Source organism: Phocoena sinus, chromosome 14 (assembly GCF_008692025.1).
Source record: "Phocoena sinus isolate mPhoSin1 chromosome 14, mPhoSin1.pri, whole genome shotgun sequence".
Taxonomy (NCBI): domain Eukaryota; kingdom Metazoa; phylum Chordata; class Mammalia; order Artiodactyla; family Phocoenidae; genus Phocoena; species Phocoena sinus.
Window position 1 is genome coordinate 51,133,977 of NC_045776.1, and position 72,089 is coordinate 51,206,065.

General features: G+C 43.8%; 1 non-coding gene across 1 annotated transcript; it reads left to right on the plus strand.

Moving 5' to 3' along the window:
- Positions 1-38,762: 38,762 nt before the first annotated feature.
- Positions 38,763-38,869, plus strand: LOC116739372. Its single transcript, XR_004345551.1, has one exon. It is a non-coding gene; the product is annotated as a U6 spliceosomal RNA (small nuclear RNA).
- The last annotated feature ends 33,220 nt before the right edge of the window (positions 38,870-72,089 follow it).

Here is a 72,089-nt window from a genome sequence, read left to right on the forward strand (position 1 = left end):
AATTGCATGATACCTACACATAATTTTAAAAAGAAAGAGAGAAAAAGAAAGTCACCCCTGGGGACTCTGGGCCTGTGCTGAAGAGCTGTGATATGTGCGGCTCCCTGGAATGAGCCAATCTCACCATCGCTGTTCCATCACTTGTGTCTTCCCACCTCTTCCCAGCCTGGCCCCCCGCGGTGCCTTCTTCTCCTCTCAGTTTCCTATTGTCTGCACCAGCCACTGGGCGTTTAATCAGGTGTGGTCTTGTGGCACTCCCATTATCCTATATGGAACTTCTACCTGCTGCATTATTCTTTAAACAGGTGTGTGTGTGTGTGTGTGTGTGTGTGTGTGTGTGTGTGTGTGTCCTGGTGTGGGAGCTCCTGTCGGGAGCAGTGTGCTCTGCAGAGTTGAGGAGACACAAGCTTGGAGTCAGAGAGGCTTGGCCCCTCGTTCTGGTCTGGCTCTGCATAAGGGACAAGTCTTTCTGAGACTCCCCTTTAAGGTATGGTGGATAACACTGGAGTGGAAGGAACTGGTCTCTTCTCTAATTTGTCTGCAGTGAGGGAGTTCCAGGAATGTCCAGGAATTATTGGAAAAAAAAATAGAAGCAACTATACTCCAATAAAAATTAATCCAAAAAAAAAATAGAGCAGGCTTTAAAAATACATTTTTAGAGATTCCAGGGAAGTGAGTAAGCTAGAAAATGTAATCAGGGTAAGGACCTGGGTGGTTAGAGGATAGATGATAGACTGATGATAGATAATAGATAGATGATAGATAGATAGATAGATAGACAGATAGATTTAGATAGATAGATGCTGTCTATAACCAGAGAATTAAGAAAGATTCATGTTTAGGTTGGAAAATCAGGAGACTTTCCTGAGGTGACCCAGAAAAATTTCCAGTGAAGAAAGAAAATTGAGAAGCCACCTGATTTTTAAGAGCTGTTCATGAAGATGTAAGAGGTCATTCCACCAGGTCACAACTCCTCGGGCTGAAAACCAAAAGATACTGCTTGGAACCCCTAAAGTAGCATCATTCCATGAGTGAGGTGAAAGGTAACAGTGGCTAAGAAAAGATCTTCTGAATCACTATAAATAAGGAAATGGATGTCTGTAACTTACCTTCCTGTGCCCAATATCTGCTCACCCCTCTATAAAAAGCTTTATGGTCAAAAATGCCCAACGGACCTGATGGATCCTCCTTCCCCTCTGCCTTCTCCACTCCCTCCCCTCAATTCAGGTGGCCCCTCTTTCCTCTAAACACCCAGAGTTCCTTATTTGAACATCTCATAGCATTGAACTAATTAGTTGTGCACATACCTGTGTTTGTCAGAAAAATGGCCCCCAAGGATGCCCACATCCTCATGCCCGGAGAGACTGAAGGCTGAATAAGGAGCTGGGGATGGGGAGATTCTCTGAATTATATGCATGGGCCCCATGTAATCGCACAAATCCCTTAAAAATTTTTTTTTTTAAAAAGAACCTTTCGTGCTGTAGTCAGTAAGAAGGGGATGTGATGACAGAGAAATGCATCCTAGCTGGTTTTAAAGACCAAGGAAGGGAGCCACAAGCCAAGGAATGCAGGCAGCTTCTGGAAGCCAGGAAAGACAAGGAAATGGAATCGCCTCTAAACCCTCCAGAAAGGAACGCAGCCTCAATCGCATCGTGATTTTCGCCCAGTCTGACTTCTGATCTCGGAAATACAAGACAGCAAGGAAACAATACACTCTCCCCGCAATGGACTGCAGGCCTTCTGAGAACAGGTGTCTTTTTCTGTTTCCTCAGTCGTTACACCTGTGCTATCAATAAATACATGTTGGAAGAATGAACACGTGGACAAATGAAGGATATATGTACACAGAGCTCACCACCAAGGACGGCACTGGACCAAAGGAAAGGCAACAACATCAAGGTCACAGAGAAAATAGGCTCTCGAGCCCTTGGGTGGGGAGGTTGAACGCTGCCACCAGGACCTCCTTTTGCTGAGTGGTCTGTCCCTTTGGTCATGTAGGAGAATGATACACACATAGGGGAAGAAATTCCAGAGAAAGATGAGACCGTATCTAATTAAGCACTAAATGGAAGAAAAGGGCTGTGCAAAGGTAGGATGAAGAGAAACTGAGTCTGGAAAGGGTTACTGATGAACGTGGACTTGCTCTGGACTTTGCAGGGCGGCCAGGAATGGTTACGTGGAGGAGGTGGTAGGGCTGACTCCAGGAGACTGGTTTTGCCAGGAGTTGAATCATAACGAAGAATAGTTACATAGTAGAAAGAGCCTCCATCTACTGAGTTCTTCCCAAATGCATCAGCTCACGTAATCCTCCCAAAGACCCTCCAAAGTGGTATAAAAGACATCCTGAAACCTTTTGACGTTTGTGTTCTTGGTTGCCCAGCATCTGATCCCCCTTCTCAGGTGTGGGGAGGTTCTCCCTCTACGAGCTTCGGGTTCCCTTTCTCGCACTGCTGACAAGATCCTTTGCTGCAAAGCCCAGACCCTTGCTTTCTCCTCCCCCACTCCGCCCCCCACCCCCCGGCAACCAGGACATGGACATGTGACCTGGTATAACCATCAGATTTTAATCAGGAATAAGTGGCAGAAAGAAAGCGGACAGGGAGAATTTGTTCCAGCAGCAGCCCTAGTAGCAACATCTGGATTCCAGAGGCAGTAGGGCAGATGGATCTTCCCTTGTTTCCAGCATGTTTTCTGAGCCTGGTTTGATCCAACCTTCTCAGTGATTCTTTGAGCTACTCAAATCCCATTAGAAAAGTCTTTCTGTACCTCAGTTGGTCAGAATAAATCCCTGTTATTTACAACCAAGAACCCTGGCTGATACAGTAGATTAAAGTTCTTATATTGCAGGTTAGGAATCTGAGGCTCAGAGAGGTGAAGTGACTTGCCCAAGGTCACACAGCTCATACCTGTTTGATTATAAAGCTTGTGTTCTTAACAGTACTACTCATTAAATGTTCAAAATGAGAATTGGATTATAAAAGTCTTCTTTTGTGGATACTTCATAGATGGTATTTTTTTCTACGGGATAATTAGGATGAAACAATTATATAGCTGGAGATAGTATGTATCAGTACAAACTTTGTAAAAGGCAAACTGGGACTATGTACCAAGCCCCTTAAAGTGTTCAAGCCCCTCGAGTTAATGATTCCATTTCTGGGCCTCTGTCCCAAGGCAGTGTTTCTTAACCTTTTCTTTTTATTATGGCCCATTATTAGATAATATTTTTAGACACTTTTCTCTTTGTCTCCCCCAACCATTTTATACCACAGATATACTATATGTTTTTTTTTAATTTATTTATTTTTGGCTGCATTGGGTCTTCGTTGCTGAGAGGGCTTTCTGTAGTTGCAGCACACAGGGGCTACTCTTAGTTGCTGCGTGGGCTTCTCATTGCGGTGACTTCTCTTGATGCGGAGCACAGGCTCTAGGCGCACGGGCTTCAGTAGTTGTGGCGCTTGGGCTCAGTAGTTGTGGCGCACGGGCTTAGTTGCTCCACAGCATGTGGGATCTTCCCGGACCAGGGCTCGAACCCGTGTCCCCTGCATTGGCTGGTGGATTCTTAACCACTGTGCCACCAGGGAAGTCCAAGATACACTATATGTTTATGTATTGCGTTTATATCTGTGCTTTATCTATTAAAGAAGTAAGATTTATTTTACCCCCAAGAATCAGCTTTGGTTCCCTTAAGGGCGATTATCACTAGAATTCATGTTCTAGGTAAAGAAATTCATGTACAAAGATGTTCAACACACATTAATTAAATAGTTAACAACTGAAGATGCACAGCAAAGTGGAATAATATATCTACCAATTTGAATATTGGCCATTTTAAATGATCTTCAATGAATAAAAACCTGCCATTTAGAAAGTTTAAAAATACTTCATAAACAACTCAAGTGAAATAGGAGATATAAATTGAGGACATAGAAAATTTAGGAAGTATTATTAGTAAAGATACACTACTGCCCAAACAGACTTTTCTCAAAGGAAAAATCATTGATTGCCTGAAACATTTACATTACTAAATTGCAAAAACATAAATAAATAAAATCAATTTGAGTTTAATTCAAATTGATCTCCCTGTGCTATATAGCTGCTTCTCACTAGCTATCTATTTTACATTTGGTAGTGTATATATGTCCATGCCACTCTCTCACTTCGTCCCAGCTTCCCCTTCCCCTTCCCCATATCCTCAAGTCCATTCTCTACCTCTCCATCTTTATTCCTGTCCTGCCCCTAGGTTCTTCAGAACCTTTTTTTTTTTTTTTAAGATTCCATATATGTGTGTTAGCATACAGTATTTGTTTTCTCTTTCTGACTTACTTCACTCGGTATGACAGTCTCTAGGTCCATCCACCTCACTACAAATAACTTAATTTCATTTCTTTTTATGGCTGAGTAAAATTCCATTGTATATATGTGCCACATCTTCTTTATCCATTCATCTGTCGATGGGCACTTAGGTTGTTTCCATCTCCAGGCTATTGTAAATAGCGCTGCAATGAACATTGTGGTACATGACTTTTTGAATGATGGTTTTCTCAGGGTATATGCCCAGTAGTGGGATTACTGGGTCATATGGTAGTTCTATTTTTAGTTTTTTAAGGAACCTCCGTACTGTTCTCCATAGTGGCTGTATCAATCTACACTCCCACCAACAGTGCAAGAGGGTTCCCTTTTCTCCACACCCTCTCCAGCATTTACTGTTTGTACATTTTTTGATGATGGCCATTCTGACCGGTGTGAGGTGATACCTCATTGTGGTTTTGATTTGCATTTCTCTAATGATTAATGAAGTTGAGCATTCTTTCATGTGTTTGTTGGCAGTCTGTATATCTTCTTTGGAGAAATGTCTATTTAGGTCTTCTGCCCATTTTTGGATTGGGTTGTTTGTTTTTTGACATTGAGCTTCATGAGCTGCTTGTAAATTTTGTAGATTAATCCTTTGTCAGTTACTTCATTGGCAAATATTTTCTGTCATTCTGAGGGCTGTCTTTTTGTCTTGTTTATAGTTTCCTTTGCTGTGCAAAGCTTTGAAGTTTCATTAGGTCCCATTTGTTTATTTTTGTTTTTATTTCCATTTCTCTAGGAGTTGGGTCAAAAAGGATCTTGCTGTGATTTATGTCATAGAGTGTCCTGCCTATGTTTTCCTCTAAGAGTTTTATAGTGTCTGTCCTTACATTTAGGTCTTTAATCATTTTGAGTTTATTTTTGTGTATGGTGTTAGCAAGTGTTCTAATTTCATTCTTTTACATATAGCTGTCCAGCTTTCCCAGAACCACTTATTGAAGAGGCTGTCTTTTCTCCATTGTATATTCTTCCCTTTTATTTATCAAAAATAAGGTGACCATATGTGTGTGGGTTTACCTCTGGGCTTTCTATCCTGTTGCATTGATCTATATTTCTGTTTTTGTGCCAGTACCATACTGTCTTGATTACTGATTACTTGATTCTGGTATAGTCTGAAGTCTGGGAGCCTGATTCCTCCAGCTCTGTTTTTCTTTCTCAAGATTGCTTTGGCTATTCGGGGTCTTTTGTGTTTCCATACAAATTGTGCAATTTTTTATTCTAGTTCTGTGCAAAATGCCTTTGGTAGTTTGATAGGGATTGCATTGAATCTGTTGATTGCTTTGAATAGTATAGTCATTTTAACAATGTTGATTCTTCCAATCCAAGAACATGGTATATCTCTCCATCTGTTTGTATCATCTTTAATTTCTTTCATCAGTGCCTTATAGTTTTCAGCATACAGGTCTTTTGTCTCCCTAGGTAGGTTTATTCCTAGGTATTTTATTCTTTTTGTTGCAATGGTAACTGGGAATGTTTCCTTAACTTCTCTTTCAGATTTTTCATCATTAGTGTATAGGAATGCAACAGATTTCTGTGCATTAATTTTGTAACCTGCTACTATACCAAATTCATTGATTAGCTCTAGTAGTTTTCTGGTAGCATCTTTAGGATTCTCTATGTATAGTATCATGTCATCTGCAAACAGTGACAGCTTTACTTCTTCTTTTCTGATTTGGATTCCTTTTATTTCCTTTTCTTCTCTGATTGCTGTGGCTAAAACTTCCAAAACTATATTGAATAACAGTGGTGAGAGTGGGCAACCTTGTCTTGTTCCTGATCTTAGAGGAAATGGTTTCAGTTTTTCACCATTGAGGATGATGTTGGCTGTGGGTTTGTCATATATGGCCTTCATTATGTTGAGGTAAGTTCCCTCTGTGCCTACTTTCTGGAGGGTTTTTATCATAAATGGGTGTTGAATTTTGTCAAAAGCTTTTTCTGTATCTGTTGAGATGATCATATGGCTTTTATCCTTCAGTTTGTTAATATGGTGTATCACATTGATTGATTTGCATATATTGAAGAATCCTTGCATTCCTGGGATAAACCCCACTTGATCATGGTGTATGATCCTTTTAATGTGTTGTTGGATGCTGTTTGCTAGTATTTTGTTGAGGATTTTTGCATCTATGTTCATCAGTGATATTGGCCTGTAGTTTTCCTTTTTGTGACATCTTTGGTTTTGGTATCAGGGTGATGGTGGCCTCTTGAATGAGTTTGGGAGTGTTCCTTCCTCTGCTATATTTTGGAAGAGTTTGAGAAGGATAGATGTTAGCGCTTCTCTAAATGTTTGATAGAACTTGCCTGTGAAGCCATCTTGTCCTGGGCTTTTGTTTGTTGGAAGATTTTTAATCACAGTCTCAATTTCAGTGCTTGTGATTGGTCTGTTTATATTTTCTATTTCTTCCTGGTTCAGTCTCAGAAGGTTGTGCTTTTCTAAGAATGTGTCCATTTCTTCCAGATTGTCCATTTTATTGGCATATAGTTGCTTGTAGTAATCTCTCATGATCCATTGTATTTCTGCAGTGTCAATTGTTACTTCTCCATTTTCATTTCTAATTCTATTGATTTGAGTCTTCTCCCTTTTTTTCTTGATGAGTCTGGCTAATGGTTTATTAATTTTGCTTATCTTCTCAAAGAACCAGCTTTTAGTTTTGTTGATCTTTGCTATTGTTTCCTTCCTTTCTTTTTCATTTATTTCTGATCTGATCTTTATGATTTCTTTCCTTCTGCTGACTTTGGGGGTTTTTTGTTCCTCTTTCTGTAATTGCTTTAGGTGTAAGATTAGTTGGTTTACTTGAGATTTTTCTCGTTTCTTGAGGTAGAAGTTTATTGCTATAAACTTCCCTCTTAGAACTGCTTTTGCTGCATCCCATAGGTTTTGGGCTGTCCTGTTTCCATTGTCATTTGTTTCTAGGTATTTTTTGATTTCATCTTTGATTTCTTCAGTGATCTCTTGGTTATTTAGTAGCGTATTGTTTAGGCTCCAAGTATTTATATTTTTTACAGATTTTTTCCTGTAATTGATATCTAGTCTCATAGCATTGCGGTCGGAAAAGATACTTGATATGATTTCAATTTTCTTAAATTTACCAAGGCTTGATTTGTGACCCAAAATATGATCTATCCTGGAGAATGTTCCAGGAGCACTTGATAAGAAAGTGCATTCTGTTGTTTTGGACGGAATGTTCTATAAATATCAATTAAGTCCATCTCATTTAGTGTCATTTAAAGCTTGTGTTTCCTTATTTATTTTCATTTTGGATGATCTGTCCATTGGTGAAAGTGGGTTGTTAATGTCTCCTACTATGATGTGTTACTGTCGATTTCCCCTTTCATGGCTGTTAGCGTCTGCCTTATGTATTGAGGTACTCCTACGTTGGGTGCATAAATATTTACAATTGTTATATCTTCTTCTTGGATTGATCTGTTGATCATTATGTAGTGTCCTTCTTTGTCTCTTGTAATAGTCTTTATTTTAAAGTTTATTTTGTGTGATGTGAGAATTGCTAGTCCAGCTTTCTTTTGATTTCCATTTGCATGGAATATCTTTTTCCATCCCCGCACTTTCAGTCTGTATGTGTCCCTAGGCCTGAAGTGGATCTCTTGTAGACAGCATATGTATGGGTCTTGTTTGTATCCATTCAGCCAGTCTATGTCTTTTGGTTGGAGCATTTAATCTATTTACATTTAAGGTAGTCATCGATATGTATGTTCCTATTACCATTTTCACAATTGTTCTGGGTTTGTTATTGTAGGTCTTTCCCATCTCTTGTGTTTCCTGCCTAGAGAAGTTCCTGTAGCATTTGTTGTAAAGTTGGTTTGGTGGTGCTGAATTCTCTTAGCTTTTGCTTGTCTGTAAAGGTTTTAATTTCTCTGTCGAATCTGAATGAGATCCTTGCTGGGGAGAGTAACCTTGGTTGTAGGTTTTCCCCTTTCATCACTTTAAATATGTCCTGCCACTTCCTTCTGGCTTGCAGAGTTTCTGCTGAAAGATCAGCTGTTAACATTTTGGGGATTCCCTTGTATGTTATTTGCTGTTCTTCCCTTGCTGCTTTTAATGCTTTTTCTTTGTATTTAATTTTTGATAGTTTGATTAATATGTGTCTTGGTGTGTTTCTCCTTGTATTTATCCTGTATGGGACTCTGTACGCTTCCTGGACTTGATTGACTATTTCCTTTCCCATATTAGAGAAGTTTTCAACTATAATCTCTTCACATATTTTCTCAGTCCCTTTCTTTTTCTCTTCTTCTTCTGGGACCCCTATAATTCAAATGTTGTTGCATTTAATGTTGTCCCAGAGGTCTCTGAGACTGTCCTCAATTCTTTTCATTGTTTTCTTTTATTCTGCTCTGCAATAGTTATTTCCACTATTTTATCTTCCAGGTCACTTATCCATTCTTCTGCCTCAGTTATTCTGTTATTGATTCCTACTAGAGAATTTTTAATTTAATTTTAATTTATTTTTTAAATTTATTTTCATTTATTTATTTATTTTATTTAATTAATTAATTTAACTTTTAATTTAATTCATTTTTTGTTGCTCTTTAGTCCTTCTAGTTCCTTGTTAAACATTTCTTGTATTTTCTCCATTCTATTTCCAAGATTTTGGATCATCTTTACTATCATTACTCTGAATTCTTTTTCAGGTAGACTGCCTATTTCCTCTTCATTTGTTTGGTCTGGTGGGTTTTTACCTTGCTCCTTCATCTGCTGTGTGTTTCTCTCTCTTCTCATTTTTCTTACTGTGTTTGGGGTCTCCTGTTTGCAGGCTGCAGGTTCATAGTTCCCATTGTTTTTGGCGTCTTCCCCCAGTGGCTAAGGTTGGTTCAGTGGGTTGTGTAGGTTTCCTGGTGGAGGGGACTGGTGCCTGTATTCTGGTGGATGAAGCTGAATCTTGTCTTTCTGGTGGGCAGGACTGCGTCCAGTGGTGTGTTTTGGGGTGTCTGTGACCTTATTATGATTTTAGGCACCCTCTCTGCTAATGGGTGGGGTTGTGTTCCTGTCTTGCTAGTTGTTTGGCATGGGGTGTCCAGCACTGTAGCTTGCTGGTCGCTGAGTGGAGCTGGGTCTTAGCGTTGAGATGGAGATCTCTGGGAGAGCTTTCGCCGTTTGATATTACGTGGAGCTGGGAGGTCTCTGGTGGACCAATGTCCTGAACTTGGCTCTCACACCTCAGAGGCACAGGCCCGACACCCGGTCGGAGCACCAAGACCCTGTCAGCCACATGGCTCAGAAGAAAAGGGAGAAAAAAAGAAAGAAAGAAAGAAAATAAAGTTATTAAAATAAAAAATAAATTATTAAAAATAAACAAATTAAAAAGTAATAATAAAAAGAAAGAAAGAAAGTAGACAGGAACCAAACCAAAAAACAAATCCCCCAATGATAACAAGCACTAAAAACTATAGAAAAAAAAAAAAAACGGACAGACAGAGCCCTAGGACAAATGGTAAAAGCAAAGCTATACAGACAAAATCACGCAAAGAAGCATACCCATACACACTCACCAAAAGAGAAAAGGGAAATATATATATATATTGAATGTCATTCAAATGGTCCTTCTTTAGCTTGTGTTCTATGTTGGGTACAAATTTAATGATTCCTTTCTGAGAAGCTCAAGTACTGTCTTCTTCAATGAAGAATGTTGCAATAGTCTGAGCAGGACGGTGATTCTCCCATGGCAAAGTTTAGCTTTTTCACTCTGTAGGAATAACCTCAGCCATTTTCCCAAATATGAAAACTCAACTTCATGCTCTGCAAGAAAACTGTAACTCTGGTGCTGTTTGACCACAGTGCAGTGAGCTTCTGAGCTCTATTAACTCCCCAGCCTCCAGGACCCTTCAGTGGCAGCCTGTGTGGCTCCATCAGTGGCACTTCATTGAAATCTTGAGACCCTAAGGATCCTGCCGCTGTCTATATTTCAAAAGGGAGCCCAAATCCAGGCCACTGTGTTGTCAGTTGCACGGGTTCTAAACCAGAGGCTTCAGTAGCCCAGGGATGTGCTTTTATTTCTGAATCCTTCCTGTGAGCCCCTTGAGCTCACCACTTTATTGCTGGTGGTGGGTGAGGCCCTACTCATTCCTAGCTCTGCAGCTTTTGTGTCATGAGCTTTAAACTTTCTTTGAGCAGCTCTTTTTCCTGGTTGGGTCCAGAAACCGGCTCTTCGGCACATTTTAAATGAACACCAACCACAAATCTTCCACTCTGCTAAATCCACAGCTGCCACATTAAACAAGATGATGTGGTGGGTGCCCCGAGCAATAAGCAAGCAAACATATTGTAGCATGTAAAATTAAAAAAGAGTTTGTAAACCAGGGGCACAACGTCAATCTCATGGCACTGAACTGCATCCCAAGCGTAAGCCTGCGTTACCTAATGAGCTGGGCTTGCATCTGAGCATGAAACCTCCTTGCAGGGGCACCCGCCATATCTTCCCCTCTCTCGCTGTCTGTTCTTTCCCAAAGCCTGTGGGGCAAGGGTCACTTTCCCTCCTTGTTTGCTTCCTGGAAACCCCTGCCACTCACCCCCAGCCCTGGCAGGACCCTTCCTCCATCGTCTCCTAAGCCCTCGGAGTAAGGCTGGTCCCCTCTGCACACCAGACGCTCTTGCATTGGCCCCAGCCTGCAGCTCACATCAAGCCCTCTCCAGCTCTAAGGAGGCTCCTTGAGCCACTCAACAGTAAGAACCTTTCTCCTGCAACCCACACCAAAATGCCCCAAATTGAGCTGCACGTCTTTTGTCATCATGCATTCATTCACACACTCATTTCGTCCACTGTTCATTCATCCATCCCCTAATACAGGTACCCCTGCTTTTCGGAAGTTCGCTTTACACCACTTCACTTTTCTAAAATTTCAAGGACTCTTTATTAATATCTATTGCTGCCTAACAAATTACCCGCAAACTCGGTGGCTTTAAACAACACACATTTATTATCTCACCATGTCTGCGGGGCAGCAGTCTGGGCTCGGCTTAGGGGGTTCCTCTCCTGTGACTGCCTCTCACAAGGCAGCAACCAAGCTCCAAGCAAGGATCTATTTCCAAGCTCACATGGCTGTTGGCAGATTTCTGTTCTTTGGGGGTTTTCGTACTGTGAGCCTCAGTTTCTGGATGGTTGTCACCTTCGGTTCCTCTTCACATGGTCCTTTCCAACATGGCCAGTGGCCCCACTGAAACGTACAAATAGAGAGTCTGCCAGCAAGACAGAAGTGACATATCTCATCACCTTTATCATAATTAGAAGCAAGCTGCTAGGCCAGCCCACGCTCAAGGGGATGGGATTCTACCAGGTGGTGGGGATCATCGGGACCTCTGAGAGTCTGCCTCCTACAGTCCACTTGGGGAATTGCAGGCAGTCTTGTACCGAGGGCAGTGCAGAAGCAGGACAGTGTGGGCAGGTAGGTAGAGACCTCGAGGGCTTCATAAACCGAGCAAACGAACTAGGGCACCGTCCTGTGAGAGATGGATTCCGCTTCTTTTCTTTTACTGCACCTTTTGGTTTCGTTGCATTTCTGAAAATCACTTCAGCCTCCTTTGCTCCTGGAGACCCTCCTTAGACTTACATGGCCCACACTGTCAGTTCCCAATCTCCTTCCTGCGTTTCCATCCCCCAACAGGTGTCGGCCCACCTGTCATTTAGAAACACCTCAGTACAACTGGCACAGGCGCAACTGAACTCTACTCAACCCCCCTGACCGCAAACGGATGACACCCCCAAACCCGTCAGCTAGGTTTCGGCAGAAGGTTGCTTTTGGCTGTCAGAAAAACCAGGACAGATGAGGGGAGGAGAGGGAGGGGGTCAGGCAGGACTGTACCTGCCTTGAGACCTAGCCTCTCCCACTGGTTTCTGAGTTGTTCCCTAATCGTGGTGCCGCCACCAGGCCTCAGTCGTTACAAATCCATCAACAGCCCCGCTGTTCAGCGAGCAGCCCCAGAAAAGCCAAAACTTCCCAAACCGCAACCAACTTTCCTTGAGGAAATGGCCTGAAGTCATGATCCCTCATTGCTGGAAATGTCACTTGACTGTGATTGTCACCATGATGACTGTTCTTTCTTTTCATCTAGGTTGAAAAACGTCCACCATCCTAGCTGCTAGCGATTTTTACTGGCTTCCTGACCTTGATCGCTTTTCCTGCACGTGTAAGAGAGTGTTCTTGCTGAAGCTCATTTCTCTGGGCTTAATAAACCATTTTATGGGCTACTTCTTTTGGCAGAAAGCCCCATCCTCCATCCTTTGATCTGCGGACTCTGCACGTACAGAGCTAGTGCTGAGTAAGCACTACCTATGCAAATATCAACAGCCATGTCCGAGACATAAGCCCAGCTTCCATTCGGAAGCCCTGGGGACTCCGCCTGTAATCCTTAGATCCCTTTGGCCTCCATCCTTGCCCCACCCATTATTAATCTCCTAGGAAAAGGAAGAAAGTTCCATAATTGGTGGAATTTGAGGATTTCCACCCAAGTACTTCTTGCCATCACACTCACTGGTTACTGCACATCCATTTGGAGGATGGCCGCCTTTTAGAATGGATCATTACCACTTTCCAAGTGCAACAGCTTTGATCTCTCTGCCAGAGGACATCTGCTCGCCTGTTATGACATTTCTACCTTCTAGGTTCAGGCCAGAATTGATCCCCTATTCCCCGAGCCCGTCTCCCTGCTGGAGTATCACTCGTTCTCCTCCACCTTGGTTTCCTAGGCTTTGAGTTCTCATCCTCTCATTCCAACACTTTCGCCTCATCCTTCCACGTCATATTTTACCTCGGACCAAGAGAAACGCTGCGGCTGACAGGCCATCGTGGTGTCTTTGAAGTGTGCTGGCTCTGGCTGGAGACGCAGCTCACTGGAATTTCTGAGAAGCCTTCTTTCCACTTGGTCTCCTTCTCTGTTTATTCACGGAGGAGAATGTCCATGATCAGGAGGGAAATCGCCAGACAGTCAGCTCTTTCTGCGAGTCAGCAGAGGATGCATTTTCCCACTTCCTCCCCTCCCTCAAAAGGCGACAGTGTTGCCTAAACCCCCCCCTCTCGCTACCTTCATCTCCAACCTCATCGCCTCTTCCTGCCAAGCCCAGCATTTCCCCTTCCTGGGAGAGGGGTTGCAGTTGAAGTCAGGGGTTATCCACCTGCCCAGAAGAGCCTGGCCAGAATCGCCCCCCTAACAATGAAACATTTCCTTTGGTTTCACCTGATCCCCTGCTCCCTTTGCAAAATACAGAGCCAGGCAGGGCCTCAGTGGGTTGCCAGGAGATTTGTTTAACTGCTTCGAAATCATTATTTGCATGCGGGAAAGCCTGGAACAAAAAGCCCTTGTGTGTGTAAAAATGCCGCAGCATTAAGCCTTGGTTTGGGTCCCTTCTAAAAAAGAAGTGCAATTGTACACATAGCAAGGGCGCCTGAGGGCTGAATGAGCCATCAGATGACCTGATAGGCTCGAGAAGAAACCTAACCCAGCGCGCAGCCTCTGTTGTCCTCGTACACTGGTCAGCTACGCCTCAAGATTGACCCTTGTTTCTCTGCAAGTCGTGCCTTTGTCTCCAATCAGGGGGTCTGCAGCGAGGCCTGCTGGAGGGGCTGGCAAAGATGAGCAAGGGAATGGGACAATCTGAGGATGCAGTCAGCGGGCGCACAGTGCCTCGCACTTACAAGGACCCAGGAAACATTACTCAGTGAGCCATTTGGGCTACCGAGTCCACACCCACCGGTTACCAAGCCAGGATGAAGAAACTGGAGTTCAGGTAGCCCCCAAGACTCTTGCAAACCTTAATTCAAAGAGGAAGAAACTGACAGAAAACCGTGCCCGCCTTCAAATCCTCACCTCCTGAGAAAGCAGCATGGTGTCCGGAACAGCAGTGAGTCACAGAACCTTAGTGGGTGTCATCCTACCCTCTCCTGGAAGTGGAGTCCTGGGAGGCAAGGAGAGTGCCCAAGGTCACACAGCAGTCTTTCCCAAATTGATTAAAAGTCTAAATTTCAGTCTGTGACGTTCAGTCACTCTGACGCAAGCTCTAACAACAGCGTCCCTTGAAGGTTTGCTAATAAAAATGAAGTCGTAATTGTAAAGTCATCCTTATCAAACAGCACTCACGAATACTCTGCCTGAAGAATAACAGAGCAGAGTGGTTCCACCAGGGCAGCCCTGGGTTCCCCACAGAGACCCCAAACCCAGCGCATGGACAACTGAATTTGGTAGCACTGCACACCCTCCACCTCCACCAGAGTCCACTCAGTGATCGATGGCCCCTGGTCTGCCTCCTGCTTCTTGCCTGGATTTCTGCGCGCCTGTGACAGCCTTCCCAGCGCTCTCCCTGCCTCATCCTCCACTCCTTCCAATCCAATCTTCACAGGGAAGCAAACAGTGAACTGTCCAAAATGCAAACTAGATCCTGTTGTTCCTCTGTTTCAAATCCCTTGATGCTTCCCCAGGTCTAAGCAGGAGAATGTGCAGACTATATCGTGTTGCACAGCCAGCCTTGCGTGATCTGGCCTCTGCCTTCATTTCCAGCCTCATTTCTCCTGTACCTCTGCCCTGCCAGGCAGAAGTGCCTACAGGCTCTTTAGCATCTCTGTGCTTTTGCCTGTATTATTGCCTCTTCCCACGAGGCCACACCTAACTTTTATCTCCTGAACATGAAGCCTACTCATCCTTCAAGTCTCAGCTCAAATGCCATCTCCTCCAGGAAGTCCTCCAGTACCACCATAACTCTTGTAGCAATTTGTGCAAACCCTGATCATGTTGCAGAATTAATGCTCATATTTCAGTGTCTCCATTAAATGGTAAACTCCTGAAGAGCAAGGACAGAACTCTGTCCAACTGTGTATCCTAGCACGTTGCCCGGAATGTAGGGGCTGGTTTATTACCAGAAGAGATACTGGTTTATTAGAAGAACTGAATTGATTTATCGAGCACCTACGATATGCCCAGCACTAGGGCGACAGAAATGAACAAAACAGAAAAAAAAAAAAAATCACTGTTTTCTGAAGTTTATATTATAGTGGGATAATAACCAAATGCTTAACCATATAACCAAATGCATAACTATATAACGTCAGCCAGTGACAAGTACTAAGGGGAAATGTAAAGCAGAATGAGGAGATGGGGGTGAAGGGTTCACTATTTTAGATGGCAGGGGTCAGACAGTAACTCTGAAAGGTGACATTTGGGCCTGGACGCAGATGAACGGGGATTCCCGTCATGGGGAGAATGGGGAAGGGTGAGTACCAAGACCCTGGGGTGGGAGTATGTTCGACGTGTTTGAGGAACAGGAAGGAGGCCCCTGTGTCTGGTGTGCAGTGAAGGAGGGAGGGGAGGAAAAGTCAAGGCTGAAGAAATGGCCAGGCCACGTATGCACATCTGACAGGAGGATTTATTTTAAAGAGAAATAATAAAGACACAATTCAAGAGGGTGGTTATTTACAAGGCGGGGGGGAAGACATGGAGGAGAATATAGGTTGCTGTGAATTACTGTCAATATTCTCGTCCTGGGGTTTACTGGTGGCTTCATGGGTGTTCGTTATAGAGGGAATAAGTAAGCAGCAAAGCCGTGCATGAACCGAAGACGACAGTCACGAGCCAGGAATTCTCACGAATCTGATTCTGCGCACTGGAGAGAGAAAGTAATTCCCTGGGGCTAAAACTTTATTCTGAAATAAATGTATATATACCTTGCACTTAAGAAAACCCTCTAAGTTAATACCTGCTTCACTGAGAAGTTCTCTCCAAAGGTTTTGGTGGTTTTTCTCCCCCAGGTAACGTGGGAGGTGTGGCTGCCGTCTCAGTTCCTTCCACCCGATGCTCTGAGCAACCTGCGGTTCAGTGTCTGGCCCACAGGATCGAGTGCAGGAGAGACCAGGCTCCACGGTGCTGGGCAGGCGCACAGGACAGTGAGCCCTAATGCTGACGCTGCTCTCACTGGAGGGTGTCAGAGCAGTGCAGGGAGGCAGACAGACCCAAGTTCAAGTCCCAGGTCTGCTGCCACTAGTGCGCTGACCTTAGGCAAATCCTGTGGCTTCCTGAGCCTCAGGTTCTCAAGTGTCAACTTGGAGTGTATGAGTCCCGCAGGGACTACTCGGCTGTAGCAAAGAACCACAAACTGGGGGCCTTAAAACCACAGAAATCTCACAGTTCTGTACCCTGGAAGGAGTCAACAGGCCACGTGCCCTCTGAAGGCTCTGGGGAAGGAGCGTCCCTGCCTCTTCCAGCTTCTGGTGGCGGCCACATTCCTTGGTGTTCTTTGGTTTGTCACTGTCTCTGTCCCTGTCTCACCTGGCATTCTTCCCATGTGTCTCTGTGTCTTTTAATGGGCTTCTTATAAGGATACCTGTCAGTGGATTTAGGGCCCACCCTGATCCAGTGTGACCTCATCTTAATTAGTTACATCTGCAAAGACCCTTTATTCCAAGATCACATTTTGAGGTTCTGGGTAGACATGAATTTCAGAGGGATATTATTCAACAAGGTACGTGGAGAAGATGATATATAACAAAAAGGGCCATAAAAAGAATTAAATTAAATACTGTATGTAAGGCACCTAGCACGATGTTAAGCATTCGTCTTCACCATCATCATCTCAGAGGAAGAATCCTGTTTCTGAAAACATTCCTTCCTGTTAGCTAAGGGGACCACAGGCGAAATGGCCAAATAGGCCTAGGTTCAAATCTTGGCTGGGCGACCTCTGGCAAATTACTTAACCTTTCTGAGCTTCAGTTTCTTTATCCACACGGATGGACATATATATCCAACACTTAAATGTCTTTTACTGTGCAGGAGGCACCGTCCTAAAAGATTTATGAATATTGTCTCAGTGAATCCTCAGAACAACCCTGTGAGCTAGGTATTATGATTATCTCTATTTTACAACCAAGGAAGTTGAATTAGCAAGTATTTTATTTAAGACAGTTGTCTAAGGTCACATAGGAAGTAAGTGATGGAACCAGAGTTTAAACCCAGGCAGTCTGGCTCCAGAATTCCCCCAAGATTAAAAGAGAATAAATAAACTGATGTATTTTTGTGTCTGAATATTTGTTCTGATTTAATAAAATGCTTTCTGAAAATAAAAAAGAGAATAAATAATAAAATAAATAAATAAAATATGTAACCAGCGCTCACTCGCTACACAGCAGTCAACAAATGGTGGGACGGTAACTAGGGCTCCCTCGTCCAAACCTTTCCCCTTTGCAGACCTCAGGGATGCCTTTCCTCCTTCCTCTTTCTCGGTTCAGATGTTCTGGTTGTTGACATTAATCCATATTTAAAAGTCCAGGCTGCTCAAGTTCCATTCAGTGTCCTGTGGCATCTTGCCCTTTTTTTCATCTTGTTCTCATTCTCTCCAGTGTCCTGTGACCAGGATGCCTGGGTTCGGGGGTGGGGAGTCAGAGAAGGGGAGGGAGCTGCAGCTCACTCTCTGGCAACTGGGGAACGTGGAGGGGGTGGGTGCTTCTCTCCTGGGGTGGGGACAGAGTTAGGCAACAGACTGTAAGACACATCTCAGGGACATCTGCTCAGCGGGGCCACCCACTAAACCCAGGAACGTGTATGCTGTCCTTGGCACAAAGATCCTTGAGAGATACATCGTGGAACAAAACCTCTGTTCGATTTAGGAAAGCCACCACCAGAGAAGAAAGGAAAATTCTCCTGTTGAGGAAGCCACTCCATGATGGTGGCAGAGGCAGGAGGAATGAGTGGTCCCCTGAGCATCCATCCTGGGGCACCTCTCCTCTCACCCTGCCCCACTCTACCATGAGCAGGAGGTGCTCGCATAGCTCAGTCCAATTTTCTGGGGCTCCGTGGCCCCCACCTGCTGGTGGTCGGGGTCTGCCCTCTGCCAGCTGGTGCGGGAGAAGGCGCAGGAATTCTGCCCGGCCCGGTCCTCCTCCTACCTTTTGGGCCATTGCCAGAATCCCAGCAGGAACCCGCGCTGTCGCTGTCGCAGAAATTCAGTCATCAGAGAGTGTGCACATTTACCCCAGGACGGGGGAACCGGGTAGACCCAGGGATCACTTAAGCAACTCTGGGCAAATTCGTTCACCCTCCCCGACAGACCAACGTCCTGGAGACAGGCTTTCTCCAAGAGGTAAAGTACGGGGCAGCACTTGGCAAATGGTGACGCAAGCGGTTTGCCGCTACCGCCCCACCCTTCCCCTTTCAGGGTCCCGCCCTCTTCCCTCCTGGGGACCTCGTGCCCTCGTGCCATGTGGGAGCACCCACCCATTTAGCAGTCCTGCCTTCCCTCCTTTCTTCCTCATGAGATGTACCTTTCCTCGCCCCAGACTTTTGAGGGCTCGAGCTCATCTTGGTAACAATGGAAGTTATTAAAGGAACAAATCCCTGCTAATTTGTCAGCAAGCTCTCGGGCTGCACCTCCTGGGGGCACCACGCCTGCCTGGGTCAAATGTGGGAAAGCTGTGGCTGGTACAGAGTCTTTAGGTAATTCCTAAATTTGCCTGCTCTGCTGGGGGCTGCTAAGATGTGTGCAGAGCTCACACTTGCTGGGCGGGGGGAGCTGAATCGGAGTACGAAATTACCAGACCGTCACTCAAACCCACAGACACAAATGATGAGAGCTACATGACGTAAATAAGAAAGCCAATATAACAAATTGATAAATATGTACTTTCTCTCCTTTCTTCTCCCAACTTCTTTAAAAGACATAAAATTATATAAAGCAATCATTATAATAATGGGGAAAAAAAGAGTTTACGCTTGATGCTGTGAGGCGAGGGCAGTTGCTATGAGCTGGTTGCTAAGTCCCTGAAAACACACTAACAGGAAGTAAGCAAGTCTCTGCGCTGGGAGCAGGGGCTGCCACACACGAGCCTGGGCTCCAGGCAGCCTCACGCTTCACGGACTCCTCCTCAGTCCAGCCTGGCTGCCGCCGTCATCCCTCCAGAGTCCCCAGGACCGGGCTGTCACAGGGCTCAACTCAGCCCAGACATTTTGACTGGGATTTGGACTCCTGGGGATTGAAATGAATTGTGCCCTCTGGGAGCATAAATTATAACCAACTTCTTTTTCTATCTGAACTCACTTGGCTTGCCTTTTAACTCTGTCTGTAATGCATGGAAAACCTCAGCTTTTTCCTTGACTTATACCTTCCTCACGCTTACCATTATGTTACAAATGTAGCAATATATATGCATATATATTATATTGTCTATATATTGTCTGTTCCAAGTACCTCATGTAAGTGGAATCATACAATATTTGTGTGTGTATAAATTCCACTTATATGATGTACCTGGAATATTCAGATTCCTAGGACAGAAGTCACCAGGGCCTGGGAGGGAGGAAAAGGGAGTTAGTGTTTAAGGCGGGGGGCGGTCAGAGTTTTGGTCTGGGAAGATGAAAAAGTTCTGGACATGGATGCTGGTGATGGCCACACAGCATTGTGAATGCACTTAATGCCACAGAACTGTGCACTTAAAAGTGGTTAACGTGGGGTGACTTTTATGTTGTGTATATTTCACCACCAATATATAAAATGTATAGTGTATGTACATATTAGCTCAACTCTTATTTAGATATACTTATGTAACTATTTTCAGACAGTTTAGATTTTCCTTTTTGCTCTCTCTCCTCCATTGTATGCCTTGGTTTGAGCCTTTTATGGCCTAACTATTTTCTGGGTTTAGGTCTTAGACGACCGAGAGGAGCATCCCTGGGATAAAAACCCTACGGCCCTCTCTTCCCTCTGCTTTTCCCACAGTCACCCTCTTCTCAGTTGCTTTTAAGCAGAAAGCTTTACTAGTTAAAGTCTGTGATTTTCAGTGGTACATTTAATAATTCATAAATCATGAGAGGTTCAAACAGGTTCAAAGTTTAAAAGTTTAAAAGTTTTGCTGAAGCTTTAAAGTTTAAACTGTCAGAAGCTTTGACAAAAAACTTTTCCTGTCTGGAATATTTAAGATTGTTGTTCCATATTAGATTCAGGACTCCGCGATGTACTCCTCTTCCAAAACGCTTCTCCTAAGGAAATCCTGGCACCGTCTGCGTGGTGATGTTCCTCTGTGGCGTGGACACGGCGGGTCCAGGAGGCCAGCAGGTACGGGAGCAGCCTGGGGACGGGGCGGGAGCTGTGACAACCCACACTTTGGGGGGAAAGGCACTTAGTCGGCCAGAATCGCCTTTGTGTGGGGATTTCTCTTTAAAAGAAGGGAAACTGTAAAATGAGATCCTGGCCAGCGTGTGTAACAAGGTCTTGGCGGCAGAAGACAGTGAGCTGTGCATATCTGCTATTTCAAAATCTGGAAGCAGAGAGGCCAAATCTTCTGCTGGCCTGCCGCTGACCTCTGATTTTTTAGGCATAATTACTGTATTCGCATGTGCGATTGCGTGTGGTGTCAGCCGCCCGCGCCAAAACCGCTTTGTGGAGTTTGTGGGACAAGAGCAAACACCGTCATTTCCCTCGCAGACTGGGTGACCAAGCCCGGAACGTGTACCCTGATGCTGCATATACTGTGTTGTTCTGATAACGTCACTCTGTTTCTCAGAAACCTACCGTGGGTCCCAGTGGCCTTTCAGGTCAGATCCAAGGCCTTAGTCACGGGCTTTCGGAGCCATTGCACCTCACGCCAGACACTCACCTCAGACCAGCAAACCCTCGCTTCCCACCCACCCGGCTCCCTGCAGCCTCTGACATTTTCCACTTGCTGTTCCTCGAAGCTGAGAAGATTTTCTTTCTTCTTTTCACCAAACACATCTTTGCCTTTCCTCCAAATTCTCCTCTACCATTGGCTTCCACAAGCCATCAGCATCAACGCCAAGAACAATGTCAGCATCATCGACATCTTTTCCCAGGTTCCAGGATGTGGTGACGGCAGATTGTAAAATGTTCCCATGACGCAAATGAAGTTATGCGGACTCCCGACACAGGTAACCACCCTTGGACAATAATGGCTGCACTTGCACATAAATTACCAGCCTTGATCCTAACAACCTCCCATCCACACCTTTTTCCTCCTGCGGTGACACTTCAAGGTGCTCTGCTGGCTTCTCCAAGGATTCCTGATGAGAAAACCCAACACCGATTTTCAGGTCTCTCCTCGATGGCCGCTTGGTGGCACCTGACACTCCCAACCCTGTTTTCTTAAACCTTTCCACCCTCTTGACTTTAATTTTCTTGCCTGCCTCTGTGACTCGCCCAGCTCGCCTCCTCCAGCCCCTCTCCTCCTCCTGCAGCGAGGGTGCTCACAGGTCCAGCTCCTTCACCTGTGGCTGAGCTACAACCCATATCCTAGTGACCCCAAGTCTGGGTCTCTCCTCCTCAACTCTCCTGGGTCCCAGGGCCACTGTCCGTGTCCCCACTGGCTCCCAAACCAGAATCCAGCAAACTCAGCAACCATGAATGGATTGCCTTCCACCTGCAATGAAAATTGGTAAGACACACGCCCTGCCCACCCTCTACATCCATCTCAAACTTGATATTTCGTTTTCTTTGTGCAACTACTCCTTCTGTGGGTCCAGTTTAGTGTCTAGTTGTCCAGAGTAGAAACCTCAGAGCCACTCTTAGTGTCTTCCCCCCTCAAGTTCCCCGTCTGACCTGAGAGCAACCCCTGCTGCTTTAGCACCACCCACCTCTCTCCCCCTGCCTCGACTCCAACCTGCTACGATTTCCTTAATTCCAGCTCTCCTCATCTCTGGTCGTGAACTATTGCAGTTACCTCTTTTCTGGTTGCCCTTCCTCCAATCTTTCCCTGTTCCAATCTTTACACGGTCTAACACGGAAACAGTCAGGTCACTGACTGTCGACAGTACCATTTCCCAAAGCTATAGTCCACACTCTTGGACGTGAATACAATGCCTTTCCCAGCCTGGCCCCCATCAACCTTAACAGCTACATAGTCCCCCGCATCCTCTCCCTCCTCCTTCTCTCTTCACTCTCAGCTCCAGACAGACCAAGCTTCCTTCTGTTTCCTGAGACTGCAGTCTCATTCAGTCTCCATACCTCTGCAAATACAGTTTCTCCAATGTGGATGGCCTTTATCCTACTTTCTGCTTGGTGAGCCCTCATTCATTCACGGGGTCCAGCTCACCTCCACCGTGAAGCTTCTGAGGACTCCTCTGCCTGTGGAGAGACGCACCCTTCCCTCCCGCTCCTGGACCGCTGTGCTCCACGCGCACGCCCCTCCGTGGGACAAGCGTTCCTCGCCTGTGGGTCTCAGGACGACTCATCTTTGAGCCCTCAGCGCCTGATACGGGGCCTGGCACTGCAGGTGCCCATCTCTCTTCTGAACAAATTAAATCTCATGGCACCAAATGACACCCCCTGGATAATCAAGTGCAGGTAGGGTGGGGAAGCACAGCCCCTAATTCAGGTTCTTTGTTCGTCTCCAGTTGCAACCTCGTTGAAATTTTCACCATTCCTGGATAAGTGTGAACGCTTGGAGAGAAAAGAGGAAAAATTCTCCTTTCAATGAAGCTTCTCTCCCCAGCGGACTCAATGTGCCTTTCTCTGTGGGTTGTAAAGCTCATCGATCCAGCGGCATGTGTCTTAGGTGTCCCATGTAGAGTTCAGGTTGCTACTAGAGTGGCTGTGGCTCATTTTGTGCTAAAATCCTGCAGATGTGGGTCTGGCTCGTAGCCGACTCTCTTTTCTGGCATATGAATTAAGGATAATTTAGAGAAATATAGGCACCGTGATATTTGTGGGTAGGTTTTCCTTTGCTTCAATCTCTGGCGAGATGACCCTTGCCTATGTCAGGTTTTGAAGTCAGACACTCCGGGTTTAAATCTGGCTCCATCAGTGTGTGACCTGTAGCATGTCTCTTTCTGCCTCAGTTTCCTCGTCTGTAAAGTGGAAAAAGTGACACCTCATGGGCCTGTTGTAAAGATTAAATGAGATCATATCTTTAAGCATTTAGCACAGAGGAAGCCCTCAAGCATTGCTACCACTCACCGCGCTAAGTGCTTTATACATTATGTAACTATATACACATGTACAGACACACACATATTGCCTAGCACAACATATAATCCTTACAACAAGTCTATATTGCAGGTACTATAATTACCTCCACTTTATAGGTGAAGAAAATGGAACGGATGAAGTATCTTGCCCAAAGTCACACAGCTAGTAAGTAGCAGACCTGGAATTTAAACGTAGGCAATCTGGAGTCCGAGTCTATGCTCTTACCACCCATCCTAATGCCTCAGTGCACTCGATAAATGGTAGCTATCATCACCATCATCATCATCATCTCCATCCCCATCGCTATCCAGGATGTCACCATGTCTGTCTATCTCTTATTACAAAATCGCTCCAGCAGGGCTGTTTACTCAGTCAGCCCTGGGGTGGTAACTTCATTGCACAAATAATATTGTATTCATCTGGCAACCTCTGGGGCTGCCCAAAAGGTCGATCTCATGCGATGCTAATACTCGGATAGTAGGAAAGACTTTCAAGGGAGGTCTTGGGATTCCGAAGAGTCAAGCCAGGATACAAGCTGGCCCAAAGCAGAGCGTGTGGCCCTGGCATCACTTCATTCCACTTGCTTGTTGTTTTCCTTCTTTTAGCTGCAGAAAGAGGCCAATTGATTCCTTCTTCCCAACCAACTCCAGCTAGACTGAGAGATTTTGTAATCGTGTCTGTCTCAGATCACAGCCCACAGAAATCAGACACAGAAATGCTCACTCGGGCTGTCCACACGTTCCACCCGTGAGCCAGAAAATGAGAACTCTTAATCCAGTGTCACTGTTTTGTAGTAAAAAAATAACATTACTTGTAAAAAATAAGAGGAATTCAATGTATCTTAGTGCCATGGGCTTGTTTACCAACATTTCATTTAGCCTGTGTTTCCTTTTCTTCCCTGTCGTCACCTACATTTACTGACTGTTCTTCTTTACCTACTTTCCCCCAACTCTCATCTCTGAATTTATTCTTTGGCTCGACCCCAATTAAGGGTCTTTACCCTCTGTCGTCCATACAAAATATGCTTTCCTGAAACACTCTTGCTTTTGGAATCAGGCAGGTCTGCCTTTCAATTCTGATTGTTCAGCGTTAGGTGAGCTGCCTTCCCTATGCCTCCGTTTCTGCATACATCAAATGGCTGTAGTAACAGTAACTAACACTGGCTGAGAATTGACACAGGTTGATTGCTATGCGAGATGCCTTTTCGCAAGCTTGCAGGCAAAATTACTGAAGGAAGAAGTGACTAGAAGGTCCTATTCGGCCCCTGGCCTCTTGGCAGGAGGCATAGTCCCACCCTGATGGAGAGAATGAAGACTGAGTCACCTGTCAGACCAGTGCACACAGCGCAGCACCACAGGCACCATTTAATCCTCAAGAAAATCCTATGGGGAAGGTATTGTTTCTACCCCCCTTTAGAGAGAAAGAACTGAAGTTGAGAGTAACTTGCCCAAGGACACCTGATGAAGAAGTGGCAGAGGAGGGACTCTTAGTTACCATGCGATACAACAATAATAAACAGTAGCAGCGACAATTAGCGGTCACTGAGCTTTTATCATGTGCCAGGTACCGGTCCAGGAGCGGGGCAGGGATGGTTTCATTTAATCCTCACATCAACTCTATGAAGTAGATACTATTCCGAAGCCCGTTTTACAAATGCGTAGATTGAGAGGAAAGCGTGTTAAGTGACTCACCAAAGGTTGCGTGCGTGGTAAACCGACAGCCAGAACTTAGGACCTGATGGACTGAATTTAGAGCCGGAACCCATCCCATGCTCTCTCTTTAAAATGAAATAATAAAATATGCAGATAAAGGGCTTAGCCCAGTGCCTGGCGCACAGCAATCTTGAATATCTTATCATTGTCGTTGTTACCACTATTTTAATGACAGTCAATATTTTAATATTGTTCTGCTCTGCAAGGCATCTCTTGGCTCATCTGTAGAATATGAACTCCAAGCACAGATCTGAGTGGACAGAAGCCCATATTCCTTGAGTCATTTGATCTTTGCTTATCTTAACTGCCTTCTGCAAATGTCGATAACAAGGTCCCCATCCCAACCTCGATTTGTCATCGCCGCAAGTTTTCTCTTCCAGCAGTCCTTCAACTAAAATGATCCTGGAAATTGCCTTTTCTTTTTATAGCAGCTCTGTATTAGTTTTCTATTGCTGTATAAAAGATTATCTCAAATTTAGTGGATTGAAACAATACACTTTTATTACCTCACAGTTTCTGTAGGCCAGGAGTCCAGGCACGGCTGAGCTTGGTCTTCTGCTTAGGGTCTTACAAGGCTGCCATCAAGGTATTGGCAGGGCTGCATTCCTTCTGAAGCTCAGAGTCCTCTTTGGAGCTCAAGTGGTTGTTGGCAGAATTCAGTTCCTTGTGGTTGTAGGACTGTGGGCCCCTGGCTTCTTGATCGTTATTGGCTGGAACCCACCCCCCCCCAAGTCCTAGAGGCCCCCCACAGTTCTCAGTCACATGGCTCTCTTCATGGGAAGCCCACATCAGAGCAGCTTGCTTCTTCAAGGCCAGCAGAAGAATCTCTCCCCCAGTCTGCGAAGATGGAGTCTTACAGAACAAAACAATTGAGGGAATGAGATCCCATCCATCACCTTTGTCATATTCTATTGGTTAGAGGAAATTACACAAGTTGGGTCATTGAAGCTCATACTGGGGTGTGTCCATAAGTTTCCTGGCTTCAAATTTAATTCTTCCCCCACCTCAACTTCCTTTTCTTCCCCAAACAGTACCAGGTCCCATTTCATCTTCATTTTCACATCCACACAAAGCACTTTCTTACCGTGTCTATAAAGTTATAAAATTCATTCTTTTTTCCACATTTATAGAATAGTAGGAGTCCGAGCCTAGACCTCTCGTTTTCTTTCCATTTCACCCAGGACTATAGTTTATTCTTTTTTTTTTTTTTTTTTGTGGTATGCAGGCCTCTCACTGTTGTGGCCTCTCCCATTGCGGAGCACAGGCTCCGGACGCACAGGCTCAGCGGCCATGGCTCACGAGCCCAGCCGCTCCGTGGCATGTGGGATCTTCCCGGACCGGGACACGAACCCGTGTCCCCTGCATCGGCAGGCAGACTCTCAACCACTGCGCCACCAGGGAAGCCCTATAGTTTATTCATTTTTAACAGCTTATTCGTATGTAATTTACATACCATAACATTCAAAGTGTACCACTGGGTATATATTTAGAGAATTAGGCAACCATCCCCATGATATAATTTTAGATCTTTTTTCATCACCCCAGAAAGAAACTGCATACCTTTAGCAGTCACCCCGCCCCATTTCCCCTGTTCCCCTCAGCCCTTGACAAGAACAAATCTGTTTTCCGTCTCCATAGATTCATCTGTCCTGGACATTTCATATGAATGGAACCATACAATATGAGGTCCGTTGTGACTGGCTTTTTTCACTGAGCGTAACGTTTCTGAGGTTCATGTGTGTTACAGTATAAACAATATTATTATGGCTATATAGGAAGTTCAGAGTGTTGTAGACAAAACAGCCAGGAAATGAAGGAGTTTAACTTACAAAAATAGGGTTAGGGCTTCCCTGGTTGGGAGTCCGCCTGCCGATGCAGGGGACGTGGGTTCGTGCCCCAGTCCGGGAAGATCCCGCGTGCCGCGGAGCGGCTAGGCTCGTGAGCCATGGCCGCTGAGCCTGCGCGTCCGGAGCCTGTGCTCCGCAATGGGAGAGGCCACAACAGTGAGAGGCCCGCGTACCCAAAAAAAAAAAAAAAAAAAAAAAAAAAAAATAGGGTTAGAAATAAGCATCTTCACTCGTTTTTCCACCTCTCAATTTTTTTATAAGAACTTATTATACATAAGTCCCTGGAGGGAAGAAAAGATAAATATGATTCAGCCAATGGCCCTTAAGAAGCTCAGGCTAATAAAGAAACCAGGCAATTCACAGGTATAGAGAACAAACTAGTGGTTACTAGTGGGGAGAGGAAGTAGGGCGAGGGGAGTAAGAGGTACAAACTATTATGTATAAAATAAGCTGCAAGGATATATTGTACAACATGGGGAACATAGCCAATATTTCATAATAACTATAAATAGAGTATAACCTTTAAAAATTGTGAATCACTAATTGCACACCTGTAACTTATATAATATTGTATAGCAACTATACTTCAATTAAAAACAAACAAACAAAAAAGAAACCAGGCAAAAACACAACTGATGCACTATAGTTTTGCCAGGTTATTCAGCACCCATAAACATCAGAGAAGAGGAAATGCAGAGTGAATTTTCAACTCACTGGGATAAAACAGAAGCCAAAACTAATCTAAGATGGGAATTGTTTTTTAGAAAAAAAGATAATGTTAACCAATAGTCTTCGCTTTTAGTTATACGGAGCTTGATGATTTTTTTTAATGGGGAGGTTTGGCTTTTGTTTGTTTGTTTGTTTTTGAGAGCTGTCACGTGTGGACCCGGCAGAGCCTAGGGGCTCGCAGGTTCCGGCAGAGAGCTGGGGGGCGGGGCAGGCTTTTCCCCAGGGGCTAGGGTTCCCTGTCCTGACAGCAGCCCCAGGAATCCCGCAATCCATTCTGTAGCGATCAGCCCGTGGATGCGTGCTCCAAGCCTGGAGGATTTTCGCTGCGACTTTGCAATTTTTCTTTTACCCAGAGGTCAGCATTTGACTATGGAAAACAGTTCTGACTCAGACAAGCGAGGAATGATGAGCCTACGGGGTTCTGTCAGCAGGAGCTAACCTACATGTGGGAACTCTGGATGCTTCACAAAAGGGCGAGTTCAAGAATCCTTGAAACTAAGAGGTGTCTGTCACATCAGCTGAAGAAAACAGTAAAATAATGTAACATTTACCACAAAAGGAATACTCATAGTGTTTTCAAACATTCCTCTGGGATAAGCAAGATTCTTGCTTAAGATTTTCAGACGGGGCCTCACGATTTCAAGCTCTGGTCATGGAGCAAGGCCAGGGGCTCGGCTGTGGGACCAGCCCCTCCCATGGCCAGCAGCCCAGCCCAGGCCTCCATCACTGGCCCCGGCTACCTTGGAGCTGGGGGGTTCTGGGATCAGGCCTACAATGGCCTCAGGAAGATTCCTCACCCCTCAGCCCCTCTCCCACATGGCTCGCTGCTCTGAAATTCCACCCTTAGACATTTAGATCTTTGCTCCAATGCAAATACTCCTGGGAGAAGAAGCACATTGTTTATCAGCCATTTACACCTCAGTGCAAATGTGTTTATCAGAGCTTTTGCCAGCAAGTGTTTTTAGAGGAGAGAAAGTGAAAGAAACTCAGAGGAGAAAACATGCTTGAGGATGAAGAGAAAGTAACCGAAAGTCACAATAGGACAGGAAAGGAACACAAGGGGCACCGAAAATGAATAAACTCCGCCTCTTCCCAGGAGTGGTGCCTACGTGAGAGGAGGAAGAGCTGACTCAGACTTGTTGGGATCTGATGGGAGTCGGGGAGACTCAACGCTGTGCCCCTGGCTATGGGGTGGCGGGGGGGGGGGGGGGGCGGGTGGTGGCTCAGGACCTGACCCCTGGTTTGGACGCCCAGCCTGTCTTCTCTCCAAACGGCGACATGCTCAAGGAACAACGGCACATTGAGCTCACCAGTGCTGCCCAAACAAAGCAGGAGGAAGCCAACACCTGTCCTTCCAATCACCGAGAGAACTTCATTCCTCTTTAGAGCACCGCCAAGAGCCTGGAGTCTCCTTAGTCACACACAGACCTTCTGCACTGAAAGAAAGTGGACGGTGTTTGTCTACAGAATGTGACCTCAAGCCTGTGAGGGGAAGCCTCACCCCGTACTCACGCCGGGCTGCGTCTCAGACCTGTCAACAAGGTGGACCCCAAACCCGCGAGAGGCTTGCTTGTTTATGTGACATGATGATTTCACAACACTCACAAGGGATTAAAACTCAGAGCAGTCCAGTTCTACCGCAGGTCAGGGACCCCGATGAGAAGCTGTTTCAGAATTAATTAAATTGCACTCAGAAAAATCTGCTTGGCTTCCTATAGCTAGTATTATTCCAGAGAACCATAATTCATCGTCAAGCCTCTTTTTTAAAAAATTTTTATTGGAGTATCGTTGTTTTCGTTTCAGGTGTACAGCAAAGTGAAACAGTTATACCATAACCAAACCTCTTTGATGGGCCTGAATTCCCCAAACTTAGAGTCAGTTTAGGTTCCTGGTAACAAACCCACAGAGTTGGACTGTCTCTGTGTGCAGACCAGACCTGGGATATCGATGAATAATGGTGAGGCAAGGGACACATTTAACATCAGCTCTAGATACGTATATATCCACATCTTCATTTTTAAGATGTATGCATTTAGAAAGTTCTTTTTCAAAAAAGATATGAATTGCTATCCTCAAAGTACTGGAGAGATTTACACAGAATGCTCCCCAAGTGATTTCATCTGCTAAAAACACAGTTTAAAAGCCTGGAAGAGGAAGACTCAACTCTCTTTAATTTGCCAAACCCCCACTTCTCATTCAGGGAATTTCATTCTTCTGGACTTTAAGAAAGAAAACGCCTGCCTCAGGAAGAACAGTGTTAACAGATCCTCCTTGCAAGTGAATGTCTAATGAACTGTAAAACCCATCATAAAACACTTCATATGGCTTTAGTTACTCCACAAGCCAAACTATGCCTGAGGTATACAAAAGTATACCTTGCTCATCTTTTCAGATGCCTTAGAAACCTCTACTGAGAGTACTCCTTTTTCCCCAACCCAGCGTTTTTGTTATTCTTTCTGACCTTTCTTTTTGGTTAAAAAGATTGGAGAATCTAACTGTCTCTCTCTTCCTAGAGAATGCTGGCCCTGAAATGTTTTTTAAAGTGTGTTTGTGGCATCTGAACATTCCCTACCCCCCGCACTCAAGTTCTAAAGTTTGAAAGAATACATCATTCCTAGTTTGATGTATATCCAAAACCGAGAACACAATGTAAGGGAGTGTTTGCCATATTTCACTCCACAGTGGAGTCACAGTTTTTCCTTAGACATGGTTTTAGCATAAAGTAAATAGTATTTCCAGGATTGCTGCCAAACGCAACAATACAAATAATGATGACCAAAAACAGCAAGATGTGAGTGGACCAGAAGTGGTGACGTTTCATAAGGAAGTCCCAGATATGTTCTAAAGATACGTTGGTTTTACGTGAAGATTAATTAATTAAACCAGGTTAGCAAAGTCCCAACATATAGAACTGTACTAGGAGAGAATTCAGTAGAAACTCAACAAAGATACCAATACCGATTCAACACTTCTTAGCAGACATGATGAGTTGTATCTCAACCATCAGCGATTCTGAAAATGAATTTCAGAGTAGTCTGTTTGGTTTGTTTGTTTAGGGGTTGGTTTTTGTTGTTGTTTGTTTGTTTTTAGTATTGGTTTAATAATCAATGGTGACTGTTTTCCAGACTCTCTAAGTTGCTCCATTTCCAGATTACAAGGATTTCTAGCGAATCATCATCACAGCGGCATCAAATTATTCATAAAACAGCCATATGAGTTTGCCTCCTTAATATTCTTCAACTGAGTGCGGTGTGGAGCAAAGAACTAACATTTATTCCGTACAGGAATTTTGCTAGGCTGTTCCAACATTTTCTCATGTAATCCTCACAGCAACACTATGAGATAGGTACTAGTGTCTCTATTTTACAGATAAAGAGATTTAAGTTCTGCAAAGTAGATTATTCGAGTTCAAATACATTGTAGGTTTCAGAAGTGGAAAGCAAGCAAGTAGGGGCTTTGGAAGAGTGTTGCTCTATATCCTCCTCTACACCATTCAAGCAACGCAAGTCAAGGCGTTAGTTTAGTTTGACCGCTTTGGACGAGCGGGCTTCAGACAGCCGCGCTTCTTTGGGACCGAGGCATGCGCGTTACAGCTTCACTGGTGTGGTTGGTGCTTTACCAAAATGATGGGAGAAAAGATATTACACAGTACTATAATACGGTATAAAGTCACCAAATCAAAATGATTCTTTCTCACTTGTTTTTTTTTTAATTGAGGTAAAAATTAATTTTTTTTAATCTTTATGTTATGTAACATAACGTAAAATTGACCATTTTAACCATTTTAAAGTGTACAATTCAGCAGCTTCTAGTACCTTCACAGCACTGTGCAAACAGCACTTCTCTTTAGCCCTTCAGACTAAGTCAAGGGGTAAGTCTGTTTGGTGCTGCTATATCTTTAATAACTCTAATATTTTATGATCTCTCTTTAAAAAAAGAAAAGGGAAAGCAAGCTTAGAGTCTTTGGTATATAAGCATACAATTAGAATTTGATAACCTAAATTTGGTGTTTTATTTATTTTTTATTTATCCTGAATTCTTATTTACGCAGTAACAAAATTTCCTTATTAAGTAAATATTTTCAGTGAAATGGTGAGCTGATTTAAAGAAAAATTTTAGGTAAATAGTTAGCATTAGTGGTACATACATGTAGCAAAAATCACGAAAGAGGTACCTCTGCTCGTCTGGCGGTTGGATGGAAAGTGATAAGGAGGACAGGTGATGGGGATTTAGAAGGAGGTGGCTGGGGACTTCCCTCCTGGTGGCCCAGTGGTTAGGACTCCGAGCTTCTACTGCAGGGGGCACGGGTTCAATCCCTGGTTGGGGAGCTAGGATCCCGCATGCCATGTGGCATGGCCAAAAAAAAAAAGGGAGGCGGCTGGGGCAGGATGAAATAACCTGTCAGGACGTCGTAGGGATAAGGGGCTTGGATTCAGGAAGGTAGAGTCTCATTATAGATTCTAGAATGTGGGCTGGGCCTGAGTCTTCTTTCCTGCAAGTCCTCTGGTCCAGCCTGACTTCTACCCTGGTTCTGAAGGCGTGGAGATCCTGGCATTGTCTCCACTGTCTGAATTACAGAAAAATACCCCACCTCAGAGCAGAAGCAGATCCCCTCTCAGGCTGGGTAGGCAAACGAAAGGCAGCCACCCACGAGGGCTGCCTGTGAAAGGGAAGGGAGCTCGGAGATGAGCTGAAAGAGTGGGCCACACAGCCCAACAATGGCAGCTGTAACACAAGCAGACTTTTCAGTCTCTCAGATAACTGTTAAGGAAGGAGGGAAGGAAGAGAGGCAAGGCCAGGGACTACAGAGCAGTTGTCCGTTTGCCTTCAGGCTGTTTTCAATGAAGGCTGGGGTTAGAGCAGGATGGGCTTGACCCGGGAAAGGTGTCGTCTTCCCTTCCACAGATCTGCTCGCTGGGCCCGCTGGTGCAAGAAACTGAGTGTGTGCCACAAGAGTGAAGCTCTGCTGCTGGGAGATGCTTCTCCGCCTACAAATCTGTTTCTAATGATTCACCATTTGTAAATGGAACTCCCATCCCAGGCTCTTTGTTAGTAAGAGGTTATCAAGAAGAAAAAGGGGGCACCCATCTGGAGGTTAAAATCCCTGATGCCGAGCAGATCGTCAGGAAGATTTCCAGCCCCCTAGATGTGAACACAATGTACACACACACACACACACCAGAGCTGCCTTAGCCAGAATATTCATGTATTCTAGGTGCCCCACATATACTGGACTATCTACTACATGAAAGACAAGGTCCCTCCTTTTAAATCACAAACACACGTGAAAGAAACAATACATTAAGCCACAGTCCTATACAAACTGGCTAACACCATGTAAGGCGATGCCACCCCCTAACATCTAGGAGAGATCAGATAAATGGGAAAAAGAGTTAGATCCTTAGAAACTGCATTAGCTTCCACTCACTGCCATGTTTCTGTTTTCCTTCCTGCAGAATTTGTCCCAAGGGCTGGTCATTGTCCCCTGTACACATCTTCGTGCTCACCCCCACTTGGCAAGGTCACCAGTGACCTCACATTGTCCAGCCCAATGGCCACTTTCCCATCTTTCCTCCTCCTTGGTTCTTGGCAGTCAGACCCAGTTGAGGGCTCTAACTTGAAAAGCTCTCTTATCTTGGCTTCTGTAACATTAAGCTCTTCTGATTTTCATCCAACCTCACTGGCCACTCCTTCCCAATCTCCTTCCCCTCTGTGCTACTTTCTAGAAGTGGAAGAACACCAGGGTCACGGTTCTTTTCTCCATCGACAGCCTTTCCCAGGGTGACCACATCTAGTCCAGGGGTGCTGAAGACCACCTGTAGGCTGACAATTCCTAATTTATATCTCAGTCCTGACCCCTCTCCAGAGTTCTGAACTCAAATACCCAACTATCTCCTTGATCGCTCTTATTGTGTGTCGAATAAAGTACTCGGAATAAAGTACTATACAAACCTTTAACTGTGGTCTAAAGGCCATGCCTGACCTGGCACTGCCACCCTCTCTTGGGTCCCAGTTCTAGCCATAACATAAGCCAAACAGCTAACCTGAGCCTCTGAATTTTGAGGCTTAGTTCTTGCTGAGACAAATGGATATCGAGAGCCACAATTTAAGGTAACTCATCTTTCCTAGTGGTCTCTCCCTTTTAACTCATCTTAGACTTAACCTAACTATTTTTGCTTGGCTATACACAATATTTTATCTGGAATCTTAAGATACATGATATCTTAGCCAATATCATGGGAAACAGCCTACATGAATCAATTATCAATAGCACAGCCAAGAGGGGAACAAATTCAAATAGGGAACTGTCCCTTGTTCTTAAGGAGTGGATTTGAAGATTCTCAAATTTGGGGGGAATTAAATCAAACAAGGGTAGGCCACATATCCCAGTAAGGACATTTTTACTTTCTCCTCTCTCTTCCTGGTTTAATCTCGTTGACCCATGAGCTTAGTGTGATCTGCATCTCATAATTGTTTGACTTAAGTAATTAATGGAAATTACCAGGCCATAAAGACAAGGAACAAAGGTACATTCAAGAACATCATGGGATTTTATGAATAAGATGAAAAAATGTTAACCCTAACCCCACTCCAAGGAAAGGTATGAAGACATTAAAGCAAACCCATGAAAATAAATGTGTTGAATCTTACATGGTTCCCATTTCATCATTTTTCTTCAGTAAAATTAAATTATCAGATTACTTCCAGTTAGACACATTTAGGAGTGGAAAGCAGATAAAACAGACCAGTTGAGGAGAGAAGATGTGTATAAATAGAACAACTATATAGCAACCTTAAAACAATCTTCAATTCACTTACAGTAATTTGGTACATGCAGACCATGGTCAGAAATATTATGTATAAAAGACAGATCACTGTGGGATGGGGTGAGAGCAGGGAGTCTTCAGGATTCTGAAGGGAAGGGATCATGTGGATTAAGGGAGAGGAGGCGAGGAGCTTCTCCAAGGAAGGTAAAGCATAAACAAAGACATGAAGATGGAAAAATACGAGTAAAAGAGAGAAGAGAGCACGAGGAAAATGAACTTACTGGAGTAGGACGTGTTTAGTGAGATACTCTGTGAGAGAAAATGTAAAAATATGATTTACTGAGCAAGGCTTATTGTTAGCAGGTTAAGGAGTCCAGACTTGAATTAATTAGCATAAGATCTTCATCAGGGGAGAGAGATGCTGAAAGCAATGCTGAGTCTGACGGCAGCCTGTGGGATAGACAAAGTGAAAAAATGAAAAAACTGGTTAAGAGGCTGATTCAGTCATTTATATGGGTCTTGATAGGGACTTGGCTTTGAGAGGTGGCAGCTGAAACTGACACCCAGGGACAAATCCAAGAGATTCTGAAGTCTCTTGGAGAGGTGCTTGTGAATGATTGTACACAAGACGTGGAGGAGAGGAAGGAGTGAGTGGAACCCTGGACGGGGCAGCGGTGGTGGCACCGAGCAGAAGGAATTGTTGACGTATACAATGCATCTTTCAGATTAAATTTTGTAACACTTATTACTGAGTTAGTCATCGTGGAACCTTTCTTTTTAATTTCTAATTCTAAGACACATGGTTAAAATTAAGATTAATATTCTTGTTGGCTTTAGTTTCCTATAACTTTAAAATTTACAAAGTGTCTGTGGGGGTGGGGGGTGGGGGGGCATGAGCATACTATATACTCTCCAGATCATGTTTTAATCTATAACAGGATAGCAGAGCGGCGCTACATGTAATCAAAACATGTTTTACTAGGAGAGGCAATCAGCACTCAAAACCAAAATGGTTCTTGAACAAGTATCACTGGTATAAGACAGCTAACTGACCTTTTAAGTATCGTGTAAACCTGACATTTTCTGCTCTTTTTTATAGTTACTTCTGTAGCAAGTTGAAAGTGGTGCAACTAATGCCAAAATCTAAAGAGAAATAGACCCTCCGCCCAAAGTAAGGTAGACACTGGGAAAGATGTTAAAAAACCTGGTGAAAAGCAAAGCATGCAAATTTCAGGAAGAAAGAAATGTTCATATGTGAAATGAATGTAAACACAGAGATCTGCCAGGAGGAACGGTGAAAGGCAGGGAACGAGCAAAACCTCCCACCAGTGAGCGGAGGATTTAGGAGAGAGAAAGTTGGTAAACAGAAGATTCAAAAAGTAGAAAATGAAATCTTTACCAGAAACTTTAGCCTTTGACACTGTCAAGAGTAGAATCTCTTCTCAGATTCTTGAACCTTCAGTGCCAGAGCAAAGGTGGCATCATTCACGTGCCGTGGAGGGTAAAAGAGAGCCAGTGGGAACAGAAATAAGTTCTTCAATAGAAGACGCATGTTCAGGGTCTCTGCCATAGTATCCCCAAAGGCAGGGCTGTAGAACTAAATAGTTCCTAACCTGCAACCCCACTTCTGGGTGTATATCCAAAGGAAATGGAAACAGGATCTCGAAGAGATACCTGCACTCCCACGTTCATTGCAGCATAATTCACAATAGCCAAGATATGGAAACCACCAAAGTGTCTGTCAACATATGAATGGATAAAGAAGATGTGAGATATATGTGAATATTATTCAGCCATGAGAAACAAGGAAATCCTGTCATTGATGACAACATGGATGGACCTTGAGGGCATTACGCTAAGTGAAATAAGTCAGACAGAGAAAGATAAATACTGTATGATTTCACTTATACGTGGAATCGAGAAAAGCCAAACTCATAGAAACAGAGAGTAGAGTGTTGGTTACCAGGGGCTGAGGTGTGGGTGGGAGTGGAGGAAAGGGGGAGATGTTGGTCAAAGGGTACAAACTTCCAGCTAAAAGATGAAGAAGTTCTGGGGATCTAACATACAGCATGGTGACTACAGTTAATGATAGTGTACTATATCTTTGAAAGTTGCGAAAAGAGTAGATCTTGAATGTTCTCACCACAAAAAAGAACTGGTAATTATGCGATGTGATGGGGGTGTTAGCTAACACCATGGTAGTAATCATTTTGCAATATCTAAGTGCATCAAATCAACACATTGTACACCTTAAACTTACACAATATTACATGTCAGTTATATCTCAACAAAGCCAGAAAATAAAATAAAATAAAATAAATAGCTCTCCAAATTTAGATGCCATAGGTGAGATGATAGAAGGGGGAGAAGTTGGGAATTTATTTGAAATTAAGGTATATATCAGGAATTTCTAATTTATCTCCAATATCTAATCCTCCCTTGTTGCTCAGTAACAGAATTCCCAAATGTCAGCAGGGCACAGGGCTGCCTAAATTAAAGACTATATTTCCCAGCCTCCCTTGTAGCTGAGGTGGATCCATCAGACTGAGTTTTGGTCAATGGATATGTGGAAGTGTTTGTGCAACTTCAGGAAATGTCTTTAAAAGAAGGGAGCATGGCTTGTTCTTGTGCCTTTTTCATTCTTGGTCACTGAGATATAAGTGTGATGGCTGAGACTGGAGAAGACATCTCAGGCCTTGGGGTGAAGGCCACATGCACTAAGGAGCCAGGGTCCCTGATGATAACAGAACCGCCATACCAACCACGGAGAATGTTTCCTTGACAGTGAGATAAACTTCCGTCCTGGTGAGTCCCTGATAATGACCTGACCAATGAAGCTATCCTGAGAGTAACTAGAACTTACAGAGGCAGGACAGGCTCAATCCAAAACAAACTGGTATGAGGCTTCTAGCACTAGAAAGCTGACAGGGTCCTTTCAAAATAAATATTCGGGTAAATCTGATCAGTGTAAACAAACACGAGTTTTAGCTTGAGACTGAGAAAAAAAGGAAAATAAGGTAACAGAACCACATAATTAGACAGCGGACAGGGTCGGGGTTGGCGAAGATGAAGCTGACATACATAGGTACCTTCTGTGCTTAGAAACGTGCAAAATATTTAAAAAGGATTCGGCTCTTGAGCTGAAAATGAGGGGCTTTACACAGTAATCATTAGTAGAAGAAAATTCAACAATGCACCAAGAGCTTTCCATTACAAACATGAGAGAGGGGGAAGCGTGTTTCCAGAAAAGAGGTACCTTGTGTGCGAGGCACAAAATCAACCACAACCTTGGAAAAGCCTTGCAGAGCTAAGAAAGAATTTCATGGTCAAATCATGACTATGGGGCTACAGAGTTTACTATAAGCCAAAATCTGTGAGATGAAACTAAAAATGTTAAATGAAAGTGTAGAAACCACAAGATCAGGAGAGGCAGAAAAATGGGGGATCTCGTGTTATCATACAAGCTGACGAAACACTGCTGGGGATCAAACAAAGGATGGCTCTTTAGAATTCACAAACAAAGGGCTTTGAGTGCCAGATAAGAACTTACATAGGGAGTATTTTCACAGGAACCACTATGTAATAGTAGTTACAACACGGTTTAGTTTCCACATTCTGGCAGAAAACTCAACAAAATCCATTATGTAGTTACCCATCTTTAAAAAGGGAACTGTGCCCAACCCACAAGCAGTAAGTGGGAAAGGTTAAAAGGAATCACATAAAGAGAAATTAATTGAGAAAGCCAGCTTATTGCTTAAACATTACTAGAAGTCCAAGAAAAGCATTTGCCAGGAATTTTTTAAAATTTATTTTTTAAAAAGTCTCTATAACCACTAACTGTTAAAAACAAACAAACAAACACCTCTATTTTAGGAGGGGTATCTTTTTTTTTTTCATGTAAAGATTGACCAAATGAGAGGGACAGAGAGACATAGAGTTTGAGGAGCAGGCGTAAACCAAAAATTGGGCGGCAAAAAGGATGTAAAGCCTGGTCAGGAGCTTCAAACGTGGGGGTAAGAGAATATGACAGCCTGGCTGGGAGTCTGTGGGACCCCTTTCAATCATGGTGCAAAATATTTGATTCAAGATGAAAGGGGAAGACAGAGGAAGACGAATACTGTATGATGTCATTTATATGTGGAATGTAAAAAACAAAAACAAAACACAGCTCCTAGAAAAAGAGATCAGATTTGTGGTTTCCAGAGGCAGAGGTTGGGGGTGGGGAATTGGAGGAGGAAGGTTCTCAAAAGGTACCAACTTCCAGTTATAAGATAAATAAGTGTAAAGGAGCTGTTGCAGTGGAGGATTCCTGGACTGAATGTCAATATTATGACATAGTATGAGTGTGTTTCGTGTTTGGTAATTGCAATCATTGTTGCTTTTGTTGTGGTCATCCATTTACAATGCTTGGCGTCCGTTTATTTATCTCTTGTTAAGATAAACTACAGTGTGTGTGTGCTCGCTTCGGCAGCACATATACTAAAATTGGAACGATACAGAGAAGATTAGCATGGCCCCTGCGCAAGGATGACACGCAAATTCGTGAAGCGTTCCATATTTTTTTATACCCTGAGAAAACCAAAATTCAAAGAGAGTCATGTACCAAAATGTTCATTGCAGCTCTATTTACAATAGCCAGGACATGGAAACAACCTAAGCGCCCATCATCGGATGAATGGATAAAGAAAATGTGGCACATATACACAATGGAATATTACTCAGCCTTAAAAAGAAATGAAATTGAGCTATTTGTAATGAGATGGATAGACCTAGAATCTGTCATACAGAGTGAAGTAAGTCAGAAAGAAAAAGACAAATACCGTATGCTAACACATATATATGGAATTTAAGGGAAAAAAATGTCATGAAGAACCTAGGGGTAAGATAGGAATAAAGAGGCAGACCTACTGGAGAACGGACTTAAGGATATGGGGAGGGGGAAGGGTGAGTTTTGACAGGGCGAGAGAGAGTCATGGACATATACACACTAACAAACGTAGTAAGGTAGATAGCTGGGGGGAAGCAGCTGCAAGGCACAGGGATATTAGCTCGGTGCTTTGTGACAGCCTGGAAGGGTGGGATGGGGAGAGTGGGAGGGAGGGAGACGCAAGAGGGAAGACATATGGGAACATATGTATATGTATAGCTGATTCACTTTGTTGTAAAGCAGAAACTAACACACCATTGTAAAGCAATTATACCCCAATAAAGATGTTTAAAAAAAAAAAAAAAAAAAAAAAAAAACTACAGTGTGTGTGTGTGAAAATAAAAAGATAAATAAGTGGTAGGGATGCACTGCATGACGTGGTGACTGTAGTTAACAATGCTTTATGATATATATGAAAGTTGCTAAGACAGTAGATCCTAAGAGTTTTCATCACAAGGAGAAAGTTTTTTCTCTCTTTTTTTTTTTGCTTTTTCTTTTTAGAGTACCTACATGAGATGAAGCGTGTAATCATTTCACAATATATATAAGTCAAACCATTATGCTGTACACTTTAAACTTACACAGTGATGTATGTCAATTATATCTCAATAAATCTGAAAAAAAAGGATGAAAGGGGAAAAGAGAGACTAAATGAAGTTTTTAGGGAAATTTTGCTTCCCAAATTCGGTTTGGAAATCTACTGATGGGAGATTTAAATGTCCAGAATGTTCTAGACATGGCTGATGGAACAGAAGTCATCACAACCAGAGAGCAGCTACTCAAGGTTCTGAAGAAGCCGTTACCCTCATCAAAGTATGACCCTCAGTAAGAGTCTGATCTACACGAAAATCTTGAAGAACATGCAAACTAAACAGGAGGTTCGCTTACACAACAGGTTAACTAGTAGAAGATAAACCAAGCAGAAACCCTACCTATTTTTTAAATGTACCAAAATGGGGGCAAATCATGCTAAGTTAACCTAGTATTTTAGGAGAGAAAGAAACACGAAGACAAGGAGAATGCATGGACGTAATTTATTTAGAGCCTCGAAGCTCCTTCCATGGATGCCTGTAATAGAACAGGGCCTGTTTTGAAAAACAAAAGAAAGCAAAACCACAGAACTCAGCACTGTTTTTCACGATGAAGGAATGATGTGTGTACACATTGTATAGCAAAGTGCTGAATTCTTTCAATCTCTCTCTTCTCCGAGTCCTTCATCCTCAGGCAGCCCTTTCTCCATCCCTCTGCCACCCGTCTTGGCCCTGAGCGCTCCCCTCTTCACCCTCTCTCTCTCCAAAATCCTGGTCACGGCACACTCTGCACCTCACCGCCATCACCCGCTCAGACCCAGAAGGCTAGCGCTAGCTCGATGGCATTGAAAACATTAACTACTTACAGTCCTTTGTGCTCTTAGGAAGACGCAATTCACACAGTCACTAAGATAGAAATTGTTTCGAAAAAACCTTAAAACATCGTTCTATCTTTGTGCACATGGGAAAAAATGACGATAATAACAAAAGCTAACGTTTGTTAACAGCATTTACTATTACTGCTATATTATATTAACTCCTTCTCTCTATCACCATCATCATCATCACCTCCCCTTTTTATTCATGAAGAAGCTAAGGTCACCCAGCTTACTTAGCAGAACACGTTTCTGATCCCTGCTCTTTAGTCTGGCTCCAGAATCCACATTCCTAACTACTATTGTGTATGGACTCTGTCTCTCTCCAGAGGGAGTCCCTTCCTGAGCTTTCTGTCTCTGTGGATGGCACCCCTGCACATCCACTAACCCCCTCTCCCTCACCCCATCCACTCGGCACACTGGGCCTGCATGGATTCCTATGGCAGCCTCTCCCTCCCTGTGTTTCTGCAGGAGCATGTCCATCTACTCTCTCTGTCTCTCTCTCTCTCTGTCTCTCTCTCTCTCTCTCTCTCACACACACACACACACACACACACACACACACACCATCTTTTCACCATGTGTAGCCAGAGTGTGGGGTGTCCAGCTCTTAAAGCCAGCACTACAGCTTCTTGTCTAATAAGATTAAACACACACACACACACACACACACACACACACACACACAAAACAACAAAGCAACAAGGAACACGAATATCCACTTTTAAAATTATTAAAGATTTTGAGTGTGTAATGGGGTGTTGTAAGACCAGATCTCAACATTTCCGAATGCCTGAGAGTGAAATCAGGGACAAGATGTACTGGAAATCTTCCAGAAATTTTCTTCCTGTGGCTCTAAAACTGGAAGTAAGAACTTCCTGGGCAGGCTCTTCTTGGTTCTGGAAGGGAGCAAGTCAACGACCTCAGGGAAGTGGCCACTCTGGGTGCATGTGGCAGTGGACACTGGAGCCTGTCCCAAGCTAGCCCTCCCAAGGGTTTTAAAAGGAGAAAGTTTGGAGCAGGCTAGCTTGGGGTGGCCCTGGCTTGCATGTTGGTGAGAGGAGGAGAGCACTGATCCGGTGGGGGAAGGGCAGGTCTAACAGCACTCGAACCCCTTTACCCTTCAAAGAACAACTGGGTGCCTGCAGCAGTGAACCCAATCAGAGAACCAGACACAGTGCGTCTTTGGGGACAGAACCAGCAACAACAAAGTGTTCTTGGAACACAGCAAGGGGGTTCCTCCAGCCTGGGGCACCTGTGTTCTGGGCCAACATAAGGAGATAAGTAGAACCGAGACCCTGTGGATTACTGGCCATATGAGGGGGAGAGAGGGGCAAAGACAGACACTAGATTACCTGCTTCTCTAGGAATGTGGGGAGTACAAAATGTATTAATTTTCTTTAAAAAGGTGGAACGTGATCTTATTTGTCTCTTCCTATACATGAAATGGGTCATATCAAATTATATTGGTTATTATTATAATTACTTCCTTCTCCCTTTCTCCATCTATCTCTGAGACCATGGCCTAGAACTTGCACCTCCTTTGACTTTGCCTAAGTCAACTCTGTATATCACTGTGTCTGACCGTGCTCTGCCATGACCTCATTTCTTCATCAAAGGGAGCCTTACACTTCAGTGAGAAGTTCATGTTCTGGTCTGGTCCTTCGGTGTCCAGGACCACACAATGCACGTTATCTGTTTGCTCTGTATGATCTGATGGCTGGTAACTTGATTCACACTAATTAAACCCACAAAAGGCTGATTCATGAGCTCAGAGAACAATATGTTAAGTTACAGAGAAAGATAAAACTGGCCTGAAAAGCAAGGACGTACATTTGAACTGGACATTGTGTTTGGGGTAAGTCCACCCAGGAAGCCAAACAACAAAGCAAAGCATTGCCTTGTCGACAGAGAATCAAAGCAAAGGAGTTAGAATACTGTCTCATGATATTTCTAGAAAGTTCTGGTAGACTGAGAATTTGCCTTCCATGATTGCTATGCTTGAAAAACCAAGACAAGTATTTAGAATATGTCCCTCTCTCTCGAGGGTGCCAGAGTGACAATGATAAATTCTCACAGCCCAACGCTCATTTTTCCCATTGTCAATGAGAGACACTCTCATTCTGTTTGTACGTGTTGCTCTGCTTAGAACTGCTGAACTTGCAGGTAATTTGCACCATCATATCTTAATGGATAATTTAGATTGTGCCAAATAAGTCTAAGCATCGTATCATCACACGAAGGGCTAAAAGGACACCTGCAATCATCTAGCTCCCTGGTTTTCGAATTGTGCGCCATGGATCCAAGGGGCTGCTGAATTAGGAAACCACAGGTGTAGGGAGGACGCTGAGCCCACAGGCTAGAGCTGACCTCCCCCTTGTAAGGAGTGTGGATTCTTCAAAGAGCAGAAACCATGGATATGTTTTAATATCTAGGGACAGGATGAAGTTCACATTTTAAGTAACCAATCTGGAGAAACTGACTGGAGGAAAGCAAGAGCAGAAGTAAGAAGACCACCTAGGAAGGTACAGTATTTGTCGAGGGGAGATACGATGATGTTGGGATCAGGGTAATAGCAGCAGAGCTGGAGAGAAGTGGATGGATTGGAGACATCAACTTAAAAGCAGAATAGATAGGACTTGGCTAGTGAGGGAGCAGATGTTATCAAGGGTTCACTCACTTATTTATCCCGTCCAGAAAACTTATTGAGTGCTTACAATGGGCTGGGCCCTGGGCTAGGTGCTCATCTAGATAGCCAAGTCTCCAGCCTTCCTGGAGCTGATGCTCTAGTGGAGGGAGACAGACAATGGACAAGCATACAAGTAGGTAAAATATTAACGTGCTCTGGACTTCCCTGGTGGCGCAGTGGTTGAGAGTCCGCCTGCTGATGCAGAGGACACCGGTTCGTGCCCCAGTCCCGGAAGATCCCACATGCCGCCGAGCGGCTGGGCCCGTGAGCCATGGCTGCTGAGCCTGCGCGTCCAGAGCCTGTGCCCCGCAACGGGAGAGGCCACAGCAGTGAGAGGCCCACGTACCACAAAAAAAAAAAAAAAAAAAAAAAAGAATCTGCCTGCCATTGCAGGGGACACGGGTTCGAGCCCTGGTCCGCGAAGATCCCATGTGCCATGGAGCAACTAAGCCCATGTGCCACAACTACTTAGCCTGCCTCTGGCGCCCATGAGCCACGACTACAGAAGCCCCCATGCCACAACTGCTGAAACTCGTGTGCCTAGAGCCCGTGCTCCACAACAAGAGAAGCCACCGCAACGAGAAGGCTGGGCACCGCAACGAAGAGTAGCCCGCGCTCGCCGCAACTAGAGAAAGCCTGCACACAGCAACGAAGACCCAATGCAGCCAAAAAATAAATTTAAAAATACGTGTATTAACGTGCTTGGAAAGAGCCTGGGAAATCAATTTTCGGGCTCCATGAATTGTTTCCTGTCTCTCAGGCCTCACTGTCCTGTTCCACTTCTTCTCCAACCAACCAGCTGTCCACCCTCCTGAAAATCATTTCATATATTTTATCCAGTTTTCAGTCTATAAGATGGAAGGGTGAATCTACCCCCTGTTAATCCCTTCATGGCCAGAGGTGGAAGTGACCTTTTCTTGCATGAATTTAATATAAGGGATAAAGGAAAGGGAAGAGTCAAAACTCACCACCAGGTTCTGACTCTAATAGTACAGTAGATGGTTGTGAAGCAAAACCAGATGGCTTTGGATTTATTTTTGTCTCTTCCTCTCTTCTGTTCTTCTTCCTTTCCCTCCTTCCTTCCTCCCCTCCCTCACTCCTTCCTGCCTTCATTCTCTCCTTCCTTCCTTCTTTCCTTCTTTCTTTTTGTGTATGTGTGTTTTAAAATTTGTTTTGCCTTGAAGATTCTTGAGAGCAGACTGATGGTGGCAAGGATGGAAATCAATAGACTGGTTTTGGACACGTAGAGTTTGAGATGTCTGTAAGACATGTGAGGAAGAGTAGGCTAGACATATCCTTCAGCACCTGGGCATACGGAGATGTAGTTCGCCAGGATGGAGAATCCTGTAGAAAGAGCAGACATTTGGAGGGAGATCTGGAACTCAGATGTTTGAGATGTTAAGTTTGAAATGTTTACAAGACATTCCAATAACAGTATCAAGTTCACAGTTCAATATTTACATCTGGAGCTCAGAAAAGAGCACTGGGCTACAGCTATGGATTTGAGACTCTTCAACATATACGGAGAATTTAAATCATGAGAAAGGATTGAGGTTACTTCAAAAGAGAGAGACAAAAAAGGGAGAAAAAGAGAGGAAAAGAGAACCAAGGAGAGGAGGCAAGACAAGAAGGCCCAACAAAAACACACCATGAGGAACAACAGCAGTAGAAGCTGCAAAAGAAGATGAACCCTCAGAGCAAAAGAAAAGGGAGCAGCCATAGAAGAAGCGGGAAACCAGAGAGGACATTTTCAAAGGAAAAGAGTATTTCAAGAGGGAATACCAACTGGCTCAAGTGATATTGACAGGTCAAGTAAGACAAAAATTTTAAAGTATCCATTAGATTTAGTAGCTTGGAAGCCAGTTTCGGTGGGATGGAGGAAGGGATAAAGAATGAACGGGAAGCAAGTGGAGGCAGCATATGCAGACAGTTCTTCCATGGGGAATGGAAAAGTAGGGTAACAGACTTCCCTGGCGGTCCAGTGGTTAGGGCTCTGTGCTCTCACTGCCGAGGGCCCGGGTTCATCCCTGGTCGGGGAAATAAGCTCCCACAAGCTGTGCAGTGCAGCCAAAAAAAAAAGCAGGGTAATCCTGGAGAGACATGATGAGTTAGTAGAGGTTTGCTGTTTATTTTTAAGATAGAAGACACAGAGAGTGAGAGAGTGTTTGGGTGATAAAGCCAAGAGGTCAGGAATGCAGAGAGAAGGATTAACAGAAGAGCAAGTCTCCTGAGAAGGCTCCTGAAAGGTCCAGGATCCAGAACTCACTTTCTAGCAGCCCTACTACACCCTTCTGTCAGCCTTAGCAGGTCTCCCCTAACCCATGAAGATCTCTCTAAAAGCAGGGAATGCCTCCTCAATTATTTTCTGAGCCCATGTGTGACATGGCATACAATAAGTGTTTGATGTATATTTCTTCAACAAATTAATGTATACATCATGCAAATGAATGGATAAGATTTATGTTGTAAAATCTGCCCTGAAAAGAGGAGCAAAGACATCTATGTATTTAATTACCTTGAGATCAGAAGACACTTTCTGTAGAATTTGGATAATGTCCCCAGAGTAGAAAATAAGCACAATAAAAACAAAATTCTTATTATTCATACTTTGGAGACAAGGAATGTGATTTTTTTCCAAATTAATCACAACTGATGAATAGCGACTTCCTGTGTAGATCCAAAGGCTTCTTCCAGCATGCTAGGGTGAAGAGTAATTGCTGTATTTCACATCTGAAATCCATCCTCATTTATCAAAAAACACTTCAGTTTGGAAGTACTACATAATTATTTCCATTATTTCCATAACATCTCTGTATGTTGACATAGTATTATTATGCCATCAATTCTCAATCATTAGGCTAGTGATAGAATCAAATCCCGGGTAATCCAAAACAGTGAATAATAAGCTGAGTTGGAGACAGCAAGCAGGCTTGTCATCCTAATCTGGGCTCATTTGGGCTAATAGCCCATATCAACCTACAGATGACAGAGGTTCAGCTCAGAACCGTTTGGTGTGGCAAGGGGTCTGCTGGGGATTTTTAAATATCTGAGATTTATTCACAAAGTAGATCAAGAACTGGCTAAAGGATAGACCCCTCTACAGGAAGAAGGTTCTATAGTCCAAGGACATGGCAAAAGACAAAATTAGATTCAGAGGATTTAGAACTAAGAAACCACCCCTTCCTTCCTCCTCATTTTACAGATGAAAATAAAACCCAGAGTGATTCCACAACTTGCTCAAGGTCACACAGCGAGTTAATGAAACACCCTCCCGATAAGTGACTCGTGTTCCTCCCAGTCCAGTGCGCCACATCGTCTTCATCCACAAAGAGTTCTGGTTCCCTTTTGTCTTCTCCAGCAAGAAGAATTGTTTTCAGATTCTAAAGGACATTTTAAAATGTAAAGAATAAATTGAACACCAAGATAGATAAGGCATTAAGGGAAATTCAGATTTTTGAAGCTTTTGCTACTCCAGACAGTTTCCCAGCTGTTAACTCATTTACTCCTTTCAAGCCCCTGTGAGGTTTTATCCCCATTTACAGATGAGGAAACAGAGGCTACATAGACTAAGTCATTTACCACAAGTCACATAATAGCAAATGATGCAGCAAGACAAGAATGAGGTCTACACTCTAGTCTGCTTCCCTTTTCACAACAACACGATTCAAGTGGGATCACACCTTCCAGCCCGGACAGATCATAATCCAAAGTACTGAAAGACTCAAAGATGTAATTATGCAACCACAGTTGGCAATCTTTGGGGGGAAGAAAACATGAAGAATAAAGAGGTGCCAGAAGACTGGAAAATAGTTTTTGATTGTGAAATTCGAGAAAGCCTAGATTCTGGGAATTACAGTTTGGTCAAAGCAAATTCTTGATGTCAAATCTTGGCAAAATTCTAGAATAAAATTACTAACTAGATGGCTTGTGAACCACTTAGAAAAGAATGCTGTGATCACGTGGAACCAACACGGGTTCACTAAGGTCAGGATGCCAAACCATCAAACATATCCACTAGGAAATGAGGTTAAGTCTGTTGGGATGTCACTGTGGTCAAATTGAAAATACGTGATTGAAATTATTGGACAGTTGGATATGTTCACAACTGGTTGCCAGTGGCCTGTCATATGACCCTGCCTAATATAATTCCATTAAAATTTTTAGCAATATCTTTCTTTTTTCAGCTTTGAAAATTGTCAATTTTGTGGATAACTCAAAGTTCGAAGGGAGATGTTATGCAATAAAAACCAGTAATCGTTTTGACAGACTGAAATGATGGTTACCCCTCAGTTTTAGATTTAAGAAGGAAAAGTACAGTTATACGTGTAAGTAAAAATAAAAAATGGGTAGATGATAGCAAGATGACAGTCAGATAGATAGACAGGCAGATAGATAATAAATAGATGATAGATAGGTAGATAGATAGGGAGTCAGACAAGTTCCAAATGGAGAAAATGTGACTTGACCAAAATCTGTGGGAGAAAAGACTAAAGTTGAATTGACCACAAGCTCAGTACGCACCAGCAGTAGCACACAGATGCCCTCTAACATAGTGGACAAGAACTTGAACTTCAACGTCAGCAAAGCTGGACTCACAGTCCAAGTTCATCACTTAGTAGCTGTGTGACCTTGGGCAATTTTCTTAACTTTTAAAGCCTTGGGCTCCTATTCTATCAAATGAGTATTCTACAATGTCATATTACTAGTGATAGAACTTGGTTTACGATTCAAGTCTTCTGATTCTCATCCAGTGCTTTTTCCATAGAGGGCTACCTTCAAATGGTTGAAAGAGACATTTTAGGAAAAAGGATTAGAATTATTCCATGGGATCTTAGCGGGCCAACCAACATCAGGTCAATGGAGGGGCTTTATGAAGAAGCTGATTTCAGCTCAAGTCCTGGAAGAACACCGTGCCCGGCAGGCCAACATGGGACAGGCCCTCCCATGAAACAGAGCGTTCATGGCACCGTACAGAGCAAACAGGCAGCAGGTGTATGATCAACTGTCGGGAATTCTGCTGCAGTCATCCAGTGAGGATGAAAAATGGGACCAATGGTCTATGAGGTCTCTCCAGCTGTACGATTTCAGAGATTTCTATGATTCTGGGTTTCTACGATTTTGCAAGTGACGTGAAGAAAGGTTTTTACCAAAGAATCTATCATCATCGACTTTGCTTTATGACAAGCCAAATTTACGTGTATTTGAAGTGACAGGAAAAGAAGTTCCCTTTCTCAGCATTCACCAGAGGGTGAAAGTAATAGCACAAATGATTCTGAAGTCCCCCACAATTCCAAGTGGCCCACAGAACAACCATGAGCTTCTCCCCTATTTTCTAGCAATTACTTTTTTGCCTTTCGGCAAGTTTGTGAAATATCACTGGCACTGCACACACCCCAAGTTTGCTTTTCTGCTCTGTCCGTCCCCTGCTGCAGATGCCTTAATTTCCTTGTGCTGTTTCCCATCCCATGGAAACCTGATGTAAGTAACTTCATTCTCCTTAAATAATTCACTCATTCACTCATTCATTCATTTATTCATTCAGCCAATATCTATGACTCACTACTTATAAGAAATAGTTCCCATTTGATGAACACATGTCACGTGCCTGGAGTTTTACACACTTCAGCTCAACTAATCATGTAAGCCACACTAGGAGCTTTACACCTTTTTAAGATGAAGATTAAAATTCACAGAATCAAATGAATCCACTCAAGATTGCACAGCTAAAAAGTGATGAAACTTTGCTGTTCTCATTCTATTACGTTCTTATAAGTCAGGCCCTGTGCTGTGAGTAAGCTGGAAAGCAGAGCTACAGTCTCTTCTATCCATCAGCTTACCCCTGGACAGTGAACATCCCATGCACACAGATGACTAACTTAGAGGTCTGTACATGATAATTACATAATACACTTTGGACAGAAACATGATTAGAATAGCCCTCCAGGGAGCAACTTGATAATATATATCAAAAGTCTTTAGAAGCTGTAATGGTTAATTTTACATGTCCACTTGACTGGGCTAAGGGATGCCCAGAGAACTGGGAAGACATTATTTCTGGGTGTGTCTGAGGGAAGAGATTAGCATTTGAATCAGTAGACTGAGTAGAGAAGATCTGCCCTCACGAATGTGGGTGGGCATCATTCAATTGGTGGAGGGCCTGAATAGCACAAATAAGGCAGAAAAAGGGCCAATTGCCTTCCTCTCTTCTTGAGCTGGGACATGGGACATCCATTTTCTCCTGTCTCCGGACCTCAAACTCCTGGTCTTAGCCTTGGTCCCTGGGATTTACACTGTCCCTCCCCTCTCCCCTCCCCCAGCCTCCATCCTCCCATTCTCAGGCCTTCAGCCTCATCCTGGGACTTACCCCACCAGCTTTCCTGGTTCTCCAGCTGCTGACGACATATGGTGGCCTATCTCAGCCTCCATAATTGCATTAGCCAATTCCCATAATAAATCTCCTCTTATGTATCTACACTGGCTTTGTTCCTCTGGAGAACTAATACAGAAGTCCATATTATTTGACATTAAATGATCACTTCTGATAATTTAACTTTCCAGCTATGATGTAGTAGGTTTTAGCAGACTAATACTCCCAAAGAAAACAACTAGAAAGCTGAATATAATACAAAGGAACAACTGTTTGAGGTTGTGAAAGAGCTGCTTGGACAGCCAGGACATGAGAAACCAAGATTCTAGAATGAAGAGAAGGTCTTTGAGGTAACCCCAACATTTTGCATGCAGCTGTTTTTCCCCCATGACATTTGTTGATTCTCAGTAGAATGGTAGAAGAAGCTGGAAAACTAGAAAAAAGACAGCTGCTAAGAAGCAGGACATCGACAGATCTTTCAGCAATCCCACAGGATTGGAAAGACAAAAATTAAAATTGGGAGAGCATGTAAAAAGAACAAGCTTCCAGTTTTAAAATAAATAGATCAGGGAATGGAATGTACAGCATGGTGACTATAGTGGATAACACGGTATTATATATTTGAAAGTTTCTAAGAGAGTAAATAAAAACTTCTCATCACAAGGAAAAAACCTTGTAACTGCGTGTGGTGATGGATGTTAACTTGTTGTGCTGATCATTTCACAATATGTACATATATCAAGTCACTATGTTGTACAACTGAAACTAATGTTATACGTCAATTACATATCAATTTTAAAAAACTTCCTCCCTGTCTTAGACCATTAGTGCTGCTATAATAGAATACCGTAGACTGGACGGCTCATAAACAGCAACCATTTATTTCTTACAGTTCTGGAGACTGGGCAGTCCAAGATCATGGCACCAGCAGGTTTGGGGTCTGGTGAGAGCCTGCTTCCTCATCTTCTCACTATCACCTCATATGACAAAAGAGGAGAGGGATCCCTCTGGGGCCTCTTTTATAAGGACACTAATCCCATTCAAGAGGAAGTGAGCCCAACATTTGACAATTACCTTTGAGGTACTTTCCAAAGTCTTAAGCTACACAGGGAAGCTATAGTATTCTCACTATAATGAAGATTAAAGAAAAAAAGATTGGCGTTTAAGACCTTCCAGGAAGAGACTCCTCTAGTAAATACTAATGCTCTAGTAAATAGTAGGTATTAGTTGGGACATCTGGACATTCACACCATAGAAATGAGGATGAGGAGCAAACCAAACAGAAACAAGCCTTGCAGAGACTGCAGCTCAGTCTCAGAACAGTCCTACTTGAACCGCCTATTGGAAGATGGTGTAAGTCCTTTCTGGAGGAAGACTGTTTCATCCAGAATACTTCTTACATTTTTTTAATACAAAATGCCTGGCCTTTAATAAATAATTACCAGCCATGAAAAGAAACAAGACCAAAAAGTAAGTAGGCAATAAAAACAGACGTACAGGTAACCCAGATATTGGAGTTATCAAACAGACTTTAAAATAATTTAAATAACTGGGATTTGTATGTTCAAGAAAATCGATGACAAAATGGAAAATTTGACTAAAAAGGGAGAAGACACACAATGGGGCAGAAGCAATGTATTAAGAGATAACATCCTGGATATTTCAAAAACTCACAAAAGTCATCAAGGAAAATTCAGAGATGCTCTAGAACCTAAGTGGGATAAACATAAAGAAAACCACAACTTTGTATATCCTCATAAAACTGCTGGAAACAAAGACCAAAATCTTAAAAGCAGTCAGAGAAAACATAGACCCGTTACATTCAGAGGAGCAACAGACCAAAACACAAACAAACAACAAAGGAATGATGTCTTTAAAGTGCTGAAAGAAAATAAATACCCACCGAAAACCCTATATCCACTGACTGAAGATATCCTTCAAAAACGAAGATTAATTAAGGACATTTCAGGCATATAAAGACAGCGAATTCATTGCCATCAGATTTCCATTAAAGGAAATACTATGTTGTGATGGATGTTAACTAGACTTATTGTGCTGATCATTTCACAGTGTATACAAATATCAAATCACTATGTTGTATACATGAAACTAATATAATGCTATTTGTCAATTATATCTCAATAAAAAAAGAAAAAGGAAATATTAATGAAAATTCTTACATAAGGAAAATAAGACCAGGTAAAAACAGAAATGCATGAATAGAAAGGGTAAATTAGTGACATTAATTTTGACAGTATCAAGAAACAATAAAAATGTTTTGTAGGGTTGGAAATGTATGTAGTATTAAAATGCATACCGGCAATAACAAAAAGAGGCAAGAAGACGAGATGGGTTACGTTATTCTTTAGGAAGCTTTGTGTAACATGAAATGGTAAGCATATAAGTCAGATTAGAAGCCAATAAGTCAAGGAATGATATTGTAATCTCTAAGGTAAAAACTAAAAGAACAGTAAAAGGATGTATAACTAACAAGCTAATGAAAGGAAAAGTGGAATAATAAAAAACACTTGATTAAAAGAAAATAAGACAAAAAGGAGAGAAAAGGAACCATAAGAACATAAAGAAAGCAAATGTTAAGAAGATAGATATAAACCAAATTATCTCAGTAATTACATTAAATATAAACAGAATAAGAGCTCCAATTAAAAGACAAATATTGTCAATCTGTATAACAACCACAAGAACAACAAAACCAAAACACTATGCAGCTTGCAAGATACACGCCCTAATATGAGGAGATGATTGAAAGTCCTCAGTCACAGAAAGATTGGAAGTAAAACACGGGAAAACAAAAAACGATTATATCTCCATTAATACCAAACAAAGTAAACTTTAAGGCAAGAAACACCACTAAAGATAAAAGATATTCACAATGATAAAGACTCGAGTCCATCAGGGAACTATGATAATTCTAAATAATATAGTTTCACAAATTGAAGAACTAAAGGAAAAATATACAATGAAATGACAGTAGGCGACTTTAACAAATCTCTTTTAGCATCTGAAAGAAAAAATAGGCAAAAAATTAATAAATCAGTAAGGATATAGGAGATGTGAATAACAAAATTAACAAATTTGATTTGACATATGTAGAATACTCCACCCAACAATAAAAAAGTGGTCATTCATTCCAAATATGCATGGAACATCTACAAAATTTGCCTTATGCTTTCCATAAATAAATTCTCCAGAAATTTCAAATTATTAAAATAATTCAGAGCATATCTGCTGACCACAGTGAAACACCTGAATGTTTGGAAATTGAGCAATTCACCTTTTAAAATAATTATTATTTTTAAAGATCCACCCTGAGTCAAAGAATAAATCACAATAAAAATTAGAAAATATTTTGAATTATACTATAATGGAAATAGACATCAACCTTCAGAATGTGGCTAAAATTATGCCTAAAGGAAAATGTGTCATGTTAAGGGCATCTACTAGCCAAGGGAAAAGGCTGAAAATCATCTATTTACGCATCCATCTCAAGCAGTTAGTACATAAAACGGTACATTGAATCCAAAAATGTAAGAAACAATAAAAATAACAATGTGAATTAATGAAATAGAAAACAAACGTACAAGAAAGAAAATCAATCAAATTGCCTCTTTAAAAAGATAATAAGAATAAACACCTAACAAGACCAATCAAGAAAAAAGAATGCAAAAGTTGCCAAAATCAAGAATGGAATGAAAAAGGAAACATCACTACCAATTCTATAGACTTTAAATGATAATAAGACATTGGCTCAGCCACTCCAGGTGGCTGGGTGGGACCTGAGGTGACAGCTGGTAAGGCCCCAGAGGAATCACTGTCCTGCACAGAGGCAGGTCTGAGGGGCTTGCTGACCCACACCAGAGCCTGAATATGGACTGTCAACTGGCCCCACTCTGCTCACGGACTCTGATAGCAGCAGCCAGGCTGACAGACCTTCCTCGTTCTCCAGGCCTTCACCCGCCCTGACCTCCACCCACATCCTAAAGCCACAAGTGAGGGGCACCCGCTCACATCTCTGCAGCCCAAGCCCCTGTGTCCAGGCCTGTGAGGTTCTCCTGGGTGGGGTCCCATTTCTGACAGCCAGTGAGATGGAGTGTCGGAGGAGTGTTTCAGGCAGAGGGACCACCGTGTGTAAAAGCTGGGAGGTGGGACTGAGCCAGGAAGATTCAGGAAACCTGGGTTCCTTCTTGTGTCTGAGGGAATGGAGAGTATGAGCAAAGTCATGCCTGGAATGGCAGGCTGAGGCACTGGATTTCATTCTGAGGGTCCTGGAGGGTCGTGAACAGGAGGAGGATGCAGTCTGAGTCAGGGTTTTAAGAGCTTTACAATGTATTCAAATGTCAAGTAACTATGGTGTACACTCGAAACTAAAATAATGTTGTATGTTGATCATACTTCAATTCTAAAAAAAAGAAAAAATAGATAAGTTGTACTTCATCAAATTTTAAAACTTTTGTTCATCGAAGGATACTATCAAGAAAATGAGGGGACTTCCCTCGTGGTCCAGTGGGTAAGACTCCGCGCTCCTAATGCAGGGGGCCTGGGTTCGATCCCTGGTCAGGGAACTAGATCCCACAGGCATGCCGTAACTAAGAGTCCACATGCCACAAGTAAAGATCCTGTGTGCAGCAACTAAGACCTGGCGCAGCCAAAATAAATAAATATTAAAAAAACAAAATGAGAAGACAACCCACAGAATAAGAGAAAATGCTTGCAAGTCATATATCTGGTAAAAGGCTAATATCCAGAATATATTAAAAATGCCTACAACTCAACAAGAAAACAAACACCCCAATTCAAAACTGGACAAAGGGGGCTTCCCTGGTGGCGCAGTGGTTGAGACTCCACCTGCCGATGCAGGGGACACGGGTTCGTACCCCAGTCCGGGAAGATCCCACATGCCGCAGAGCGGCTGGGCCCATGAGCCGTGGCCGCTGAGCCTGCGCGTCCAGAGCCTGTGCTCCGCAACGGGAGAGGCCACAACAGTAAGAGGCCTGCGTACCGCAAAACGAAACAAAACAAAACAGAATGGACAAAGGACTTAGGCATTTCTCCAAGGAAAATGTACAAATAGCCAATAAGCACATGAAAAGATACTCAACACCACTAGACATTAGGGAAATGCAAATCAAAGCCATGAGATATCACTTCACACCCTAAATAAGATGGCTCATAAAAAAGAAACAAAAAATAACAAGTGTTGACAAGGATGTGGAGAAATTGGAACTCTTGTGTATTGCTGGTGGGAATGTAAAATGGTGCAGCCACTGTAGACAACAGTTTGACAGTTCCTCAGAAAGTTAAACATAGAATTACCATATGATCCAGCAATTCCACCTCTAGGTATAAACACAAAAGAATTGATTCAAACAGATCCTGTACACCCATGTTTATAGTAGCATTATTCACAACAGTCAAAAGATATAAACAATCCAAAAATCCATCAACAGATGAATGAAAAACAAAATGTAGTATATGCATGCAAGAGAGTATTACTCAGCCTTAAAAAGGAATGAAATTCTAAAAAAAAAAAAGGAATGAAATTCTGACACATGTTACAACATAGATAACCTTGGGGACGCTATGCTAAGTGAAATAGGCCAGACAAGAGGACAAATATTGTATGATTTCACTTACATGAGAAACCTAGAATAATCAAATTCATACGGACAGAAAGTAAAATAGAGGTTACCGGGGCTGAGGGAAGAGGGGAATGGGAATCTATTATTTAATGGGCACAGAGTTTTTGTTCAAGATGCCAAAAACATTCTGGAATTGAACAGTGCACAACATTGGGAAGGTACTTAATGTCACTGAATTATACACCTAAAAATGGTTAAAATTGTCAATCTTGTGTTAAGTATATGTTACCACAATTTTTAAAAGTAATACAGAAAATTCAATCAGCATAATTCACCAATTAACAGAATGAAGAAGAAACACCATGATCATTTCAATAGATGTAGAAATACCATTTGATAAAATTCAACACCCATTTGTGAATAATTTTATGTCTTCACTTACTAGGGATAGAGGAAACTTAACTAAATACCTGTAAAAATCTTAACTAAGTATCTTTTTAAAAAAGCTACAGCAAATGGGGCTTCCCTGGTGGCACAGTGGTTAAGAATCTGCCTGCCAGTGCAGGGGACACAGGTTCGAGCCCTGGTCCAGGAAGATCCCACGTGCTGCAGAGCAACTAAGCCCGTGAGCCACAACTACTGAGCCTGTGCTCTAGAGCCCGCGAGCCATAACTACTGAGCCCGTGTGCCACAGCTACTGAAGCCCGCACGCCTAGAGCCTGTGCTCCACAACAAGAGAAGCCACCGCAATGAGAAGCCGGTGCACCGCAACGAAGAGCAGCCCCGCTCGTCACAACTAGAGAAAGCCCGCACACAGCAACAAAGACGCAATGCAGCCAAAATAAATTAATTAATTAATTAATTAATTTTTTAAAAGAGAAAGAAATATTAAGCTATAGTAATTAAGACAATGTAATTTCATCACAAAGATAAATAGAGTGATAGAACAGAATAGAGAATCTAAAACCTGGTCATATGTATAAGGTCACTTGACTTATGACAAAGGTGACCTTACCACAGAGTAGGAAGATGATGGATGGGTCTTTTTAATAAATAGTGTGCTATCAATCAGGGATCCCAAAGGGGAAAATCCATTTTGACCTCACACCAGACACGAAAATCTATTCCTGATGGCTGTCGATAGAAATGTACAATGAAACTATAAATCTTCTAGGAGAAATGATAGGAGAATGATCTTGTCGGTGGAAACAGATTTAAATGGGACACAAAGAGCAATGTAACAGTGATTCTGGAGTCAAACTGCCTGAACTTGAAATCTGATTCCGATCTTGGGCAAGTAATTTAAACTTTCTGTGCCTCTGTTTCCTCCTTTGTAAAATGAGGATAATAATAAGCAGATTATTTTGAGGACTATGTGATGATACATGTAAAGGGTCCAGAGCGGTGCCTGGTGCATAGCAAGCACTTACCGAGAGTCACTGTTATATCCTTTCTGTGAGTATTGCCAAGGCCTCCTCTGAGGGGGAGGGGCTTGGTTTCATTTCTCATAGAAACTTTATGTTCAGTCCTTTGACATACGACTTTTTTATTTTTTAACTAGGAGATACCCATATTGGAGGCACCACTTTACCGTCCACAGCATTTGTTGACTACCTGCTGCGTGTGTGGCTGGAAGGAAGGGAGACGGAGGTGAGGAAGATGCTTATAGAGGAAGCAGCGGCCAGATTTCTTCCCCGTCCCAAAACCTCCCCGCATCGTTGGGCAGTAAGACACAGACCTGAGAAACCACTGGAGAATGTGACAGCACTTAACTAAGAAAGGGCTCCACTTCGCAGAGCAGCTAATCAGAAAACACCACTGCATTTTCTAGGTGCTAACTACACAGAGAGACGTGAGGGTTACATGGAGGAGGGAGAAATCAAAGGCACAGGTGAGGCAGCGACACTGAATCATGAGAAAGAGTCGCGAGCAGCCGCCCCGGAATACAATTTATAAAAGGTGGCAACCCCTCACACTGGCAGGACCTGCTCTAGCTGCTTAAGAAACACCCAGAGCTGGAATTGCCCGGTCAGGGATTACAGGTTCTGGCAGGGAAAGGAAGGGCAGGAAGTCATCCGGGGGACACCCACCCACGGCCCTCTCCCCGCTGACGTCAGCCCTCTCCCTGGCACTTTGTCAAGTGATAGCTCTAAGAAGTCCTTTGTGTGCCGGCCTGGCGCTGCTGGACGACCCATGTCCAGCAAAGGCCCGTGTATGCATCTTCTCCATCCTGCTCTCAGTTTCTTATTTAACCAGATTTGGGGGCAAAACGGTCTCTCACTACTATTCAGAACCCACCCCCAAAATAAGATGACTAAATCTAAAAGAAATGAAATTCGAAAGACACGCAGGCAGTTTATGGAGTTCACTCACGCAGAGAAACACAAGGGTTTGAGTCCATAGATTCGCTCACTTGTGGCTATATCCTTAGATTCTTTCTTAACTTCTCCCAGTCTTGCATACTAGGTACTCCAACCTCTATCTGATGTCAGTAGGTGAATTGTCAGTTTATGGATTATCCAAGCTCTATTTCTTCCTCTTCCTTCTACTGACTTCATTTTTTGCTATTCACCAGTTATTCTAGAACCTTCATCACAGGATAATGGGGGCGGGGCGGGGGGGAGGAAGAGAGAGGTTGAAATGCATATAATTAAATGTCAGAGAAAAGGTGGAAAATATCTGAAGTCAGGATTTTTATATTTTTTTAACTAGTATTACTGTATTTGGTTTTCCTTTATCCAGCCTCCCTCTTAATATTTTTTCAAAGATTCTCCCCCTGCCTATGATAAATCATGAAGGTCATTTAAGCTTGGATATTGCTTGGTTCTGGCTGAGAATATATGACTATGCAACTTCCTGTTTAGACATGCTTTCTGAAGATTTTGTTATTACAAATAATTTTTTCGATTATTGAATTCCAGATGTAATGAAAGAAAAGCACACTTGAATCACTATCTTCCTAGACTGTAAGGTCTAGGAAGTTCTTTCAAAAGGAGCAAAATCATCTTCCCCCCTCAAAACATGTTCTTCCTTTTTTATTTTAAAAATATCTCAGTCGGGCTTCTCCGGTGGCGCAGTGGTTGAGAGTCCGCCTGCCGATGCAGGGGACGCGGGTTCATGCCCCGATACGGGAAGATCCCACATGCCGCGGAGCGGCTGGGCCCGGGAGCCATGGCCGCTGGCTGAGCCTGCGCTTCCGGAGCCTGCGCGTCCGGAGCCTGTGCGTCCGGAGCCTGTGCTCCGCAACGGGAGAGGCCACAACAGTGAGAGGCCCGCGTACCGCCAAAAAAAAAAAAAAAAAAAAAACTCAGTGGGTGGCACCGCCATTTTCTCAGTTGTTTAAACTAGACGTCTGGGAGTCGCCCCCAACTCTCCCTTCCCCTCGCTTGCACCCCAGCAGTCACAAGTCCTGCTGAGTTCACCTAGTATTCACTTCTCTGTGGCCCTGCCTTTCTCCTTCCCCAGGGGAACTAGCCACGTCCCCTCCCCAGCGCTTGCTCCCGTGGCCACAGTGGTCCCGTCTGCAGACCCTCGCCTCAGGTCTCCCCCTCCAATCCGTCCTCCACACAGAATGATCCATCTTGATGAGAATATATAGTCAATCAGTGGCTCCCCACAGCCTTCATGGTGAAGGTTAAAGGGCCCTGGTGGAGCAGGAAAGTCTCCAGGATCAGCCTCTTCCCACCATTCGCAGATTGGCACAGATTTCCACTCTGGCAACCTGACTTCCTTGTGGTTGCCCCAACGTTCCCTACTGTTTCTTACCTTGATCCCTTTCTCAACCCAGAAATCCTCCTTAATCCATTCACCACTTTCTGCACCTCAATCCATTCAGGTACCCCCATCACTCCATTCCCTACGCTGGCTCATCACTCCCAGTTTATGTGTCCATCCCCTCCCCCCTGTTCAGACTGCCTTCCCTCTGCATTGCCAGCCCCTAACTTGGCACACAGTAGGTGCTCAACAAATATTCACCGAATCCATTGTGTGAATAGTTGCATAGGAAACATGTATTTAAATTGTTTAGAAGTTAGGTATAGAGAACATAGCAGATGAAAGAGTAAAAAACAAATATGTTTTTGAAACTTTTTCATTGCTTTGGATCCAGAGCACAGAACCAGTCCTTTGTTCTTCCCACAAATCAGTGGCACATAGCCAATGCATGGGATTGCTTCTGCTTCCTGAATAATCAGAGTAAACATCTATTGCATTACTTATTAAATGCAGGTGCTGAGTGCTTCACGTGGATTGTCTCACTTAATCCACAGAACTACCCTGTTAGGTAAGAACTAGTATTACATTTGAGGAAACTGAGGCTTAGTCAAATTAATGTTAGTTGTCTTTGGAGCTGGGATTTAGAATTTGACATCTGACCCCAAAGTTCAGTCTCTTAACCATTATCATTTCCATGAGAGTTAGGGTCAGAAGGGAGGATACTGGTGAAAAGCATGTAGAGTCGAAATTACTCTTGGAAATTCCTTTTCATCAGAAATCTGTACCTCTTGGGCAGGAAGTTAGAACCTGCGTTGTAATTCAGAGACACAACTCATGGTCCAGGCTCTCTAGACACAAGTCCAATGCTGTTTCAGTCTTCACTAAAGTCTTCTATATATTTGGCTTGTCTCCTTAACAAACATTTCAGTACTTGATACCACAGCTTGACTTTTCTCTTGCCCATCTTTATGACCCCTGTTACACTGAATCACATTGGAGAGGGCCATCCCATCTCCTGAAATCTCAGCACAGCCAGCTCTTGCACTAGAGCTGAAGCTGACCACTGGCTTCAGATGAAGGTGATGACTTACGTCTGGACGCCATGCTGTACGGGAAGAAAAACTGCTAGAATCACACTCAGCAGGAGGAGATGTTTGCACAGAGAGCATGTAAGGAAGCCCAGTTGTGAAATAGCAAATTCCTCTGTCCCCATCCTGTCTTCCTGTGGGACTGGAAAGCCTAGTTGTCAGGTCCCTCCTCACTCAAACTTATGCGTATTTGAGCTCATGTAAATTAAATACACAGAAGGAATGACTCCATTACAGCAGGATGCTCCCATGGCCTTGAGGGTCAGGGCATCTGCTGTGGACAATGATATCCATTTTTATTTTGAGATCTCCATCTTGGGGAAATGGGATAACTGACATGCAGTTCTTCCCTTCCTTTGATCTAAATCCCTTAAACTACATCTTAAAATGATCCCTACCTGCCTTATACTTCTCAGAGGTACAGCACTGATGCCCCAACCCCAGGGGGTCAAAAGACCTACTTGAGGGCTTCCCTGGTGGCGCAGTGGTTGAGAGTCTGCCTGCCGATGCAGGGGACACGGGTTCGTGCCCCGGTCCGGGAAGATCCCACATGCCGCGGAGCGGCTGGGCCCGTGAGTCATGGCCGCTGAGCCTGCGCGTCCGGAGCCTGTGCTCCGCAACGGGAGAGGCCACAACAGTGAGAAGCCCGCGTACCACACACACACAAAAAAAAAAAAAGACGTACTTGAAACCCCTAAAATTTCTGTATTTCTTTCCTTTGCAATAATATGATTAAGTCTGATGTGTGCAAGGTCTTTGAACCATAGATTGATAGATAGATGAGAGATAGATAAATAGATGATAGATAGATAGATGATGGATAGATAGATAGATAGACAGATAGATAGACAGATGACAGATAGGCGCAGAACTGAAAATAGGGGCCAATACGTGCTTTTTAAATTCCTTTGAGAACGTTTAAAGAAACCCACTGTTTTCTCATGGGAAATTATGATTTAGGCCTTTTTTTGTTTTCTTCTGTTTACCCCAAGTACACTAGGGCCAAACTCTAATTAACTTTAGGTAAAGGAGGTCAAGAACAGAAGGACTGAATATTTCTGCCCTGCAAACCGGTTCATCTGTACCATTTTTCTAGGTTCCACATACATGCGTTAATATACAATATTTGTTTTCCTCTTTCTGACTTACTTCACTCTGTATGACAGTCTCTAGACCCATCCACCTCTCTACAAATGACCCAATTTCATTCCCAAAAGGACTGAATTAACATAGAGGAATCATCAACACAAAGAGCACAACAGAATCTACTGTGTGATTTTTTTTTTTTTTTGGTGGACATAGTAGCTTAGCAACACATATTTACTTCCTGTTATAAAAAAGATAGGTGCTATGAAATGAAGAGTTCCTGAATGGTGAATCATTTATGCAGCCACAGTTTTCCTTTAGAAATTACGTGCACAGCCTTAGGAAATAGAAGGTGATCACGAGCCATCCTCGTATAGGAAATCTCTATGTCAGTAACAAGGTGGAGGACTGAAATAAAATTCTGCAACAACTAGTCCAAAGTTTCCAGCAGAAGCATCCCAAAGCAAATCAAGGTCCTCCTCGTGCTGGTGTTCAATGCCACGACCACCCACCACAGCTCAGGGAGCCCAGCAGGCACCAGAGAGAGCTGAGTTGCCTCCCAGCGACTGTTTTTTTTTTTTTTTTTGGTGGAGGGGGGTCCATGGTCACCCAAAGCTAGCAGGTGAGACCAGGCCTCTCCGCTCCACACACACCTAAGGCTGCACACTCCATCTTCAGGCTCCTGTGTTTTCAACTCTTGCCTGATTTTTTACAATTGTGGTAAAATACACATAATATAAAATTTGCCATCTTAACCATTTTTAAGTGCACAGTTCAGTGGCATTAAGTACATTCACATTGTTGTACAACCGTCACCACCATCCTACCCCAGAACTTATTTCATCTTGCACAACTGAAACTCTATCGCCATGAAACACTAACTCCCCAGTTCCTCCCCGCCACCCCTGGCAACCACCATTCTACTTTCAGTCCTTTTGAGTTTGACTCCTCTAGCTACCTAGAGAATCATAAGTAGTGTTTCTCCTTTCCTGAATGGCTTATTTCACTCAGCATCATGTCCTCAAGGTTCATCCGTGTTGTAGCGTGTGTCAGAATTTCCTTCCTTTTCATGGCTGAATGATATTCCATGTGTCATATTTATTGTGTGCTACTGTAGAATATTTGTGTGTGTGAGGGAAGTAAGAGGCTGATTATGTAATTGGCCCACTCCTCTCACCCCCTATAGGATGAACTTGCTGCCTGGATATCACTTTGTCCCTGTCACTAAAGGGGCCACAGAGTGTCCAGCAGAAAAATCCCTTCTACAGAATATGAGGCCCAGAGTTTAAACCAGAGATTCTAAACTGGAATCCATGGTTGGGCTCCCAGAAGTCTGTGAATTCCCTGAAGCGGAAATCAAAACTGTGTACCTTTGTCTTTTTCTGGGGAAAGAGTCCTTAGTTTTTATTATCTTTTCAAAAGAGTCTTTGACCCCCAAATGCTAAGCCTCACTGGTCTCAGATACACCTCATTCAGGCTGAGTTGAGAACTGGATGAACTGCTATTTCTCCCTCTGTCTCAGTGCGTGGTTCCACGAGGATGACAGCGCTTCAGAAATACCTACACCAACGCTCCACTGTACCTTGAACCCCAGAGCACCTGCTTCTCGGGAGTATGTTCAGAGGATTAGGGAGTTGGCTGTGCTAGGTCTAGTAGTTATTCTCCACAGTGTATAAGAAACTATTTCTGCAATGACAGAAGAAAAGTTAATACTCAAAATATCTTCACTAGATTAAATTCAAAAGAGTATGGTAATGGGAGGTAGCAAAGACACCCGAACTGTGGTCCCTGATCTCGAGGAGCACGAAATCCAGTGAGAGGCACGGATTGGACGCCATCTGTGAGCACTAGTGAGCTCGACACAACCAGCTGACGACACGGATGTGGGGCATCGACTGCATTTGCTGGAGGCATTTTCTTAGGGTCACAGTCTGCTTAAATCACACTGCCCCATGGAGAAAACTCCTATTCATGCTAAGGTCCAGGAAAAATCAGACTTCCACTACAAACGGGTAGGCTTTAACCCCTTGGACGAGGCGAACTATGTAACTGACCTCATCTCCCTTCAAAATTTGGCCACCGGGAAGCTCAGACTCATATTTCTGGCTCAACAGCGCTGACTCTGTAAGTCCACATAACCTCCGCGTATTTGTTTTATTATCCAGCCTTCTTCTCCCATTCCTCATACTTGGCCTTTGTGCTTTCTGTGGGCTGGATTCTGCTTTTGAATTTTATTTCTTCATTGTGTGTTTTTGCTGCACACTGGCCCAATCCTTTGCAGAATGAGGTGTGTTGTCTGTGATACAGGCAATGAATGGGAGCTGGGGTAGAAACAGGAGACGAGATTGACGTCTGCCATGCTGGCTGTTTTCTGCCGCCCTTCAGAAAACTCTCCATCTTTCTTCACCTGCTCTGTATCTCCCTGCCAAGCTGTGTGTTGGCAGTGGCTGTGTTCTTTTCCCAAAGTCCCCAACTCTTATCTGGCCGCCTTCTCCGAGGCTCGTAGCTATAGCTGTCCTGGGTTTTTTTGTTTGTTTTGTTTGTTTGGCCATGCTGTGTGTCATGTGGGATCTCAGTTCCCCGACCAGGGATCGAACCCACGTGCCCTGCAGTGGAAGCACACAGTCTAAACCACTGGACAACTAGGGAAGTCTCCCAGCTTCCTTGGGGTTTTAATAACTCTTTCCTCCTCCTGCCCCTTCAGCTAGAAGTGGTAACATCACTTCCTTTCTACGCATGCTAGCCCCAGGGTGTGTCCTCAAACCTTACAGGCTCCTTTCAGCCGTGCCCACACCTCTGTAAGTACTGGCCGTGAAGTCTCAGCTATTCCACTCGAGTGTGAGCTGATGGTGGCCGGCGAGGCTCTCAGAATGAGTCAGATTTTTGCCATTTCTCTCCACACACAGTCTGTTCCACTCACCATGCTTTACGTGTATTTCTGTGAAAGCACCAGCTCCCTCCTGCCTCTCAGTCTTTATACGCTCTGTCCCCTCCACCTGAAATCCCCAGTCCTCGAGCTCATCCTCCGTGATTCCCTTCTACGTACTCCCGGTGACGATGTGATGCTACCACACCAACTAATCCCACCGACCTGTCACTCTTTGTTTCTGAGTCTGTCCCCTCCACTGAACTGTGAGGGCAGGCTTATGTCTGAGTATTTGTTTTGTTCCCAGCACCTGGTATTCAATTTTTTAAAAAAATTGTTGAACGGAGAAATGAATACATGAGAGAATAAAAACACTTCTGGATTTTCCATCAGCAGTGCCACCTCTGGGCTGTGTCTTGGGGCATGCCTGCAGGGCTGCCAAGGTGTCCTCCCCTATGGCCAATGGATCTGTCAGCACCCAGCGCAGGCCCGGTGCTGCCTGGAGAAGGCACAAAGGTGGGATGGGCTGAGTCCACAGAGGGCACCCGAGCGGGTGTGCTTGTGGGGACTGAGGGAAGACGAGAGATGAGGAGAGGAGGGGAGGTCACCGTAGGCACCATCGTGAGACTCTTGGGCTTGAGTTGACTCTAAGATAACTGGAAGTCACCTAGGCTCCGAAGAGCAAGATGGTGCCACCAAAAGAGACCAAGAGAAGGTGAGTTTGGAGATGGATATGGAATAAAGGTAAGAGGACACATGCCAAGGACAGGGCATCTGCTGAGGGAATGGGGTGGCAGTTGAGCCATGAGAGAGAAGGAGGAAAAAGACCAGAAGTGGATCCCACAAAACTGACATCTCCCACTCCTTTCTGGCATCTCCCCAAACTTTGCCCCAGTCCCTGTGTGGCCATGGCAGCCTTAGCAACTGCCCTGAAGCAGGAGTTCCAATAACGGGCAGCTTTTGAGTAGAGTCAGTGAAGTTTAGGGACTGAGGATGTGACCTCTGGTGTCATAAAACCCTCCTCTGAGTCCTCGCTCTCTCCCACTAGCCGCGTGGCCCTGCTCAAGTGACCCCCTCTCTCCAAGACGCAGTCCTCTCATCTGCAGAGCGGACGGCCCTGGCACCCACCGCCTGCCGTCTGTTGAGTATTAATTTTTTCCACACGTAGAGTGTGCAGCTTACCTGGCACATAATACAAATTTTACTGGTTTGTTTTATTCCTTTTATTTTACGGATAATTTCTAAGGTAAAGCACCATAGGGAAATCAGCTAAGATACTAAGTAAACAAAATCATAGAAGTTCTACTAAATCTGTCCATCATATTCCATATAAGAAGGGAAAAATTCTGACAGTAGCTTACAATGCTAAATCATAAACACCACAAAAGATTCCACATTTCGAATCCCTATCACCATTGGACCCAGGTTCAGCTCTTTTCACACATTATCTTTTTTTTTTTTTTTTTTTTTTTTGCGGTACGCGGGCCTCTCACTGTTTGTGGCCTCTCCCATTGTGGAGCACAGGCTCCGGACGCATAGGCTCAGCGGCCATAGCTCACGGGCCTAGCCGCTCCGCGGCATGTGGGATCTTCCCGGACCAGGGCACGAACCCGTGTCCCCTGCATCGGCAGGCAGACTCTCAACCACTGCGCCACCAGGGAAGCCCTCACACATTATCTTGACCCATGACAGTGACCCCTAAATTCAGTATAATCTCCCCCACTTTGAGGACAGGACGAGGGAATGGAAACTGAGAAGGCTGCTGGCTTGCTGAGGCCACACAACTGGAAAGAACAGAAAGTAAGAGGTGGCCTATAGTCTGTGCCTGTCCTCCGGGCCACTGTACCTTCTCAAAGTGACATTTTCAGTGGTCCTGACATTATTTAGATGCAGCTGTTAATCAAAAAACATGAAACTCAACGGCAATGTCTATTAGAAAACCCCTGTGTGTTTACAAAAGAGAATATACTAGTTAGCGTAAGTGATGTATTTTAAACTGCTGACCCACGACATCCATCACATGTACAGAAATGTATTCGAAATTCTTCATTTGAAGTTGAACATCTGTCGAATTGGCCTCCTTTGCCTGCATGAGCTGGTCCCCTGCAGCATCTGGGGAACGTTTCAGCCCCCACTGATGCTGGCACTAGGTGATCAGCACGCACGGGTGAAGCTTGCACCCGTGCCCTGGAACATCTCTGAAATTCTTGTCTCCATGTGTAATGTTTGGACCGTCTCTGAGCACCATCACCCAGCCTGTACTACATCCTTGACACGTCTGCAGACACTCTGAGAGAGGTGGAGTTAAGAGAAAGAAGTAAAGCCCAGAAATGATTGGGCCCTAATAGTTCCAGCCCTACACAAGTGCTATTTTGGTATCTGGCCTTGTACCTGACAAATGAATGGGAATTCTGAGTGGAAACATAGATGTCCATTAGTAGGAGAAATCAAGGAGGAAGGGGTGGGCCCCTCTGAACACCCTCTTCATTCTCAGCTACTTGTTCATTTGACCTTGTTCCCTCAGAGGACAGAGAACACGCCAAGGTCTTCCAGTGTCTACACCCAACTGCCACTTTCATTTAGCTTGTCCTTAAAATGTCCTACAAGAAAACAAAAGCCAAATTATGATAGCACACACTTTAAAGCCTACACAATGCACCCATGTGTTGTGATTTCACAGCAAACCAGAGAAATAGGCAGGGCCGGTAGCATTATGCTCATCTTACAGATGAGGAAACTGGAGCACCGAAGTTAAGGCAATTAGCTGAGGTCACGGAATTGGAAACAGCAAAACTCAAATCCAAGATCCCATTGTTCGGAGTCCAAGTCCAGTGCCCCTTTATCTCACCTTATATTTTTTAAAATCTCAGTGCTAGAAGCAAAAATGCATGGATAACATTTGGGAAAGTAGCAGGACAGGGAGCCACAGTGAGGCGCAGTCCCCCTCAAAGACCCCCAGGTCCCAGCCCTAGAAATGGGTGTCTTCACCTGCGTCACTGAGCCTATCCCCTACCCGCTGCTGTGGCTTTGCTCCTCTCTGCTCTGACAGCCACACTCCTCCACAGGCCTGCTTGAGTCAGGAGACACCCGAGGCTGCAGCCAGGGTCCCCTCATATTACCCCAAACAACAAGAAAACAGGAACAGAGCAGGATGGCTCATCCTTGACAACACAGCTCGATCCCTTCCCACTCCTGCCCAGCCCTGCCTTGTCCTAAAGGGCCACTGGCCACACCCCGCCTGCCCTGTGAGGCCCACCAAGGCTGAAATGCCCAACTCCATATAATATTTGTCATCTACTGGCTCCTCTCCCCCAGTTTACAAAAGAGCAAACCGAGGCTCAGAAATAGGAACACTGGTTGAGCCCAAGGTCACGCAGCCAGTTCATGGCAGAGCTGGGAACCATGGCCCGACAAAGGCTGCCCTTTGCTTATCTGCAGTTATCACCCGCGCACACGCAGGCAGGCGCAGTGAAGGTTAGCGGGGACCTCGAGGCGCTGCAGAGGCGTGGTGAACGGGCCTGGGAAAAGGGCCCAGCTTTCCTGGATTCCAGTATGGGACTCCAGCCATGGGATCACGTCACTCTCCCTCAGTAAATCAATCTGGAAGTGGACAGTGAGTCTCACTAGAACAAGGCTGTCAGGTGTGAGGGTATTTTCCAGATGAATATTAGGGAAAAGAAAAAAAATGGAGTTCAGATTAATGCAGAGATCTATGGCCCAAAATACCAAAAGGGAAAGTACGGTAATTCACAGAGGGCTGAAAAAGAAAACAAAGGAGGGAAAATTGAAACAAAAGCTATCTCTTTGACGATCTGCCATTTCCTTTTTTCCAGTTGCTTTTTTTTTCCCTCTTGGGAAACTGGCATCTGTCTCTCCCCTCACCAAACACATAATGTGTAAAGACAAGGACTTGAATAGCTGGTCTAATGAGGCATTAATAGAATGTGACTGCAGAGACCAGGTATCCATGGTCCCCTGAAGGACACCAGGCCCTTTGACCATAGCCAGGCAAACGATGTCCCACCTGCTTGGGAAGCTGTTTATTGACAGTTAGAGGTTTAGACAAGGCCATGAGTTTTAAACAGGCCCCTTTCCTGAATTTTATTGTCTGGTTCCATATTGTTTGACAAAAAAAATTAACTTTCCATAACATGACTTATACTGTGCTTTCATTTAGCAAAAGCAAGGTTTAAAAAGAGACCTGAGGGCTTCCCTGGTGGCGCAGTGGTTGAGAGTCCGCCTGCCGATGCAAGGAACATGGGTTCATGCCCCGGTGTGGGAAGATCCCACATGTCGCGGAGTGGCTGGGCCCGTGAGCCATGGCCGCTGAGCCTGCGCGTCTGGAGCCTGTGCTCCGCAACGGGAGAGGCCACAACAGTGAGAGGTCCGCGTACCGCAAAAAAAAAAAAAGAGTGAGAGCTTAGCAGAAAACAAACAAATATGTAAATAATCCTAAAAGAAGGAAAATTCACCTCTAGGCCAGTCAACTTTTTTAAAATTTGAAAGAACTACTAAACTTTCTTGAAGTTGCTAAACCAGGTAAGTACTTAAATGGAACCCTGTGATAATGAAGTAGTTCCACTCTGTCACCAAATGAACATAGATGATTCTCAGTTTTCCTTTCTTATGGCTGGAGTTAAAAAAGGCACACCTCCCCATGCTGCTTTGGCTGGTTCATCTCACCTGATTTCACTCCACTGGTTGGTGTGGTACACAGGATTTTTAGGAACAGCCCCCAAGATTCCACACGCAAGTGTCCAGAACATGGGAATGTGATGGATGATCATATCATGTTATATTATATGGTATTGTTGACCTTAAAAGGGGGAGATAATCCAGGTTGTTCTATTCTAGTCACATGGGCCCATGAAAGCAATGAACTTTCTCCAGCTGGTGGCAAAAGAAGACGGTGGAAGAAGACAGAGGGATTAAAGCATGAGAAGGAATGCACCATTGTTGGTTCCAAGATGAAGAAGACCACCTGCAAAGGAAGGCAAGCAGCCCCTAGGGGCAGAGAGTGGCCCAAGTTGATCAACAGCAAGGAAATGGACCTCAGTCCTACAACCACAAGTAACTGGATCCTGCCAACAACTTGAATTTTCAGCTTGGAAGCAGAATCTTCCCTAGAGCCTCCAGACAGGAGCCCAGCCAGCTGACATCTGATTTCAGCAAAGCCCAGTGGAGCCTACCTACACTCATGACTTACAGAACTACGAGATAATAAGTGGGTTTTGTTTTAAGGTACTATGTTTGTGGTAATTTGTTATAGCAGCAATAGAAAACTTATACAGTTGGCAAAAATGACAGCACTCAAACACTGGGACAGAAACAGAAAAAGAAAAACATCAGGGCAGGACTGTGGAGAAGGAAAGGCAAGGAGGAGATTTCAGACTGGGACTCTCTAAATTGCCACTTACTGCCATTTCAAGTCCTGGCCTAGTCAACTCAGATCATCAGAGAAGTAACTAGAGAAGTCTCTTCTGATCCTTAAGAACTTTGTTCTCTTTCCAAATAGTGAGTTTTTCTGCTCCTGACCAATGGGTACCAGATTGTCATCAGTTAGGCAGTTCTGCTAGGTGACATGAGGACGATTAGAGCTTTGTGAAATATCTACCAGGTACAGCCTCCTGGAAGAGAATGGTGGGTGCCCAGGGCCATGGCGGGAGGTCATCGTCTCAAGCCTTCAGCCTCCAGAATCCTCCCCCATGCCTCCCTGTTCTCTCAGCCACTAGCTCCCCCAACAAACGCTTCCTTTTCTCTGTTGGCTTTCCTCCTTGTCACGGTCTTGGCCAGATTCTACTTATTTTCTTGAAGGCAGTCACGATAGCCAGAAAAGAAATATTATTTGGGAGGAAAGTTATTGTTGAAGGGTTTACTCTCCCTACTCAAATCCCATCTTTTCCGTAATGTTGAATCAATTTAAAATAAATGTTAAGTAAAGGAAGATAATGGGAGGTTTCAGGGATCTCCTGGAATTTAAAATATCAGATTCACTCTTCTATATTTCACCCAAGGGCTCTTACAAATAAAAGAATGAGCCTTCCATGTCACTAAACTCTTCTGGACACTGATCCAAAAACAGGAGGAAAGTGTTTGTATTTCATGTCTCTCCTTCTACCTTCCATCTCATGGGTCTGGACTCCCAACTCACTACTGTAGACAATGTATTGCTTTCTTTCTCTGGGGGATAAATGTCCAGTGGAGATGGAATTATAGTCCTGGGAAAAGGAGTGGTGTCACACCAACACCTCTCCCCCACTGTCTACCACTCAGGTAATTCCCCAAATGTAGCAGCCAGGCCTTCACTGACAAGCTTGGAAACTGCTTTTTAATGGTGAATGATTCCCTCAGTTTTCAGAAAACAAATGTATATGTCCAAAGTTTCCAGAATCTCTATTTCCAGAGTACCTCTCTATTTCTCACTCTGTGTATAAAATGGAAGCGACGTTCCATGTATTTCTGTAGAGACTGCTTATTATGACCAGAAATATTTATATAAAGTACCTATACAGTGGGTTATATGTAGCAGACAACCACTGGATGGAAGGTTTTCTTTGATTCATAATGATTGTGATCATTCCCTACTGCCCTCTGAGCATCTGTACCGAGATGTCTCAAAGTGTCCTCAAACTGAACACCTCTAAACCTGAACTCATGAGCTATATTCCCAAATCTGCTCCCTGTCTGCTGCATTCTGCTTCTGTCTAATGGTACTACTGCCCACCCGATCAGCCAGGCTACCTTACTTTGTGTCTTCTTCCTCTCCTCCTCCCCCCTTCCCCTCCTTCTCCTCACTCCAAAAGGGTTGGGCTTTATGTCCTGAGCATTCTGTCTCCCAAAGATGGCTTGAATCCATCTCACTCACACTGTATTAGTCCAAGATTTTATTATTTTCTGCCTGGATGACAACAAAAACTATATAACTATCTGTCTGTTTCTACTCCACCACAAACCATCCTCTCCATTGTGCTCTACAACTTAAATCTGATCACGATGCGCTCATCGCTAAAGCCCTTCAGTGACTTTGCACCATGAACAAGAGAGTGCCCAGCTCCTGGTCACATACAAAATGCCCTCCACAGTCTAGCCCCGTCCTACCCTTCCTGCCTCATCTGCCGCCACTCTGGCCTCCACTCCAGCCACTCCAGCCTTCTGGCTGCTCCTCAGAGGTGCCGTTCCTTTTCATTCCTCCATGCCTTTGCAGTCACACTGCCTCTGTTCAGAATGCTTGTCCCACACTTTTCCACTTGGGAAACTTCCTCCTCAAGAGCTGATTCGAACATTCCTTCAACTTGAAGACTTTGGATATCTGGATATCGGATATTGAATCAACATTAATCTCTCCTTCCCTATATTTACATAGCATTTTCTAACAGCTTTATTAAGATAAAATTCACATACCATAAGTTTAACCATTTAAAGTGTACCACTCAATGGTTTTCAGTATATTCACAGTTATACAACTATCCTCACAATCTAATTTGAAAACACTTTTATTACCCGTAAAATAAACCTTATACTCATTAGCAGTCACCCCTCCTTCCTCTGCCCAGCCCTAGGCAACCACTCCTCTACTTTCTGTCTCTATCGACTTGCCTTTTGTGGCTAGTTCAATATAAGTGGGATCACAGAATATGTGGAATCATACAGTATCTTTTTTGACTAGCTTCTTTTCTTGTTTTTAAGGTCTATTCATGTTACACATACATCAGTGCTTCATTCTTTTTAATTGCTGGATAATATTCCATTGTATGGATATACCACATTTCATTCATCCATCCATCAGTTGATGGACATTTGGGTTGTTTCCACTTTTTGACTATTACGGATAATGTTGTGAACATTAGTGCACAAGTTTTGTGTGTCCCATAGGAGTGTGCACACAACTCCACTATGACATTGCTATTATAATTATCTTTATATTCCTCTCCATTGAATAATACAATCTTCTAGGGCCTTACCACTCTCAGGAACTGCCAAGCCACAAGCAAATCTGATGATTGAATGAATGAATGAATGAAAGAAGCTAATAATAAGCGG